Source organism: Argiope bruennichi, chromosome 7 (genome assembly GCF_947563725.1).
Source record: "Argiope bruennichi chromosome 7, qqArgBrue1.1, whole genome shotgun sequence".
NCBI lineage: Eukaryota > Metazoa > Arthropoda > Arachnida > Araneae > Araneidae > Argiope > Argiope bruennichi.
Window position 1 is genome coordinate 60904792 of NC_079157.1, and position 68989 is coordinate 60973780.

A 68989-nucleotide genomic window follows, 5' to 3' on the forward strand; every position below is an offset into this window, starting at 1 on the left:
ATTTATTGCCTATTTTGTTTTATTCATTCATTATGTTTTTATTCCTTAATCTTAAAGAATATTGCATTTATTTTATTTTCCCCCACTCAGCAATTGACTACAGAAAATACACTTTTGCTCACCGCTTCTACCTAGAATTAGTCACATCTCACAACTTCATACAAAATCCAGTCAATCAGATATGCGGGGGAACATTTGTTTTTGACTATGAAGGAATGGACATCCATGGTTATCTAGCTTTTACACCTTCCTGGACTCGCGTGTTTGTCGATTCGTTATTGGTGAGAAAAATAATTCATTATTTTTTTCATATTTTTAAAAGTATTTATGTTTTCGAAAAAATTATTATTTAAAATCTTTTTATTCTTTTAGTTTGATCATCATTTCTGTTCAAATGCGATAACGCACCATTTGTTGGCGTAAAAAGACATAGTGGAAAGTTTAATAATCAACGTTGATTATAAATTTTACAATTTTAACTTCACTTAAAAGTAAAGCCGGCGCTCTAGCATAGGGGTAGCGCGTCTTTCCCGGGTTCGAGTCCCGGTTTGGGCATGGTTGTTCTTCCGTTGTTCTTTCTGTGAGATGTGTGAATGTGCCCTCCTGTAAAAAGCGGTTGTGCAAGCGACTGAGTGATGCGTGAGTAGCAAAGTCGTACTCTTGGTCCTAGCTGGCGCTACTATAAAAACAAGAGACGCTCCCCCTCCGGCTTATAATCGCTGTCTTCGTAACAGCGGACTTGTCCGTGACAAGTGCCATAAGAAACAACAACTTTAAAGTTATAATTTTAAAAATTTTGAAAGTAATACTAGAATATTTTGGTAACTTATAGTATTGAAATCAAAAATTAAATTTTAAATCATTTTTTTTTGTAAACGTAAGAAAAATCTTAAAATTATTATATATCTGAAAAACTAATAATACATTTCCATTTTTATATATCTTGCATGCAACCAGGTTGGAGTTTGATTTAAAAAAATCATCAACAGTTGTCTGAAATGCTGAGTGAGTGTAAAGTGTAAGTACAACAGCACAAATAAAATTATATTCATTGAAATAGTTCCAGTAATGTTTAGACAAACAAAATAAGTTCAAAGTTTTTAAGTAAGACACTGAATATATGGCATTTAACTGCATAATTTAAGCAATATTTTCCGCTTCATAATACCCCTTATGAAATTATCCATAATCCCAGCATTAAATTCTTCTTATTGTCTTGTGATATGATTTCATTTAAATTCTTTTGTTTCAGAATACCTACCCTTGTCGAGTGAAAGCCATGCATGTGGTTAATATGCCTTCGTTTTTTCCACTAATATTAAAAGTTCTTAATCAATTTCTACCGAAAAAAATTAAGAATCGAGTAAGTTACTCAAATTTTATATGTAAAGAAATGATATTTTTATTAGAGAAATTAACTCATTTGAGTTTTTTTTCAGGTATTTTTTCATGCAAAGAAAAATGATTGGAAAGATCTACATGCATCCATTTCTCCCGAGATTCTTCCTGAAAAATTTGGCGGGAAATTGAAAGAAGACGAGCTTGTCAATATTATGCATGATTTAAAAGCCGAAGAAGAGAAATTTCTTAGTTTTTTCGCTTATGGTAATATCAAAACAAAGAAAGATAGATTATCCATGAAAGTGTTTCAATAAATCAACAGGTGGGAATTTTTAACTGTCTCAAACTGAATGTAAATAATCATAACACCTGTCTGAGCTTTTTGTTTCAACAAGAATATTTCTTATTTAAAATTATAGCTCATGTTTCCTTTTTGTTTTATTAAAAACTATTTATTGAATAAAATTTTATGTTGTTTTGAAAGTATCGAAAATCATTTACTTTTATGATCATTTTTTTACAATGTGTGTTAAAAACTGTTACGTGATGTGCTACAAATTGTGTTTTAAAAAAGTTTACAAACTAATGGTAGAGTATCCTTCGTTTAATTCTAATTAGATTTCGGTTATTTTGACTCGAACTTTATAACAAGTGAAATTTTTTTTCCTTCAGCTTTTTGAGTATTTTTAAATAACTGTCAAAGGGCCGGGATATCCTGGTTGGTAGGGCGTTGGATTCTCATTCTTTGGGTTGCTAGCTCGAACCCCACCGACCGAAGACTCTCCGTGTGTGCGGTGACCGGCGCACGTATAAATCTGTCGTGGTCACAAAGTCCTCCATCTCGAGAGTAATACCACTGGGGGCACTGGATCAGAGGTGATCGTTCTCTGATTCACGTCTAAATTACGATCTGTGCATGAATGAAGTCCGAAGTAAAAAGGGTTGTGACGTTGTGTAACTAAGTCGTACTGTTGGCCCTAGATGGCGCTACTGTAAAAACAAGAGACGCACCCTTGGCTTAAAATCACTGACTTCTAAAGTCAGTGGGCTTCTCTATGACAAGTGCCATTAGAAACAACAACAAATAACTGCCACTATCAACAGAAATTGATGAGAAAACATAGGTGAAACCTGTCTTTCATTTTTACCCACCTACCGATGACTCCATATTTGCAGACTCCTGAAAGGGCACAAGTTATCAGATAGTGAAATATTATATTTTTGACAAGGAACGTAGAGCTTATTTTGGAGGTTCATTTGTATTGTATATTTTTTTGTATGTTGGTTTCGTCCATACAGATTGATTAAATTGATACAGGCTTCAAAAACACTTGTCCAAAAAATGTAGGAATTATGACACTGACCTCAGGAGACCAAGTCTGATTTAAAGACATTTTATGGATTCTATGGATGTGGAAATTGCCATCTATATATTGTCACGTAGATTCTATAGTATAGAACTGAATGGCACACACAAGAGGTAGAGCTAAACCAATTTATTAACTGAACTCTGAACTGAGAATACAGCAACTGACAAATCTTCTGCTTTTATACAAGCAAAGAAAGTTCCAGAATACTTTTCTGGAGACAGTAAGAAAAGTCCAGAACACTTGTCTGGCAAACTAAAGAAATGTCCAGTATCTTCTGGAACATGAAATAAAGGAAAACATAAAATCAAGTAATTAAATATTTACACATACTATGAATCCCATCGTCTCTAACGGGTTCGAACTCAAGGTCTTTTGATTATGAGACCAGTGCCATGACCATTCGGCCATGGAGATTCGACTGCCTCTCTTCAATGCGGCAATATACTTCAAAGTAGTTACGAACTATCATTGATTCATCAATATCCATCTTCCAGCAATGACAAATCTTCAGGTCATTTTGGGAATATAAACGTCTTATAATATCCAGATGTTATTAGAAGATCGTGAGCAAGTAAATGGCTTAATTTGTGAATGTTCAGAGGGTATAAACTGAACAGACTGTACTGTAGAGAAATTGACTAACAATGAACTGTTGTTGTGTCGTAATTTGCAAATGCTTAGAAATAAAATCGAGCCTTGTTGAAGTGGAAATGTGATTTCAAACTGTAAGTTTAAGATGGGAAAGGTGGCATTCCTAATAAAAAAAATTCTTTTCTAACGGTGGCATTCCTAATAAAAAAAATTCTTTTCTAACGGATAGCATATTCAAATGCCATTAGAGAATGAGATGCCTCTAGAGAATGAGATTTCAAAAATATCGCTGAAAAAAATCACTCCCTTCTTGAAAGTATTCATATTAAAATGCACCAAATAAGACCCGAGAAAGCGCACTACCATCTGGTCCTTAGTTGCAGATTATGACTAATTGGAGGCCAATGTATTAGTTTTACATTCAAAGGAAAAGGTCAGAATACTATTCAACTTATGCCAGGTCCCAATTTTCATGGATAAAAATTACATGATCTCGAACAAAAAAATATTTATCATAATTTCGAAGGAAAACCCCATCAGAACCCGGGCCCCGAGAATTTTGTTTCTCCTACAAGACATACATTTTTTTTGATTGAGGAAATCTAACCATTAGAGCTCTTCATATGCATCTCTGAAACAGAAGTTTATCGTTTTATTGTGATAATGTAATAATATATGAATCTGCACTATTAAGAAAATGCAATAACTTTATTTTTATAAACAATTGCTGTTTGTTATTTGATTTTTACATTATTCTTTAACATATGACACTATTATATATACAAATATATACATAATATAAAAATAATGTAAACCACGACAATAACATCAGTTAAATTTTTTTGGCTATTTAATAATTAATTTTCTAACTGTAAAGAAAATAACTTTTTTTTACTTTATGGTCCTTGGGATTACTTGATTATTCCTATATTATGCCATTATTTCACCAATACCACCAAGATAATGGATTTACTTGGCGATCTTTAAATTACGTCAAAAGTAAAAAAAAAAAAAAAAAAAACCAATGCAGCATTATTTCTGATTTCACATTTGACTTTCGTTCCAGAATTAGTGAATTTTTGTAAAGAACTTAAAAATATCAAACTTTTTTTTTTAATTAAAGCTTTCCATCGTGTATCTTTTTCAATGAATCTATTTTATAAATGAGCTGTTTAAAGATGCATCATAAAATGTGACCTTTCCAGAACTTTTCTCAATATATTATTCAAAAAAAAAAATATTACCCTTATTCTTTGAAGATTTTCCTGTAGTAATTAAAGAAAATTTCATTTTTATCTACAAAACCATTGCTTTGTCCTTTTAATTGTTTCATGACAAAGCTTTTGCTAATTTTTTTTACTAACTTTTACGAAGGGGAGGAAAGAATTTGCTATAGTTGCACTACATTGTATCAATCTGATACCTTATATACAACGGTATCAGATGCCTTATATGTTGATATGATACCTTATATACAACGTTGTATATGATACCTTATATACAACGGTATCAGATACCTTATATGTTGATATGATACCTTATATACAACGTTGTATATGATACCTTATATACAACGGTATCAGATACCTTATATGTTGATATGATACCTTATATACAACGTTGTATATGATACCTTATATACAACAGTATCAGATACCTTATATGTTGATATGATACCTTATATACAACGGTATTAGATACCTTATATGTTGATATGATACCTTATATACAACGTTGTATATGATACCTTATATACAACAGTATCAGATACCTTATATGTTGATATGATACCTTATATACAACGTTGTATATGATACCTTATATACAACAGTATCAGATACCTTATATGTTGATATGATACCTTATATACAACGTTGTATATGATACCTTATATACAACGTTGTATATGATACCTTATATACAACGTTGTATATGATACCTTATATACAACGGTATCAGATACCTTATATGTTGATATGATACCTTATATACAACGTTGTATATGATACCTTATATACAACAGTATCAGATACCTTATATGTTGATATGATACCTTATATACAACGTTGTATATGATACCTTATATACAACGGTATCAGATACCTTATATGTTGATATGATACCTTATATACAACGTTGTATATGATACCTTATATACAACGGTATCAGATACAGACTAAGAATCGCAGGTATTCGGTATTAGTTTTTGAACTATTGACACTCTTCTCGATCTTACGTTTTTGACCTGGTGATATATCTGATAAAAATATCAGACCGATATTGTCGAACTTACTATTCTATCCCAACTACTATTAGCAAGGATGATGTATCCCCAGCTTCTCCTATAGTAACAATTAACAATGCCATTCCGTTCCTCATCTCAGTACTAACATCCAAGGTCATCAGTGCCTCTACCGAAGAATCGAAATCCCAAATTAGAATCGTATTCGTATAAATCAGTCGTTAGTATCCCCACAAGCGTGAGAATCGATATCCACAGACTATCAGGTGCCATTCATACTGGAGAAGACTATTATCAGTTATATCGGGTATGCAAGTATCAAATACAAACGAGTCGAGTACTGGTATCAACTTGCATTTGATGCAATAAAACTGGATAACAACCCAAATTTACTAAAGATTAAAGTAAAAAGAAAAAATATTAAAAATCAGTCACCCATACCACTGAAGATAAAATTTTAATCTATATTTGAAATTAGGTGAAATAAAGAACAAAAGGTTTCAAAGTAATTTTAGCAATGTCAGCTTGAAACTGTACGTCTCGCATACAAAGCTGCCATTCTAGGATAAAAGCTACATAAATTTTACATGTTCGAAACTGTCAGAAAAAATGTTTTATCAGAAAAACTATAGAAGCTGGTTTATGCCAAGTTTTTACACACCGCTTAAGAGGAATGTTGACCTAAGTATTATATTTGATAGTTCAGACATTCTGCTCTTCGCAAGATTTAAAGCAAGCTTTCCAATAATTGACAAACTTCATAAAGGAGATTTTTTTCTCTCGTTCATATGAAATACTCGAAGTGGATCGCAAAAAACTAATTCGATATGGCGATTCCTCGCGTTTCAGACTTCCTAAAGCCCGAAAAGCACATATTTGGGATTATTTTTTTCTGTGAACATGATAGCTGAAAAACACTTTGAGCTATGCAAATGAAATGTACTGTGTGGTCTTTGCAATTTTAGATTTCTTTTGCGATCAAATTTTGGATGAAAATTGGTAGAAATCTTACCTGATATTTAAATGCCATGCTATTTCAGTATCTATACTGCCGATGCCATCGAATTTAAAACCAAATTCATGAAATGGCATGCCATCTTCCCGATTTGTAATTTTGCATGCATATAAATGAGAACCTCGAAAACATAACGCAGGTAAACAAAATTTAGTTAACAGTTGTATCATATTTAAAATGTATTGTTACGAAATTTCCCGGGGTTCGTTTGGATAGTGGAAGTTATATGGTGTGAAGAACGCTCAATCAGCAGGCGGCAGTAGAAAATAAAACAACGACGTTTATTTACACGAAGACACACAGGACAGCACAAAGACGACAACTATATATAGCACAGAAGACGATTATCTTCAGCCGAGACGTGCAGCAACAACAGCATACACAGCAGCATATAACAAAACAGACAGACAGTAGCGTACAGCTTAGTTCAGCACTAGCGTCACTCCGTCGCTGCTCCGCTTATCTCTGGAAGGCCAGTTCTTTGCCGTCGATTCCGACTACTCTGCCCTAGCAGCTGCAGCCGCCTTCTTTTATAGGTCTCAGGAGGCGGGGCTAGAAGCCTCTCAACCAATCAGGAACGTTCGAGGCGTATCTGGTTCCTACTGGACGGATCGGGAAAATTTTCGAGGTTTCGGGTAAAATCTATTTTGGCTCCAAAGTCGCCAAGTTTGTCGCCAAGCTCCGGAACCTCCGACGCGACACCGGACTCCGTCCAGTACTGTAAACATGACTGTAAAACATTCTTTCCGATGGTGGAACCAACTATGCTGGGAAGCAGCATTACAGATTCGTAACAGCATTATTAATTATTGAACCATATCTTCAAAAGGTTGAAAGTCGGTCAACTGTGTTTAATGCATATAAATGTTTTAAAAAAAATTAAGATTGAAATTTGGTATGCGATAATTAAACCGTAATTTCATGTCAAAGACCAGATTGTCGTAATTCCTGTTCCTGATTGGAATGGAGTCAATACATAGATACCGGCTTTCTTTATTATACTACGAATATCACTTATGAATGGGACTTTGGAAATAAAAATCTGAATATTCGTGTCATCCATGGCCTTGCCCCCAAGATCCGCAATCTTATGAGAATACAAGGAAATATCTTTATTAGATAGTTTTAAAAAATTTCAGGCTGCCTTCTCATGCTTATTCCAATTCTATTTATAGTAGAGAACTTCGCATAATTCTGCATTAGGTAAGGAAAAGGATCAAATAACTTTCCAGTTTTTCTGGTGTGTTTTATAAAAATTGACTTCGTATTTACAATTTCAAATTATATGATGTTTTAGAAGTATTCCTACTTTTTATTTGGGGGGCAGGAGAAAAAACAATCTCCCAAGATAGTATTTTTTTCCTTCAACAAGTTCAGGATTTGGGGACAAAAAATGCGAAAACTTAAAACATCAAATTTATACCCTGCTTCACTGAGGTACAAAATTTTCTGCTAAAAAATTGATCGATCAAATATTAAAGAATAAGTTTCCAGGAATAAAAGACACAAATCACATTTTCATAACAATCATTTATTAATCAATGAAATAACATTATTACAGCAGGGTAACGATTAATCAGTAGTACTCAATTACAACACATAACAAATCAGTCAGAACAGTTAAAAAAAGGCAATTTAAATGCATTGCTTCCAATATTAAAGATGAGCTGTGTAACATCTGATGACTTGACAACAAACTAAACATTTTCCATTCTACTAGCAGCAAAACTAGTATATGACTAAAATGAAAGGAAATTAAAATTATACAAAAAATTATAAATATATGCAACAAATTTCTCATTGAAGGTGGTGTGATTTAACACCTCTACAAAATTTAGTGATCAACAGAACTGTATACATTTTTTTTATATTTGTTAACAAAGGCATTAATGACGTATTAAATTAAAAGACTTAACGTGTGAAATAAGATTTAAAACGTAAATTATAAACTATTTATAAACTGATGATCAAGTGGAACTTGGAACAATTTTTATTTTAAATTATTAGCTTTTGCTAAACAATTGCACCTTCAGATAATTTTTATATCAATTATAATGGAGAACTGTCAAGTGAAAATATTGAAAGAAATTTCATTGACACTTCAAGAAAAAAAATCCTTATGAATTATGGTTGAATTTTTTTTATTGGCTATAAAGTAATTTTCCAATACTTTAATTTCCTATCTACCAAAATGAGCTCTCCAAAAATGTACTTAAAATTTATCACTCAACGTTCAAGAAATATTTAATCCAGAATAAAAATTCAAAAAGCTCTATACTAGAAATATCAAGTCATATTTTACACCTGTTATTAGGTAATGTTTATTATTATTTCGTACAATTCCTAAACAAATAATTGCAGAATCATATGCAACTTGAATTTAACTGTAAACGTACTAATGCAATGTAATATATTATTTCGTACAATTCCTAAAGAAATAGTTGCAGAATCAGGTATGCAACTTGAATTTAACGGTAAACGTATTAATGCACTGTAATATATTATTTCGTACAATTCCTAAAGAAATAATTGCAGAATCAGGTACGCAACTTGAATTTAACTGTAAACGTACTAATGCACTGTAATATATTATTTCGTACAATTCCTAAAGAAATGATTGCAGAATCAGGTATGCAACTTGAATTTAACTGTAAACGTACTAATTAGGGATTGCAATACCGGGATACCGATCACAAGTGTAAATACCGGTTTCTCGGTATTTACTAGAAATTTTTAAAATTGTCTCCACTATATGTTCAGGGATCGCCAACATAGCAAATATTATACGTTTTTGTTTTATGTCTCCCTAACGGGCGAAATTAATTAGCTAATTAATGGCTTAATTAATTGCTTAAATCTAAATTAGCGAAACATCGATTGTCCCTGAAAGAAGATATTGTATCTATAACGACTGATAGAGCAACATTTATGAAAAAAGTTGGAAAGTTGTTTGGTGCAAATCAGCAATTGTGCTATGCTCATGGAATTCAGTTAGGAGTAATAGATGTATTATACCAAAAAAAATAAAGAACAGAAGAATCCAAATACTGTGGATATAGAAACTTCGGATTCTAATTTTGAAAACAGTGAGAGTGATATTGACAATGAAGATAATGACAATGTAATTGTTGAAGAAGATATTGCTAATGAGGTTGAAATATTAACCCATCAAGAATTGCTTCCTATAATTTATAAAGTTCGAAAAATTGTTAAGATATTTAAACGTTCCCCTCTAAAAAATGACATATTAAAATATATACTAACTGAAAATAAAACAGAATATATGTTACATTCTAAAACACGTTGAAACAGTTTACTCCCAATGATGGAACGATTTTTGAAACTGAGAAATCCAATCCAAAAAGCAATAATCGACTTAAACCTGCAAATTAATTTTTCAGATTGTGAATTCGACTTAAATCCAGAACTGTATCAGCTCTATTTCCAATAAAATTGGCTATTGAGGCATTATGTCGAAGAGATTCTAATTTATTAACAGCTAATGCAACAGCAAATTTCATGTTGGAGTCACTGAAAGAACAACGCACATCACTGTCTGAATAATCGTATATTACATTGATAAATCGCACAGAAGAAAGGCATACCGAAATAGAAAATATCTAATGGTATTTACATAATTATAATGATTTTAAAAATGAAATTGAAAAAGAAAAGAAAATAACCAATTCAAATCTGATAAAGTTTATAGTAAATTTTTTTTTAAATCTTTTACCCACAAACCTATTCATATTCAGAAGAATTCGGTTCAGTGATCGAAGATTTTGATGACACTAATGTCGATAGTGAAAAGGAATTGTCTCTTGAACAAAAATTAGATTTAGTGATAAATAAAAAAATTTCAACGAAAGAAAATATAATACAGAAATCAGCTATATCCAAAACCATTCAACGAGAAATCGATTTATTTGAAGATGAGGTATTTAGAGGTAAATACTTGGAAAAAGTATATCGCGCATTGCTAACAGTACCACCAACTAGCGTAGATGCCGAAAGAGCATTTTCGACAGCTGGTCATTTTTGCACAAAATTACTTTTCGGACTTAATGACAATACAATTGATGCATTATATTTTTTAAGATCACTTTTCAAAAATTTCTAATAGTACCACAGACTGAATAGTGATATTTACACTTTTTTTGTGATTTAAATAAATAAAATGTTCCTTTACTTTTTTGTGATTATTTATATACTGTTATAATATATAGGTTACAAATTATTTTTTGTGATATTTACACTCTCTAATAAAACTGGCAAATAAAACAAAAAAAATACCTGTGTTTTCTTTATTTTTCTAAAATTTCTACTACCGGTATTAAAACCGGTATCCAGGTATTAAGATCTAAAAAATACCGAATACCGGTATTGAAATTTTGGTCCGGTATTGCAATCCCTAGTACTAATGCACAGCAATATATTATTTCGTACAATTCCTAAAGAAATAGTGGCAGAATCAGGTATGCAACTTGAATTTAACTGTAAACGTACTAATACACTGTAATTTAACGCAACACTAAAAAAAATAAGACTTTAAATTTTATAATTGATAACTTTATAACACAAGCACGATAAATACAATTTAGAAATTATCTGCACAGGGTGTTTAATAGAAAAATCTTATCTAATGAAATCCAAGACAAGACAATTATGACGTACTTCGAGCGATACAAGATTAACAGAAAAAAAAACATGGATATATTACGATTATGAGTTCATTCACAAAACGGCACGTACACCATTCATTAAAATAAAATACAATATATTACTGAAGGATAATCATTTGTCAGGCAACACTTAAACTGATTAAAGAAAGCGATGAAGTTTTACAGTATTTCATACGTAGAAACAGTCAATTGTAGTTATATTGTTAATATTGATAACTAGTACATGTAAAAGTTGCATAAATTTTTCTGTACATAGATATCTTTCCTAACAATGGATTTCTATTTTATACAAAGTTTACAGAATTTATAAACTTTATTTTACAGAAATATATATTTCTTCTCCCTTATTTTGGATTTTTTATTTTATTTATTTGTTTTTGCTATATCTCATTAATGCATTCCGTTGAATAATGATAAAGTTATAGTTGGCGTAGCATTAACGAATAAATTATAATACTTTTTCGAGAAGCGGTGTCCAAGTGGTCAAGTCCTGTTTTCGAGACCGGAGGGTTCCAGGCTGGATCTCCAATTCCAACAAAAAACATCGTGTAAGAGGGCCTGGTGCGTGCCAGATCCGACTGGACGAACCGCTCTCACTCATCTTACAACCACTATAAGATGTGTGGTGGGTTTTAAAACGCTATATATAATCAATAGGTATATCTGTTCTTTACCTTTGTAACAATCTACATACAGCAGAAGAATTCCCGTCTCTTATTGTATCAAAAAAGCTAATTATATCAAAAAGGCCTTTCCTCTTCTCACTCAAACGTCAATCACTGTCAAAACCAAAGCCAACAGCGCATAAGCATCAATATCTTCTGAAGAAGCAAAATGCAAATTTGGAATTATATTCATATATTATATCAGCTACCAGTATCGGCGCAAGTGCTAAAATTGATACTCACCATATAACCGGTTCCATTTCGATGGATAATGAAGTTGTTACTGGCTGCATCAGGTACAAAAGTATCAGATAAAAATAATAGATACCAGTATCAATATCAACTTGCACCTGATACAACAAAACTGGATATCAGCTTAATTCTAGATAATGGAATCTTCTAAAAATCCGATTTAGATGTCTTAAAGAATCTTCGAGCTCCAGATCTCTCAAGATTCCGAAAAATCTTTTTTTAACCATGTTTTTTAAACTAGTCTGTAAATTTTTATTTAGTCTATAAACTAAATACTCAAACATAAAAAAGTCTCAATAAATGAAATTTAATATGCGTAATATAAACTGTACCTTTATATCAATAACGAAATTTCAATAAAACGAAAGAAAGGAAATTTGTCCTCCATCTCTTTGATACTAAGTTTATTTGATCCAATAGTAAAATTTATTTATACACCAGCAGCATTTGGCAATCAGTTGATTAACCGATAATATCAATTACCTTAAATTTTAGTTAAATCGGTTCTTTTTCCCTTAATTTTTTCTAACAATAACAGAATTTGCAAAATTTAATTTTTTTAACTTAATAACATAACGTTTGGATAACTTAATAATATGATTTTCTCAACAAAATATTTTTAATCATAAAATTGTTATAAATATTAAAGTTGTGCTATTTTAAAAATATTGTTTTGTTGTTTGTTTCTTATGGCACTTGCCACTGACAAGCCCACTGTTACGAAGACAGCGATTTAAGCCTGAGGGGAACGTCTCTTATTTTTTATAGCAGCGCCAACTAGGGCCAAGAGTACGACTTTGCCACTCACGCATCACTCATTCGCTTGCACAACCCCTTTTTACAGGAGGGCACATTCACACATCTCACAGATAGAACAACAGAAGAACAGCCATGCCCAAACCGGGACTCGAACCTGGGACGCCCAGATCACGGGGAAGACGCGCTACCCCTATGCCAGGACGCCGGCCTTTAAAAATATAATATATGTTTTTAACTTTCTCGTATTCATAGAATACATAAAATATAGCAATCGTCAAAAATTTCAAACTCGAGATTTTTGACGAATCTCCACTTTTTAGACCTCCCCCGGTTCGAAAGAATGCATTTTTGAAAAAATATCCGTCTCTCTGTATATGGAAAAGATAACTGAAAAAGGCTTTGATTGAGGCTGTTGAAATTTGGTATACGATCTTTACCTCAAATTTGTAGCCTTTTATTTTGAGTAAAATCTGTTCTGACAAAGTCCGTCTGTACGGCTGTTCGAAAGTAAATAAACACGACAATTATAAAACCAAGAAATCTAGATAAATAAAATTCGGTACATAGATTTGACATCTATAATGTGTATACCTGTCAAATTTTGAGCCAAATCCAATAAAGGGTTGACTGTCTGTCGGTCTGTACTTTCAGAAAAATGTAAACGCTATGACTCAAATGTATCAAATCTGTTATGGGATTTTGTGACTACAAGTGCAATTTTGTGTCAAATTTCTGTTTTAATCATTTGAGAAAACGCGTCTAAAATTCAAATTCAATTTTTAGATACTATCAACGCTTTCCAGTGATTAATCGCCAAAGAACTCGCCAAGAATGATAGATTCATCAAAAATTCATGACAAATATGCATATGTCGTAACTATTACGCGCTAATGCCATGTAAGGCGTTCTCTGGTATGACAATTTTGTTCAACTGTAAGCGAGAAAGCTTCGGGGAGACCATTGCCCCTGGTTTATTTTGAAAATGCACTTTCCTCATAGAGTCTCGTGATATAATAACGTTATTTGTCCAGATAAACTCTCTACAAATTGTACACTGTCTTCTCTGGTAAAGTAATTTTTTTTCCTTCATGTAAACTTTGCAAATAATAATAACTTGAATGCTTCATTAACTTTAACAAAGGAATAAAATTATGTCAATAAATATATGATGAAACGAAGGAAGAAAAATTTTGTAATTTGATTGTAATCATACATTTGGTATCATTAAAAAACACGAATTGGAAAAAAAAATTGGGGGGGGGATATAAATTGGAGAAACATTCTTTTTGGACAAACATTAATTGCATATATATATATATATATATATATATATATATATATATATATATATATATATATTGGACGAACACAAATGCAAAACATATTTTTTATAAAACTGTAAAAAAACTAAGTTTTAATATTTTATACCAATATTTGTAATATATTTGGTTTTTGTAAAACGCCGAACTTTTAATGGATTTTTAATGAAATATATTTCTAATTAAAATTGAAAGAAAAATTTCATCAACATTCATATTGCTATATTGTAAATTATATTTGTGCCAAAATGTATCGCTATAGGGCGAACAATTTCTTCTATGAAGAACCAACAAACAGAATATTATAGTATACATTTACAAAAATTATTGAAATTATACTATATAAAATATCAATTTTGTTTCAGCTTTTTTTTATCAATTGTTTATTATTATTTAAAATTGAAAAAATTAAAATAAATCTTTACTCCAATTTCTACTTTAATAATTGCCTTCTTGTTCTTTCGATTATCATTTTATAAAAAGTCAAATTAAAAATTTTAATTTATTACGTCAGCTTTGAATCGCTCAGTTTTACAATTTTTGGAGAAATAAAATATTTTTACCTTGATTGGATTCTTTTCTTCTGTTTCTATTTACTTCCATTCTTGTAGAACTCGCCACATTCATTATCCAAAGCCCATTCCTACTTTTCTTCAATAAACTTTTACTTCAACTTTAATTATTACCTTTTTTTTCTGGCTCCTCCGACTATTTCAAGATGCACTTATTGTCTTATCAATTTTCTTTTTTCGATAATCGGATTAAAAAGTTGAATTGATGTCAACAACATCGAAACCGGTAAACATTTCATACAATAAATGTTTCTTTTGCGAAATATATCGTCATTAGTTAAGTGTGAAAATAATGGCAATTAAATTAAAGTTAGCAATATAGAAAAATTAATGTCTTCTCACAAACAAATTAATTTTTGTTTCTTCTGTTTAGTTTTAGGAATAAACGTTATTTGCAACTGAGGAACTTAAAAAAAAAATCTATAAATCTTTTTTTTAAAAAATCTTTGAATAAAAAATCTGGAAATCTTTTAAAAAAATCTTTAAATTAAAATAGATAAATGGTTAAAAAAATTCTTAGTAAAAATCTAGAAATCTTTTTAAAAAATCTTTAAATTAAAATCTATAAATCTTTTTAAAAAAAACATTAAGCATAAGCTATAAATCTCATACCAAGTAAGCTAACACATTTGAATATTTTAAGCATTCAGGGGTGATCTGAATGTCACTGAGAAAGCTGAAGGTGAAAATTAAATTTGGAATCCTTTGAACCACAGTTGCAACCCACGCTGCCATTCAAAGGCCAATTTCTCCCGTTTGAGATGCGTTCCATCATTGGATTAGAGAAACTCGAACCACTAACATCACTACACCCACCAATGCCAATAGAACCAGCTTACTTATAGGTGAACATTTCATCCGTATATTCGTAGCGCTTTCCCCTCCAACTGGGCATAAAAGAATGGGAAAGAAATTCTGTATATCTGAATGTGAATTGAAAGAAAGACTAGTTTAATTTTTAATGAATTAATTTTTACCATTTCTATTTTAAAAATCAGCTAATTGTTTTTAATGTTTAAAGACGATTCATGAATTATTTAAATAACAGATTTTAATTACATTTGGATTCTATTTAATTACATTTTTATAAAAAAAATGGATTACATAATTATATTTATCTATAAAATTATAGTCAGAAAGTATTTTTTTCAGTTTGTAGAAGAATTGCTATAAAAAATTTAACAGAAATTGCAACTGGCAAAATACGAGTAAAACTATGAATGAGATATGACGAAAATGGAACAATCCCAAGTAAAACTATTAATAAGATAAGTCGAAAATGGAAAAAATGCCATAGAAGGAATACGTATATCTTTTTCACAATGGTAGCTCAATGGTCAGGATATTTCTCTTAGAGGAAAACACTCATTCCTTTTTCAAGCAATAAAAAGTAATTTTTATGTTTAGAGTAATTATGTCATTGTTCAGATAAGGTTTTCCTCTAATCCATGGTTATTTATGGTTTAATCTTCCCTTTTTAACTGATCAGATCGATGGTAGACGTCAGTGGATGATCTAGTATTTGTACATACTGTCAAAGAACTGCAGACAAAAGGTAAGTTTGTTTGACCCTCTCCGACATAATGCCCCAATATTCAGTTTTATTGGAAGTAGACCTGATGTAGTTCTGGATATTAAGTCGAATTCACTATCTGAAAAATTAATTTACAGGTTTAAGTCGATTATTGCTTTTTGGATTCGTTCCAAATTTTGGATTTCGTTTGGATTCAAAAATCGTTCCATCATTAGGAGTAAACTGTTCCAACGTGTTTTAGAATCTAATATTAACATATATTCTGTTTTATTTTCAGTTAGTATATATTTATTAATATATCCTTTTTATAGGGGAACGTTTAAATATTTTAATATTTTTTCGAACTTCATAAATTATAGGAAACAATTCTTGATAGGTTAATATTTCACCCTTATTAGCAATATCTTCTTCAACAATTACATTGTCATTATCTTCATTGTTAATATCACTCTTACTCTTACTCTTTTCAAAGTTGGAATCCGAAGTTTCTATATCCACAATATTTGGATTCTTCTGTTCTTTATATTTTTGGTATAATATATCTATTACTCCTAATTGAATTCCATGTGCATAGCACAATTGCTGATTTGCACCAATCAACTTTCCAACTTTTTTCATAATTGTTGCTCCATTATTCGTTACGGATACAATATTTTCTTTCAGGGATAATCCATGTTTCGCTAATTTAGATTTCAGCAATTAATTAAGCCATTAATTAGCTAATTAATTTCGCCCGTTAGGGAGATATAAAAACAAAAACGTATACTATATTGCTATGTTCGCGATCCCTGAATATATAGTGGAGACAATTTTAAAAATTTCTAGTAAATACCGAAAAACCGGTATTTAAACTTATAAATACCGGTATTACAAAATTGTACAAATGGCTCAAAATACCGGTATTCGGTATCCCGGTATTGCAATCCCTAATTGGCGGCTTTCTGTTGAGATGTCTATTGATATCAACCCGTTGACTATTGATATTGATACCCTCTGACTATAGATATTGATATCCTTTGACTATTGGTCCAATCACATTATACAATTACTGTTAGGATAAAAATTGATTTGAAAGTAATCGCAATACAATTCAGGTGTAGAAAAAGGCCAGTTGTATACACTTCATAATTAATCACGCAGGTGTCGACAAAATCCATTTATTTACTGAAGTTTTTCCATCTATACTGGTAGTTTTTATCTTTTGATGAGAATTGCGATAGAAATTTTTTGCGATAACTATTGATTAAATATTGTAAATTTATAAAGCAGCTTTCATATTAACTGATACGTAAATTGATTATGTTTTTAGTTATAGGATTATTATCCCCATATAAAAAAATGTTTGATCATAAATCTCAGCCTGCGAAATCAAAATCGACTTAGAAAAATCGACTGGTAGTTTTTATCTTTTGATGCGAATTGCGATAGAAATTTTTTGCGATAACTATTGATTAAATACTGTAAATTTATAAAGCAGCTTTCATATTAACTGATACGTAAATTGATTATGTTTTTAGTTATAGGATTATTATCCCCATATAAAAAAGGTTTGATCATAAATCTCAGCCTGCGAAGTCAAAATCGACTGGTAGTTTTTATCTTTTGATGAGAATTGCGATAGAAATTTTTTGCGATAACTATTGATTAAATATTGTAAATTTATAAAGCAGCTTTCATATTAACTGATACGTAAATTGATTATGTTTTTAGTTATAGGATTATTATCCCCATATAAAAAATGTTTGATCATAAATCTCAGCCTGCGAAATCAAAATCGACTTAGAAAAAAATCCCCAAACAATAAATTTGCTTAATTTAAAACACCTTTTGCTTCCTTCTCAGAAAGAAATTAGGTTAAAAACATGTATAATTTTTTAAAAGAATCTGTAATCAAAGAGTTAAAATTAATTTGATAGGAAAAATATACAAAATATGGGTTTTGTAATTTTTTGGAAGTAAATTTATTGATTCAAAAAATAAATTTAATTTTAATAAATAAAAGTAATTTTATAATTAAATAAAAGTAAATTTATTGATTCAAAAAATATTAAATGTAATTCTCTATATAATTTAAACCGTTCCTTAAATAAAAAATATATACCAATCCCTAACGGTTAGCAATTAACTTTTGGAGTGGACAATTTATGTAACCTAATCAAATGCTTTATTATAATGACCGAAGTAAAACTATTTGAAACTCCCAGTGAAGTAAAAAAACATCAAAATTTAATGACACATTTAAAAAAATGCTTTATAAAACCCCACTTTTACATTAAGAATGAGAAAAAAAATTAATAATCTTAGAAAATAAATTTTTTATCAAAAAAAACTAGAATTTAAAGCAAAAATTGTAAATATATGAATCGCTAATAAAAAGTATCATCACATAAAATTAGAATTTTAATCGATTTTATATTTTTTTAAAATTTTAATAAATGCTTACATTTTTTCGATATTTTTTGCAGTTTGATTTAATTATCATACTGTTTTAGATGTTCATGCTTTTGCGATTTTTTTTATTTAACACCAAAATTTTTCACAAAAATATTAACTTCAAAAATCGAAAACACTTAAAAAAAGCAAACTATCTTATTTTTTAATTTTTACTAACATTTGTACTTAATTTTTATATATTTTTAATTAAATGATTTGATTATTATGAGATTTTTAGCAGTGTTTCACCACCTTATTTTCAGATGGGGCCTCATAATTTATTAAATGAATGGAATCAAGCAATAAGTTGTAATGTTTTCTTGATATTAAAATGGTACACTGTCATCGAAAATACACAACCGTACAATTTCTTAGAAATCTCATAAGTGAATAAAAAGTAGATTGCAAAATTATACATTTGTAATATACATTAACTTAAATAAAATCGTGTGAAAAACCTTGAGAAATTTCAGCTAGGATAATGGAGTCTAATTTTTTAATCTCAAACATATTATATAAAACATATTAACTATTCTCTTTTGAATTTGTAATGATTTTTATGCTATGTTTCTAGAAGATTTCATCTTTTTTTTATTACGAGAGAGTAAGAAACAAAAATAATTTATTCAATATCTATTTTTTTATTAAATATGTACAGTGGCTCAAAAAATTGAGAATACACCTTACTTTTACTTGATAAATGCGATTTTCAATATAAATAACACATTACCGGGAAGTGCAAACATATTTTTATTTTTACACATAACAAATGGTTTAATTTAGAGTAAAAAAAAGAAAAATCAACGAAAAATCTCTAAATTGAAAAGTTTCAGAAGCATTTTAAATAAACATACGCAGAATTTTGCTTCAAAAAATTGAGAATACACCAATGAAATTTTTGCAATATCACGCATAGAAATAAAGTGTCACTATTAAATTGCATGTCTTTTGGCTCTTATAATGGCCTCTAAATGTCATGGTACCAGTTCGACCCATTTTTGGTGGTATCCGAGGATATTTTACTCCATTCTTCTTGCACCACTTGTTTTAAATGGGTTTTGCTTCTAATTGTGTATTTGTGAACCACTTTTTCGAATATGGCCCACAAATATTCAATGGCATTGATGTCGGAGTACTGTGGTGGTGGTGTGTAACTGTTGTTTACAATGAAAAAGACACCATATTTTGACGTCACGTGCATTCTGTTTGGGGTCGCTGTCCTGCTGGAAAATAGAATATCCATCTAAATTCAAATTTTTAACACTTTCCTTTAGATTGCTGCTACCATATGGTTCATCCAATTTGCTGCAGAAACTTTTCAAATCATAGGCAGAAGTGTAAGTGCTAAAACTGTGCTAAATGCCATTAGACAAGCTGAATATAAAAGTCGCATTGTTCGAGTGAAACTGTTCATCAGTTTGCAAATTCAGAAAAAGGATTTGAAGTTTGCAAAAACTCATCAATTGAAGACCAATAACTTTTGGAAGAAAGCTATATTTAGTAATGCAAGAAAACTCAACATTTTTGGCAGTGACAGCCATCATACTGTAAGGCGAAAACCTAATACTGCTTTGGATCCAAAAAATTTACGTCCTACGGTTAAACATGATGGTGACTCCGTCATGATTTGAGGTACATAACTTCATCCGGGGTAGGAAATTTAATTTTTATGGATGGCATTATGAATGATATGGTTTACTTGGATATACTTCGCAGCAATCTAAAGGAAAGTACTAAAAATTTGGGTTTAGATGGAAATTTTATTTTCCAGCAGGGCAACGACCCCAACAGAATACACGTAACTTCAAAATATGGTGTATTTTTCATTGTAAATAGCAGTTACACACACCACCACAGTACCCCGACATGAATGTCATTGAATATTCGTACTCCATACTCGAAAAAGTGGTTCATAAACACAAAATTAGAAACAAAACCAAGTGTTGCAATAAAAATGGGGTAAAATATCTTCAGATACCACCAAAAATGGGTCGAACCGGTGCCGTGACGTTTAGAGGCCATTATAAGAGCCAAAAGACATGCAATTTAATAGGGACACTTTGTTTCTATGCGTGATATTTCAAAACTTTTAATAGTGTATTCTCAATTCTTTGAGGTAAAATTCTACGTATGTTTATTTAAAATGCTTCTGAAACTTTTCATTTTAGAAGTTTTTCGTTGATTTTTCTTTATTTTTACTCTAAATTAAACCAATTGTTATGTGTAAAATTAAAATCATGTTTGCACTTCCCGGTAATGTGTTATTAATATTGAAAGTCGCATTTATCAAGTAAAAGTAAGGTGTACTCTCAATTTTTTGAGCCACTGTATGTATATTAAATCTTATCAATGGCATATTTAAAAGGAAACTTTTCGACAACAAAGAACTGATGATACAGATAATGTTTTCTTAAAATATCAATTTAATAACAATGCTATATTATTTCTCCTTTCAATGCCTTATCTTTGTCTACATACAATAATAGATTAAAAATCGAATAAAATTTAAAACTAACAACTCTTTTATTTAATAAATATTACTCCATTTTGAAACAAAACTGATACAAAAAAATGTTATGCAAACGATTTTATTTTTATTGTTATTGTTTTTGAGAAAAAAAAGACTTTCATTTATTTTTTTTTCCGAGTACTGATTATTTTTAACAATTGAATGTCTTTACTTTTGATAAATAAAAGTATGTAAGTATTTAATTGTATATTAATTATGTATTTGTTAATTGTGGTATTTTAATATTGCATTATCCTTTATTTAAAATATTTTAATTACCAAAAAAATTTAAATTTAAAAATTTGACAAATTTTTACTTTTTATCTATTTGAATCGGAAAACTTATTTTTGGAATTATGTATAACTGTCTCTAAATATTATAACTCAAAACTGCCTTGAACTAAAGCGATGAAATTTAGTATAGTGTATTATCAAATCTGTAGATACCTGTCACATTTTGTAGAAAATTCATCATGAGGAAAAGTATATGTCCGAGAACACGTGATCATAATAACTATAAAATTTAAACAGCTTATTAGATGAAATTTGGTAATCAAGTTTTGTATCTGAATTGCAGGTCCGTACAAAATTTCGAACCCAATCGGGAAATTGTTGACCCTTTGTCAATCTGTACTTGTTCATGATTGCAAGTGAAACTCAAAAATGAATTCGAATTGAAACAACTCAAAAATACATGACTTAAAATAAACGAAATTTGATATTAGTGAGATCTTGAACTACAGCTGGAATTATGTATCAACGTTTGGTTTCAATACGTATTCGATTATTGATATCAATATTCTTATCTCAGTGTTAAGAATATTGAAGTACGCAGGGGCGCCACATCTGTGCAATCTCAACTATTATATGAAAGTCGTTATTAGTATGTAGCTCGTACAGTGATACAGTTTGAACAGTGATGTGAAAAGGGATTTGGGGTGTTTTTTAACTGAGTTGCAAGAGATATAATTGCGAGAGAAATTCATGTCAAATATCGAACTTTCGTACTTATTATTCGTCATTGACATTGAAATTAATACGCAAGTTTCTCTTTTTCTTTACTATTCTTTGAAGACCCTCGGGGGGGGGGGGCACCTTGAAATGAGGATGAGATGCTTCCGGCATGGTGGTTGGATCTCGCCACCCTGGAGGGTACACAAATAGGTGGGGGATCTGGCTCCTCCCATCGATGATGGGACATACTTCCTTCGGAGAGGGTTCTACTTGCGGAGATCCGGTCATTCAGTTTTATGGTTTAAATCTGTGTGCCTGCGGGTGGGTCGGAGAGTCAGATGTATGGCTTACTATTCTATGAAAAATCCTGGGGCACCTCGAAATGAGGATGAGATACTTCCGGTATGGTGGTTGTATCTCACCACCCTTGTGGGTACACAAAAAGATGAGGGATCTGGCTCCTCCCATCAATGATGGGACGAACTTCCTTCTGGAAGGGTTGTACAGTGGCCGGTGATGACCCATAGAACTCGACCACCTTCCCGCCAGTGTTGCTGTTGCGACGGTCCGGTCATTTAGTATTATTTATCCGTGTGTCTTTGGGCGGATCGGTGAGTCAGTGATATGACTTACTATTCTACGAAGCACACACATGTGTGAAAACAATCTGAGTGCTCGTGACCTTCGTAGTATCACCATGATTTTATATGAGGAGATAAAGAGAGAGCATAACACCTTTATTAGGCAATATAAGAGAAACTTTAGAGAAAATCACTCCCGCTGTTTGTTTTTTGTTTGTTCTTTTTTTGTAAACTATGATTTTCAGCTTTTCGTATTCCTCAATGGTTTGATAGCAAAGTCATTTGCCACAAAAATAAAGCCATATATCAAGATCCGATTTTCTCCATAGTCTACCATAGATACAAGCATAGTCAACTTTATATAAATATATCGAGGTCAAACATCTTCCCAATAATGTGGTGGGGAATTTTGAGAAGGAGATAGTGAGTTCAAGTGTTACCCTTATCATTTTCTTCCTTTCCAAATGGGTAAAGTTCTAATAGCTCTAGTGTAATTTCAATTACTTTGTAGGTAACCTGCTATGGCAAAATATTATCTCGCTAGTTAACTATGGGAGGTGAAAACTGGCATCTAATCGAACATCTAATCTTTATTCAAATATACGAAGTTCAAATAATTTTACTTTAATTCCTATCTTACATGCGGGTATGATTCATGCTAATGAACTGGGATCAGAGAACTTCTAATGTAAAAATTAGAAGAGTGTAGGACCGAACTCTTATGTTATTCTTGTTTTCTAAACATTGCTCAATATTGGGAAGCACAAATGACTTTCTGATTTGTAAGGGGGGTATGATTAAAAGTTAGATTAGAAAGGTCGAAACTTTCTATTCCTATTTTGTTGTGGAAGACATAAAACTTTAAAGTCATTGATATCATTTGTTAAAAAATCAATTAACCATTGAGCTCTGACCTGTGAAATCAGAGATAATATCTCACTCTTTTAAATTTTTTTATCTACATCATATCTTCTTCTTGTATATTTTTGATAAACGTTAACAATTCAAAAACTGGTTTGACTTTAGTAAAAGGAATTTTTTTTCCTTCAAAAAAAATAATTCAGAGATAAAAAAAAAATTGTTACTTCTACAGCTTTTAAATTGTATAGATAACAAATATTCATTCTTTCTAAGGGAACCGTCTTATCTCTCACAGTAGAATAACAATTTAACATATATACGGAAACAATGCAAGAAGCTTGTGGACTTTCCTCGGTATGCTATGAATGGGATAGGTAAACATTTTTCCTATTTAATTCAGATTTACTTCATTTTACATATTGATTGTTTACATTTAAGTTAATGATGTTTACAGCAGCAAATGTGTTTAGATTTAAAAATATTCTTTTGTATTTAATAATTTATTATTACTTCCTTTAATATCATCGTTATATACTTATGTTAAAAGTATTTAAGTTTGTATTTAAAATACTTGCATGTGAATTTTCTTAACCTTATAAAAATTTATTTTCTTAAAATATTTATTAAAATGAAACATGAAAGTTTAACTATATTTTCATAGGAATGTTTCAATACTTAAAATCATTTTCCATCTAATTCAAAACTTCATTAAATATTGAATACATTTCAGAGAATTTTAATTTATTGAATTCAATTCACTGCGTCATAATTTTAAGAATTCATCAAATCGCATTATAATTGTCCTTGATGGTCATTATGAATTCGATGACAATTATTTTTGATAGGCATTGATAATATATTCTGAATTTTTTGAAAATTTAAAAAGAAAGCATGAAAAGTTGCCAAAAAAGCGGACAAAGTTTCATAAATTGAAATGAAATATTTATTTTGCATTGAATTAAAAAATATATTCAAATTCATAAAATAACTTTTATTTTAAAATCGACAAGTAAAAAGTTTATTTTATGAAAATTACTGTAGTCAAACTAAAACAAAAATTCGCATATAATTCATTTAAGATTTATTCTAATTGCACCTGTAATATATCGTAGCAATTTTATTATGACGTTTTCTTGCTTTCTAACCAAAGAAGCACAATGTTATATTCAAGATTGCATTTTTACAGATTTGAACGAAAAAGTATTTCTTCCATAAATGTCTACTATATGGAAATTTATGAAACAGTAAACATTGATTTCACCAATGCATTCCGTTCAAATTATTCTGCGTCATGCGTTCAAATATTCTTTCATTAATTTGTGGTGGAAGGGTAAAAATTATAATTCACATGATATTCTCACTGTGTCATTCTTTCTCAAAATAGTCCTCATAAAGAGCAGTAATTTCACTTTGCCGTGTAATAAGTCCATAAATGGAATTTTCTTTCTCAAAATAGTCCTCATAAAGAGCAATAATTTCACTTTGCCGTGTAATAAGTCTATAAATGAAATTTTCTTTCTCAAAATAGTCCTTATAAAGAGCAATAATTTCACTTTGCCGTATAATAAGTCCATAAATGAAATTTTCTTTCTCAAAATAGTCCTCATAAAGAGCAGTAATTTCACTTTGCCATATAATAAGTTCATAAATGGAATTTTCTTTCACCAAATAGTCCTCATAAAGAGCAATAATTTCACTTTGCCGTATAATAAGTCCATAAATGGAATTTTCTTTCTCAAAATAGTCCTCATAAAGAGCAGTAATTTCACTTTGCCGTATAATAAGTCCATAAAAGGAATTTTCTTTCTCAAAATAGTCCTCATAAAGAGCAATAATTTCACTTTGCCGTATAATAAGTCCATAAATGAAATTTTCTTTCTCAAAATAGTCCTCATAAAGAGCAGTAATTTCACTTTGCCATATAATAAGTTCATAAATGGAATTTTCTTTCACCAAATAGTCCTCATAAAGAGCAATAATTTCACTTTGCCTTATAATAAGTCCATAAATGGAATTTTCTTTCTCAAAATAGTCCTCATAAAGAGCAGTAATTTCACTTTGCCGTATAATAAGTACATAAATAAAATTTTTGCAATCGTCAAAAAATTCGAATTCGAAATTTTAAAGAATCTCCACATTTCAAATCGCTCTGATTCCGTAAAATAAAATTTTGGAATTATGTCTGCCCATCTATCTGTTTGTCAGCACGATAATTCACAAACGCTTTGAATTAGATGGATTAAATTCCATATAAGATCTATATATAGTAACTGTATATTTCTATAAAATTTTGATGCTATCTTTACAAAAGAGGACTATCTGTCTAATTAATAGAATATAAATTAATATGATAGCTATAAAACAAAGAGAGATACATGATAAAATTTAGAGCATGTATTTAACATCTAAAGAATAAATATGACCAAATGTGGAAAGAAATTTGTCAAGAATTTGACCATCTGTCGGTCTACTTTTTCACATGCATATAATCGCGATAATTGAAAAATGTAACAACTTAAGTAACTGAAATTTGACTGATTGTTTAAGCATTCTATTCTATAAATCTTAAATTTTTGACTCAAAGGATAGACCAGTTGTCAGTTATGGACTTTTACAATCATGTTAATGAGATAACTGAAACACACAATGACTTTAATGTGATCTCGTGACTTCAATTGCAAAAAAGCGCCCAAACTACATATTTGCTTTTCTAAAATTTATGTATTAACCGCATTCGAAAAAAACACCTTTGGAAATTGTCCGTCTGTTTGTCTGGGACAAAGATTACCCATAAACGCTTTCAGCTAAGCGGTTGAAATTTGGTATACTGTCTTAACGCCAAATTTGTAGAATTCTGTCAAATTTTCAGCAAGAGTCGGTCAGAGTAAGTCTGTCTATCCGGCTGTTCGAATATAATTTAACATGATATCTACAAACCGAAGAGAACTAGATGGATGAAATTCAGTACACAGAATTAATATCTATAGACTAATCACCCATCAAATTTTGTGGTAAATCCATCTACGAATTGACTGTTTGTTAGTTTATACTTTCAGAAGCATGTAAACACGATCACTCATAAAAGCAATTACCTAATTTAGTATGGAATTTTGTGACTACAAGTGCAGTTTTATGTCAAATTCTTGTTTCAGTCCATTGAGAAAAACGTGTCTAAAGCCCAAATACGATTTTCGGATAATATTAACCGCATACCAAGGATGAATCTCAAAGTAACTCGACAAGGATGGCACGATATCATCAGTAAAAATGCTAAATTCAAACCAAAAGTTGTACGCCAATGTTATGCAAGTTATAAACCAATAATAATGCAAGTTATAAACCAATAATAATGCAAGTTATAAACCAATATTACGCCAATGTTATGCAAGTTATAAACCAATATTACGCCAATGTTATGCAAGTTATAAACCAATATTACGCCAATGTTATGCAAGTTATAAACCAATATTACGCCAATGTTATGCAAGTTATAAACCAATATTACGCCAATGTTATGCGTTATAAACCAATGTTACGCCAACGTTATGCAAGTTATAAACCAATATTACGCCAATGTTATGCGTTATAAACCAATATTACGCCAATGTTATGCGTTATAAACCAATGTTATCCAAAAGTTGTACGTTAAAACTATTGTACGCCAATTTTATGCAAAGCGTTCTCTTTGATAACACCTATATTAGAGTGTACGAGAAAGTTTTGAAGAGACTGCTCCACTGGTTTGCTCTAAATATCTCATGAAAATAATCTTTACTAAAAAAAAATGTTATACTATATTTTATTTCTGAATCGAATTGTGCATTGTTGAAAGAATGAGTAAATTCTCTGATTAGGAAAACTTTCTTTGCAGTTATTTCTAACAAAGTTTATCAATCTTGAAACTTTAAATTTAAAATATCTTCAATTTGAGATAATAAAAAATTTAAGATATCAACCATTTAAATCTGAAATCTCGTAGATTGATAATGCACTATCTATATTTATTTTACGTTTATAGTCTACTTTTAATTCTGCAGCAGAGATAAAATGAAATCAAAATAAATTCATTTAATATTGTCATAAGGCACGTGTAAAAACACTGTGACTAAAACAATGAAAAGCATTCTGCAAAATGTATTTTAAAGTATTTTGAAAAATGAACTCACATTAGACAAGAAATGTCAGACTAAAACTGATATCACTGAAAAAAAATGTTTAATTACAAAATGGTTTAAAAATTATTTTTATGGAAAAATATGTTTCAAAATTATTCAAAAAAACTTTAAAATTTGGATGAAATTTTACAAATCTAATTAAAAATTGCAAAATATTCTTTTCCTAATAAACCCCTAACACCAAAAAAAAAAAAAAAGAGGATTACATGCAACATTTTGCAATTCTAAGCACAATAGATTCCATAAGAAGCGTTTAAATGATTTTTCAATATATATCCTATTACGTGTTTGCAAGTCATATTGCACATGTTTAACATATATTATCTGACCTTATATAAACAGTTAAAATTTCGGAATTAATTTTAGAGATAAAGCGAATTAAAAGCATTAATAATTCATTGTTGTCTTTAAAGAAAATTGATAAATTCTTATTGTGATAATATAAATAGTAATTGTAATGATAATAAATATTTAAACTTTTATATAAGCAATTTTATGACGAAATTACACAAGTCCGCTTTTACATAAAATCCCAATAGCTTTTGTCAATATGAAATTTTAAAAAAAATCAATCAATTTCAATCTTTTTCATAAATTATATCAATTTTTGTTGAAATAAGTTCCATTTGATTTAAGATTTCGTCAATAGATTTACGTGTTGCATTATTTTATTTTATTTTATTTATATTTTTGTCTTTAGAAAGAAAAAGATATTTTTCTTCTTGCGAAAACGAATCGCAATTGTCTTTGAAAGTTATGCAGTTGCAAAGTTCAGATGGCCTTGTCAGACTTAATAGCCTTTTATAGATATGATTTCATGTTAGATTATAGATCCTTTTTTTTTTTTTTTTGCAAATGATTAAAGGTTGCAGAAAAGATTTTCCTTATCGATAAGCGCATGGCAAATGACTTTGTTTCTACTTTTTATCCTAATAAAAATGTGATTGGTTTTTAAAATCAATCTTACAGTTTTTGAAGATTTGCCAATGCAACATGCAGCTTCTTTTTTTTTCTTTTCTTTTTGTTATTTTAATGCCTAATCTGATGAACTTGATTCTCTTAGAAACGCATGAATTGACGCCTCATAATTTCTGGCCGATTTGCACTAATTGTAAAAAAGGAAAAGGAAATTCTCAAAATAACTGAATCGGATAAAAATCAAGCTTCTATTTCTTTTTCCAGCATAAAAAAAAATGTATAAAACGATTTTCATTTATTCTCTGCATTGGAAAAAAAATTCTTTCATTAAAAATAACTATTTAAATACGACCTTATTAATTATAAAAGTTACTTTATAACTTATTAACCATTTTGTTTGGTTAATAAGTTATAAAGTAAGAAAATAAGTTATAAAGTAAGTTTATATACCAGTTATTGACCGGGAAGAAAATACAGGGTGATTCTTATTGAATCCGAGCAAAATGAATACCATTATACGAATTCTGTAATTGATTTATTAACTGAAATAAATTTAGTCTGAAACTACAATTATACGAGTTTCATCTGGCAACAGTGGAAATTCTTCTAGTAATGAAGTTGACGCTAGGGGCCGCTAGCAAAAAGTGTTCGCCTCCGTCATTATTGAAAAATCATGGCATAAACATTTTTCTGTGGATTTGCAATATAAACTGCAAGTGGATGGTTTCGCGAAGAGAATTGTGTTTACGGCTGAAGCCAAACTTTGCTTATGCAGAATAATTGACCTCCATTAATTATGATTTTGGGGCAAGAAAATTCCACATAGAATAATGGAACTTCAGCATGAATCTCTAGTGATGGACATTTTCAATTCCTTAAACAAATATTGTTATCCAATTTCTTTTCTTTATGGAAAAATCAATTAAAGGTTTATTAACCAAGAGAGTGGTAAATAAACCTTTTAGAGTGGTAAAAATCAAGAGAGTGGTAAATAAACTTATAATTCTTTAATTACGAATATTCCCAAAGTGATTGTTTGAACATCAAGTAATGAGTGTAAGTTTAGTTTAGTTATATTAACGTCCCGTTTTAAAGCAACACTAGGGCTAATTTGGGGGGACCTCGTATTTTGAATTGCGGTCAGATGACGAGGACGACACCTGAGCAGGCATCCCCCCCACTACACCAAACCACGTCAGCGGGAGGATGTTTGGCTCTGACGGATTTAACATGCAACAGACCTCCTTACACTACAGTTCTTCGGTGGAATCCGGTCTCGAATCTGAAACCCTACGGCTCACGAGCCGAGACCTTACCACCAGGTGACTTTATGAGTGTAAAGTCGACTATAAAACGCAATCTTTATCAACATGAAATAAGTTATATTAAGTGAAAATGTGTAAAATAAAGCGTTAAACTCATTTCCACAGCGTTAAACACTAATACTTTCAATTTTATTGCAATTTGTTTCATAACATAAAACATTCTAAAAAATATTGATGAATAAACAGAAGTTTATCGACTATTTATTTGCCTATTAATCAGAGAAATTTTGTTTAAATTCAGTTAACAAGTTTTGAATCAATTAAAAAATTTTGTTAAATTAAAATTAATTATTAAAAATCATTGTGCAAGAGGAATTCAAATCAGGAAAATTTTCCCTTTTCGCTACTTTTAATATTTTAAGAATTTGGACCGTTTTCTAATCTCCATCGGTAAGAATGAACTAAGAAACCCTTAAAAATCAGTGCTTTTTCCTGACAACTTATTGCCTCTGATATTTGATGTACAAATCTACAATTTTGATGTCAAGACTGATTTTTTTAATTTAATTTATTACGTTTATTGCGTTTTGAAGTACCTTTGTTCAAACACACTCGGAAGCATATACTGATATATGGTTTTCTGGTTAACATATTTGATCCAAATTTCGAACACGTTATTTGGAATTTTGTTATAAAAATCATGTGCACAAATTTATACTTCTAGTTTGTATTTTTAATCATCACGTTTAAATACTCATTCATATACAGAAAGACAGAGATAGATTTCTGATAGATTTTTTTTTCTTTCAAATTTTCACTCGGATACCAAAATTTTCTAATGTAAGCCTATATCAAATGTCAAAAAGCTATTTTTTTTGAATTACTGATTGTTTTCAATTTTGTTTTTTAAGAACACGGACTCATAGACACATTTTCGACGTATTTCTTCCAAGATAAATAAAAATTTTCATTTTAACTCTTTAAACATTAAAATGCCCCAAATAACGTTCAACGAAACTACAAAGACCGCCCGAAATGCTGAGATATCATTGTGAATTCCTACGTCAGAATGAATGATTTGAAGATCCTATGTGAGTGCCTTGTTCATTAAAGAGGTTGGCTCAGATGGAATTAGGATATAAAGAGCTTTTCTGAAAACAGTCAAGGGATGTCCGATCATATATTTACTTAGTAATCATCAACGAAGCTAAGATATCTTTTGTTTATGAATACCTTAAGAACATGGTCTATCACTGCGGTTTTTTACGAGGGAATAGAAATTTTTTTTATATATTTGAAAGAGAAACTCAATTCTATTATTATGATATCAAATATCCTAGAAATAAAAAGGTTGAACTAAATTCAATTGTATAGATCGTATCGTTTTGTAATGTTCTCAAACAGACGGAGTGGATGCACTTATAGCAATGATGCTTTCATAGTTAAAGAGGCCTAAAGTGTGATTTTTTTTTTTTTAAATCTTGAGAACATTAAAAAAACTTAAATTTTGAGAACGTTAAAACTATAGCATCTATGCAATCCCTCATTTATATGTTGGTGTTTTTTCAGTAAATAATACATTTTTGTTTGATAGAAATAAAAAAAAATGATAACGACCTATAATTGTAACCTATATTTACTTTTAAAAAATAATATATTTATTAAAAATTCTATGCAATATTAATCTCTGTTCCAGAATAACTCCACTGTTTTTATAATGAATCATTCAAGTTCCAAATTCTTACGTTACGTTGTGCAAGACATAAATGAGCCTTCAGTCTTACCATACCAAAAAGAAATAAATGAGACGCCAGAAAACAGAATTACATCTCTAGAAATACTTCGGAGAGAATTACAAAGTAAGTACTAAAAATATATTGTAACAAATTTGTAATATCGCTTGCCTGCGCAGTAAGTCTCCTGCAAAAAGGATATTTTTGTAGACCTGGTAATGTGCTGCTGAATGATTTACTTACAATACCTCCATCCCCCCACCCAACCTTGGCGCTTATTTGGCGACGAATTTGGTAACTTTGAATTAAAAAAAGGGAAAAATCCTTAATATTCAAAGATTTTGGAGATAGTTCCATTAAGATTCTTGGCGGGCATTTGAAGACTTGGCGACAAAAGTGAAAAACCCTGAAAATTCGAGAATCTTGACGATATCTCTTAGAAATCACTTTCCACCCGTTTGTTCCAAAACATTCGATACTTTGTTATGAGACCTATAAATAGTGGAAGCGCAAAGACGCGAGTCTGTCAGTAATATTCCAGTCCAGAGTAGTCAGTTGAATTGAACTCAAACAAGAATTTGAGCCAAATCAAATCTAAAAAAAAAAATCTGAGCTGTTGGGATGGTTTAATAGCGATTTTCTGCTTAAGTACTGCTGTTTACTGAAACTGCTGTTCTTGTGCACGCTTCGATTGTGTTTTGTTACTGAGTGTTCTTATCTTCGTGTAGAATAAATCGTCTTTATTTGTTATTGCTTTGTTGGACTTTTAACCGTGCAATTCATGGACAAGGTTTTGTCTTTTTTCGTAACAATATTGTCTATCTTAAAAAATAATTTTCAATAAGCATAAAATATATGTAGTGATTGGATTTTGAAGCGTTAGGAAATAAACGTTCATAGATGGCGCTAGACCACTAGCGCGAGTGTAATTAAAAGAGTGATGTCATTCGAGTGTTTGCTCTTGGAGGAGAAGGAGTTACTGAGCAGAGTAACTCGAACGAATCTGCAATAAATTTGTTAAGTTTTCTATTTGCCTAATTTTTTTCAAAGCACTCACGAACCAGCCACGATAATATATATGTTAAAATAAATATAAAATAAGATATAATCGAATGTAAATTTTTCCTAGTTCTTTTTATTATATATATATATTTACTAATAATGTTTTTTAATCCAAGTTCAGTAAAAAAAATTTAAGATGACATACAAGATTATTTTTTTCTACATACTATATCTAAGATATGTATTCGTTTTTAATTAAGTACTCCAATGTAAAACTTTAAAGCAATGAAAATTCGAAGCGATTTTATTTTATTATTCTATATATGCTAATCCATATATTTATTAGGTATATCCAAGAATCGTACATTAACAATCTTATTAGATTAGATATAAGTAGCAATCCAAGAGGGACCAATGTATAGCGATGATTCTCTGAGGATATACTAGTAATAGTGTTATAGATTTAATTTCTTATTTCAGTAATCTATATTCTCTACAGTTTAAATTGAATCAAGAATTACTCTTAACAATCATGCTCGATTATTAGATATAAATCAGATATCCAGGAAAAACCAAGTTATAACAATGATTTATTAAGGAATGCTAGTCATGACATTATAAATCATAGTTTTGCCTCTTTATTACAAATATTTTCATCGTATTTGTTAAGCATACAAATTTGTCATATTTGTTAATCACATTTGTTATTAACCAAATCGAAAATCCCTTGTTTGAATCCCTGCCTGAGGGTGACCCTTGAGAAAGTCTTCATGACGGATTCTTAATTTCTTCCTTTTTGATTCTATATTTATTCTTTTTACTAATATTAACTTGGTATTTTTACTAATTTGGCTAAGTTCGTCTGTGTTTTAATAGTAGCAGCATTAGCGCTCTCTAAATACAATGGTATCTTTTTTAGTTTGATTGAGAAATTATTTTTTACTTTTTCAGTTTGTTTTCAGAAATCTTAATTTAGCCCATACTAAGTTCAATCTCTTATTTCTTGATCCAATTTCACTTTCTCTACGTAATTAATTCAAGAGAAGCTTTATAAAATTGTAGAATCGGCTAAACGCCGACACATTCTCACGTTCCGCGTGAAGGGCTAGAAAAATGTCGCAAGCGCATTCTCTTTTAAAGATCCCTGTGTTTCCCTTATTTGTGATTGACATGCGTCAGAATTCCCTATCAGAATCTTAATAATATATTAGTACTGTAAAAAAATATTTTCTCTATCCATATCTCATATTATATAAGACGAGGGATAATTTATTTCGCTCTTCTTCCCGGCTTCTGCTTTTGCAACGTGCTGTGACGGACGTGCCTTGCTCGCGCCTATCTTGTAACTAATCATATATATATATATATATATATATATATATATATATATATATATATATATATATATATATATATATATATATATATATATACAGGATGGTCAAAAAAAAACTTCCCCTATATATGAAATCCTAGCGACCTATCGGCTCAACCAATCGAACCAAAATTTCAGACATGGTTGTTTGAAGGTATGCGCTCGAGATTGTGATGATTCTAAACAATGCAGAACCCACGGTTACGGTTACAGTGAGAGAATTTTGAAATTTTCGAATGGCAACACCCACTTTTTCCTTGCGCAAATTGATCAGCGTATTGAAAAACCACAAATAGCGTTGGAACGATTAGCGTGTGACGAAAATTAGCGTGTGACGTAAAGCATTTGCAAAGAAGAGCATTATAAAGGACTAATGACAACACCGAGAGGAAAGAGAAAAAAAGATTTTAATAGGAATTGAAAGTTATAATTACAGGTTTTCAACGTGTTCACCTTCGCAGGCGACAACGCATTGCATTCGGGAGATTGTGGACAACAATGCCGAACGTAACATGAAAGGAGGAATCTACATAACTTCACGTGTTATGGCATCTTGCAATTCTGACACATCTCGTGGACCAGGCGTGTACACTTTAGATTTGAGATAACCCCAGAACCAGAAATCCATAGGAGTGAGTCGGGGGATCGCGGTGGCCAAGAAACTGCAAAGTTACTAGAGATGACTCTATCACCAAAGTGTTGTTGCAGCACTGGTCGAACACATTGGGCGACATGTGGAGGAGCCTAATCTTGCATCCATACAATGTCCCTAATGACATTTCGTTGCTGCAATTCAGGAATAACGGAATTCTGCAACTGTGTCAGAATTGCAAGATGCGATAACACGTGAAGTTATGCAGATTCCTCCTTTCATGTTACGTTCGGCATTGTTGTCCACAATCTTTCGAATGCAATGCATTGTCACCTGCGAAGATGACCATTTTGAAAACCTGTAATTATAACTTTCAATTCCAATAAAAACTTCTTTTCTCTTTCCTCACTGTGTTGTCATTAGTCCTTTATAATGCTTCTCTTTGCAAATGCTTTACGGCGGCAATTTTCGTCACACGCTAATCGTTCCAACGCCATTTGAGGTTTTTCAATACGTGGATCAATTTGGGCAAGGAAAAAGTGGGTGTTACCATTCGAAAATTTCAAAATTTTCTCACTGTAACCGTAACCGTGGGTTCTGCATTGTTTAAAATCATCACAATCTCGAGCGCATACCTTCAAACAACCATGTCTGAAATTTTGGTTCGATTGGTTGAGCGGATAGGCCGCTAGGGTTTCATATATAGGGGAAGTTTTTTTTTTTTTTGACCACCCTGTATATGTATATATATATATATATATATATATATATATATATATATATATATATATATATATATATATATATATATATATATATATATATATATATATATATATATATATATATATATATATATATATATATATATATATATATATATATATTGGAAAACAAATCACAACATAATAATACTGCTTTTCATTCTCTCATTCCAGGTTTTAAGGACTTTGAAATATGCATGGATGAAGAATTTCTACTTCGTTACCTGAGGGTTTCTAAATTCGATACAGAAAGAGCAATTCAACGAGTGTTAAATTATTATCGAAAAGCCGATGCTTTAATAGAAATGTACAAGAAAGTGACTTTTCCACTTCAAAAAGCTGAAAGTTTAGGTCATCTATTTATTTCTCCATATAGATGTCAGAATAACTCATTTCTTGTTCTTGGAAATGGCGGTAAATCCTAATTTTTGTACTTTTTGTTTAACTTGTATTTCCGTTTGTAAAATACAAAACTTTTGTTTTCATTTACTTCCTATCTTGCTGGATGTATGATTTTGTTCATTTGTGCATCCTCAATGAAACTATATTATTTTAACATGTTCAAAACTACATCATCAATTAAGCATTAATTATAGCAACTTTTTGCTATTCTCATGGCTCCACCTGGTAGTAATTTTCAAAAATAAGAGGTATTTAATATATTTAATTATGATTACTTTTGAAAAATACAAGACTATTTTTCATTTACTTACGATTATGCTAGATGCATAATTTTGTACATTTGTGAATCCTCAATGAAACTATATTATTTTAACATTTTCAAAACTACATTATCAATTAAGCATTTATTAGAGGTAATTTTTGATATTCTGGTGGCTCCATCTAGTAGTAATTTTCAGAAATAAGAGGTATTTAATATCTTTAACTATGATTTTTTCAAAACTTCTTTATTGCATTATTTATTCACGAAAAATAACAGGTTCAAAATAACTCAAATTTATCTTCGAGATTTTTTTCCCTAGAAATTTTAAAACTCGTTAATGGCATTTAAAATTCGCTTCGAAATTACTTCTTTTATGAATAAAATTTCATGTCACTATTTCACTTTTATGAAAATTAGTTAACATAATTATAACATTTAATCAATATTTGTTTCAAGAAAAAATTTCAATGTACGCAGAAGACCAAAAATGCCGACATGCCATATATATTTTTAGTTAACAAGCGCTTTTGGAAGATAAATGAATAGCGCCATCTAGGTGATTAATTAGGAAATAGTTGAATAAGTAATCCCAATTCTATCTTTCATTTAGAACTGTGCCGTAGACAGTAACACATAATGATTAAAAACAAAGAAGATAATTTTTTAAAGTAATTATTGCAGGTTAAAATGTTAATAAATAATTGTTTTAACAATCTTTTTAACTAAATTTATTATATCTGTAAAAATAACCTTGAGGGAAATTTATATTCAGTTTACGAAATGGAACAAAAGAATGAGAGATTACATATTCTAATTTTAATTTATAGAAAATTAAGGGAAATTTTGACATTTACTTACAATAAATTACACAAATATTACAGCACAAAATAATTTTTTTCTCATTTTAAAAATTAAAAAAAAAAAATTTTAATGCAGTTTTTTTTTCTTCTAATTTTCGATAATTTTTAAAAATATTTTCTAGTATATTTTTAAAAATTAATCGCACTGTTGCAATGAAACTCAAGTCACTATTATTATTTTTCAATCATTTATAAGTCCTTTAACAAAATTATGATATAATGGGACTGGACTCTGTTGGGCTGGTTCAGATGTACAAAACAAAGTGACTATCAAAATAACACGGTTTACTGTTTGACAGATCACGATTCTTAAAAATATATCTTTGAGAGAAACATGAACACTGTATTATGCATAAGAAATTCAACAGAAATCAAAATCAACTAATATTCCATGAGAACCAGTTGGTCGCTAAAAGCAGCTAGTAAATTTTAAAAAAATCGAATTGTACACGTTTTTGATGCCTACAACATGAATCGAAATGAAGAATCTAGATGAAAAATAACTGTAGGAAATAATTTTTATGAATTACAACGAGTTTTCTTTTTAAGTAGATGCTGTCATACTATTAGAAAAATACTCTACGTATTAACTTATTTGTTTATAATAACGAGTAGAAATTAAACATTTTATTTCATCATAATAAAAGTTTTATTTCCTATTTAATTGAAATATGATTTTATTAGATTTCTTACTAGAAATATGTTGTTGTTTATAATGGCACTTGCCATGGAGAAGCTCGCTTACGAAGTCAGCGATTTTAAGCCAAGGGAGCGTCTCTTGTTTTAGCAGTGCTAACTAGGGCCAAGAGTACGTCTTAGCTACTCACGCATCACATTCGCTTGTACAACCCCTTTTTACAGGGGGGCACATTCACACATCTCGCAGATAAAACAGATGAAAAACAACCATGCCCGAACCGGAACTTGAACCAAGAACTTTTGTTTTAGACACGTTTTTCTTAAAAGATTGAAAAATGTTGACACAAAATCGCACTTGTAGTCACAATATATACCAAATACATACCAAACCTGATATATTTAAGTCATTGCGATTTTGAATTAATGCGTTTACATGTTTCTAGAAGTAGAGTCCGGCAGACAGTCAAGCTTTAATTGGATTTGTCTCAAAATTTGGCAAATGTCTGTACTTAGATATTAAATCTGGGTTTCGAATCTTATTTACATAGTTCTTTTCATTTTGTAATTATTGTGCTAACTTATATTCCAACAGTGAGACAAAAGGACTTCCTCAGAACGGTTTGCTCAAAGTTTGATAGATATTTGCAAATTTGGTGTTAAGACTGTATACCACTTTTCAACCATTTAGTTAAAATCGTTTTTGAGTTATCTTTGTTCACAAACAGATAGTTTAGTTTAGTTTAGTTATATTAATGTCCCGTTTGAAGCAACACTAGGGTTATTTTGGGACGGACCTCGTCATTTTGAACCGCGGTCAGATGACGAGGACGACACCTGAGCTGGCACCACCCTCTCCACACCACACCACACCAACGGGAGGACGTTTGGTCAGGACGGATTTAACGTGCAACATACCCCCTTACACGATGGTTCTTCGGTGGAACCGGGTCTCGAACCTGAAACCCTCCGGTTCCAAAGCCGAGACCTTACCACCAGGCCACCGCGGCCCTCAGAAACAGAGAGATAGACGAACAGACATTTTCCAAAAATGTGTTTTTCGAATTTAGAATGGTATAAAACGTGGAGATTCTTCAAAATATCGAGTTCGAATTTTTTGACGATTACTATATTGTCACGTAGATTCTTTAGTGTGGAACTCAATGACACACACAAGAAGTAGAGCTAAACCAATTTATTAACTCAACTCTCAACTGAGAACACAGTGACTGACAGATCTTCTGCTTTTATACTAGCAGGGAAAGTTCCAGAATACTTTACTGGAGACAGTAAGAAAAGTCCAGAACACTTGTCTGGTAAACTAAAGAAATGTCCAGAATCTTCTGGAACATGAAATAAAGGAAAAATAAAATCAAGGAATTAAATATGGACACAAACAGTGAATCGCATTGCCTCTAGCGGGATTCGAACTTACGATCTCCTTGATTCTGAGAACAGTGCTATGACCATTCGACCATGGAGAATGGTCAGAGGCCGTTTTCAATGCGGCAATATTTTCTTTATATTGCATATTCGAGAAAGTAAAAATGTTTGTAAAATAATAAATCTTAGCACTTTTATGGATTTATAAGAACAATTCTAATTTCAAAATCAAAATCATTGTTGACTTTAATTACTGGTATAAATTTAATATTTCATACTACATTTTTAAAAATATTCTGTTATTTTAAATTTTCTTATTCAAATTCCAAACATACTTATGTAGATTATAATTTATCTTTCAAGTTTCTTTCTTTTTCTTTCCAGGTATTGTAGATTACAAAAAGTTCACCTTTGCAGAACGTTTCTATTTAGAAATATTATTTGTTCATGAAATTATTGAAAATCCAGTCAATCAAATTTGTGGGGGAACATATATTTTTGATTACGAAGGATTTAATATCCATGGCTTTCTGGCGTTGACACCCGGATGGGTACGAACGTTTCTAGATTTCTTATTGGTAAGAAGAAAAAAACTGCCATCGCTTTTCACTTTTTTGGGTTTGTTTTCTTTTATAGGCTTTAAATCTGAACTATTTTTTATTCGAATGTGTTAACAATAATATATTTTTATGCCCATAATGTACTCTGCAGGCTGAAGACAAAGATACAATTGCCTAACTCGAATTTTTCATAGACGATAAATTGCTAAATATGGTAACCTAACAATTTAAATAATTGATATTTGGCGTATTTTCAACTGTTTCGCACGGTTTGGCAAAGATTGGCGAAAAAATTGCAGTATTTTCTTTAGTTTTATGAGTTCGCATTAACCCATTTTGTAATAAATCATTGCGTCCTAAACATTGCATTTATGTATAAAACGCAATATTCCTTATTATTGTAATCATATTCCCTGCATATAATTTTGATCTTTTAAGGAGTAGGAAAACTTTATTTTTCTTCACGAAAATACCTAAAAGTTATATAAATTATTATAAGAAGGGGGTAAAAAAACTTTTAGAACTCATGCTGCCATCTATTGTTTTTATTAAATACTAAAGATTTTTTTTATAAAGTACCAGAAGAATAATGCTTGGGTTAAAAAAAAAGTTCTAAAAAAGGTACTTTCGTATGGAATCTTCCTCAATTAAAGAATTAAAAATTAAGAGACATATTTGAACAAAATTTGAAATTGAACCATACGTTTCCATCCTGAGGAGCATATAAATTAGAAAAAGAAGAAAAAAAGGATAGTGAAGACATGGAAAATTAGAAAACTATGTTTTACCAATCAAGTATTGGTGGTTCTGATTTCAATACCACTAAAAAAATGAATGTCTTGAATCGGAGTCTCATGATGAAAAAAAAGTATGGCATCTTATCGTGGTCAAAGCGACATGGAAGAATTCTGGTTTTACTTCAGTATTTCTGTCACTCCTAATAAGTTTTATATTTCCTGTTTATTTTTATTTCAGAGTTTATGTTGCATCTTATTCCAGCTTGGAATCTAGCAATCCAATTTATTTAAGTAGAATATATTGCATTTGCTTTCAGAAAAGAATCTTGTAAGTTAAGTTATTCATCTCCTTGATGTACGGATCATTTGATTAATTTCAGTCTACTTCATTTGTAAATACTCTGATCATTTTCTATCATCATTATGTAAATATTCCTATGAAATTCTCTGTCTTGTGAAGTCCAAAACGAAAATAGAATTCCGAGTCATGACAAGTACATAGGAGTTTGCCATCCAACTGATTTGCCAGAACTCCATTTTATTTGTGTTCAGAATTAAGGAATGTCACGTCTAATTCATATATATTTTTGAACTTCAACTTTAAGGATGTATACATAAATTTACCTGTGGCTTTTTTTTTTGGTTTTGATTAAAACGAGAGCTTGAAAGAAAGAAGAATGAATAGCTAACTTCTTTCTTTCTATTCTTGTTCCTTCATTCCAATTTTTGAAGGAAAGCAACAGATTATTATCAAACAGGAAATTTTTGTCCCCGAATTTATGTGTCACGATGTCCTTAACTCACTAAACAACTGATGGACATTAATTACGTAATATTTCTAGACAAATACATATAATTAAAGAGAAAGGTTCAGAAAGGTGTAATTCCAACTTTACCAATTTTCTGAAAACAATAAAATTGTTTTTAAAAAGCTTAATTTCAACAAAACTATTCTTTTTTTATCACATTTTAAGTAAATATTTTCCCCTCGAAAATATGTTTTTTTCAGTTACATTGCTGATGGGATGCATCTTTCTTCCCATATAATGCATGGTCTGTCTTTTTCTAGAAAAGAGGTTTAACAAAATATATCTATATATCTCTATATAGATATAGATATGTTTTCATTATATTTTATTTAAATAAATTTTTATTAGAAGCAGCATAAATTATGCCTTAACAAACTGAAAGACACATTTTTCAACTGCCACATTTTCCCTCTGTAATATTTTACTCATTTGATGAATTGTTCAGAAATAGCCTATCATAAAATCTGATATCATTTAATTTCAATTTATTACTGGCTAGTTACATTTCATTTTTATATTTTTCAATTTTCAGTGACAATTGCTACTCGCTAGATCAATGTGTATGCTAGATACAAGAAGGATATAAATTTTTAAATGCTAAGAAGAGGAAGAAGGTTTCCTGAAGGTTGTGGATAGCTTTCAATTTATCCCTTGCTTGTTACATCTCATTTTTATATTTTTCAATTTTCAGTGACAATTGCTACTCGCTAGATCAATGTGTATGCTAGATACAAGAAGGATATAAATTTTTAAATGCTAAGAAGAGGAAGAAGGTTTCCTGAAGGTTGTGGATAGCTTTCAATTTATCCCTTGCTTGTTACATCTCATTTTTATATTTTTCAATTTTCAGTGACAATTGCTACTCGCTAGATCAATGTGTATGCTAGATACAAGAAGGATATAAATTTTTAAATGCTAAGAAGAGGAAGAAGGTTTCCTGAAGGTTGTGGATAGCTTTCAATTTATCCCTTGCTTGTTACATCTCATTTTTATATTTTTCAATTTTCAGTGACAATTGCTACTCGCTAGATCAATGTGTATGCTAGATACAAGAAGGATATAAATTTTTAAATGCTAAGAAGAGGAAGAAGGTTTCCTGAAGGTTGTGGATAGCTTTCAATTTATCCCTTGCTTGTTACATCTCATTTTTATATTTTTCAATTTTCAGTGACAATTGCTACTCGCTAGATCAATGTGTATGCTAGATACAAGAAGGATATAAATTTTTAAATGCTAAGAAGAAGAAGAAGATTTCCTGAAGGTTGTGGATAGCTTTCAATTTATCCCTTGCTTGTTACATCTCATTTTTATATTTTTCAATTTTCAGTGACAATTGCTACTCGCTAGATCAATGTGTATGCTAGATACAAGAAGGATATAAATTTTTAAATGCTAAGAAGAGGAAGAAGGTTTCCTGAAGGTTGTGGATAGCTTTCAATTTATCCCTTGCTTGTTACATCTCATTTTTATATTTTTCAATTTTCAGTGACAATTGCTACTCGCTAGATCAATGTGTATGCTAGATACAAGAAGGATATAAATTTTTAAATGCTAAGAAGAGGAAGAAGGTTTCCTGAAGGTTGTGGATAGCTTTCAATTTATCCCTTGCTTGTTACATCTCATTTTTATATTTTTCAATTTTCAGTGACAATTGCTACTCGCTAGATCAATGTGTATGCTAGATACAAGAAGGATATAAATTTTTAAATGCTAAGAAGAAGAAGAAGGTTTCCTGAAGGTTGTGGATAGCTTTCAATTTATCCCTTGCTTGTTACATCTCATTTTTATATTTTTCAATTTTCAGTGACAATTGCTACTCGCTAGATCAATGTGTATGCTAGATACAAGAAGGATATAAATTTTTAAATGCTAAGAAGAGGAAGAAGGTTTCCTGAAGGTTGTGGATAGCTTTCAATTTATCCCTTGCTTGTTACATCTCATTTTTATATTTTTCAATTTTCAGTGACAATTGCTACTCGCTAGATCAATGTGTATGCTAGATACAAGAAGGATATAAATTTTTAAATGCTAAGAAGAGGAAGAAGGTTTCCTGAAGGTTGTGGATAGCTTTCAATTTATCCCTTGCTTGTTACATCTCATTTTTATGTTTTTCAATTTTCAGTGACAATTGCTACTCGCTAGATCAATGTGTATGCTAGATACAAGAAGGATATAAATTTTTAAATGCTAAGGAGAGGAAGAAGGTTTCCTGAAGGTTGTGGATAGGTTTCAATTTATCCCTTGCTTGTTACATTTCATTTTTATATTTTTCAATTTTCAGTGACAATTGCTACTTCCTAGATCAAAGTATATGCAAGATACTAGAATGATATAAATTTTTAAATGCTAAGGAGAGGAAGAAGGTTTCCTGAAGGTTGTGGATAGGTTTCAATTTATCCCTTGCTTGTTACATCTCATTTTTATATTTTTCAATTTTCAGTGACAATTGCTACTCGCTAGATCAATGTGTATGCTAGATACAAGAAGGATATAAATTTTTAAATGCTAAGAAGAAGAAGAAGGTTTCCTGAAGGTTGTGGATAGCTTTCAATTTATCCCTTGCTTGTTACATCTCATTTTTATATTTTTCAATTTTCAGTGACAATTGCTACTCGCTAGATCAATGTGTATGCTAGATACAAGAAGGATATAAATTTTTAAATGCTAAGAAGAGGAAGAAGGTTTCCTGAAGGTTGTGGATAGCTTTCAATTTATCCCTTGCTTGTTACATCTCATTTTTATATTTTTCAATTTTCAGTGACAATTGCTACTCGCTAGATCAATGTGTATGCTAGATACAAGAAGGATATAAATTTTTAAATGCTAAGAAGAGGAAGAAGGTTTCCTGAAGGTTGTGGATAGCTTTCAATTTATCCCTTGCTTGTTACATCTCATTTTTATATTTTTCAATTTTCAGTGACAATTGCTACTCGCTAGATCAATGTGTATGCTAGATACAAGAAGGATATAAATTTTTAAATGCTAAGGAGAGGAAGAAGGTTTCCTGAAGGTTGTGGATAGGTTTCAATTTATCCCTTGCTTGTTACATTTCATTTTTATATTTTTCAATTTTCAGTGACAATTGCTACTTCCTAGATCAAAGTATATGCAAGATACTAGAATGATATAAATTTTTAAATGCTAAGGAGAGGAAGAAGGTTTCCTGAAGGTTGTGGATAGGTTTCAATTTATCCCTTGCTTGTTACATCTCATTTTTATATTTTTCAATTTTCAGTGACAATTGCTACTCGCTAGATCAATGTGTATGCTAGATACAAGAAGGATATAAATTTTTAAATGCTAAGGAGAGGAAGAAGGTTTCCTGAAGGTTGTGGATAGGTTTCAATTTATCCCTTGCTTGTTACATCTCATTTTTATATTTTTCAATTTTCAGTGACAATTGCTACTCGCTAGATCAATGTGTATGCTAGATACAAGAAGGATATAAATTTTTAAATGCTAAGGAGAGGAAGAAGGTTTCCTGAAGGTTGTGGATAGGTTTCAATTTATCCCTTGCTTGTTACATCTCATTTTTATATATTTCAATTTTCAGTGACAATTGCTACTCGCTAGATCAATGTGTATGCTAGATACAAGAAGGATATAAATTTTTAAATGCTAAGGAGAGGAAGAAGGTTTCCTGAAGGTTGTGGATAGGTTTCAATTTATCCCTTGCTTGTTACATCTCATTTTTATATTTTTCAATTTTCAGTGACAATTGCTACTCGCTAGATCAATGTGTATGCTAGATACAAGAAGGATATAAATTTTTAAATGCTAAGGAGAGGAAGAAGGTTTCCTGAAGGTTGTGGATAGGTTTCAATTTATCCCTTGCTTGTTACATCTCATTTTTATATTTTTCAATTTTCAGTGACAATTGCTACTCGCTAGATCAATGTGTATGCTAGATACAAGAAGGATATAAATTTTTAAATGCTAAGGAGAGGAAGAAGGTTTCCTGAAGGTTGTGGATAGGTTTCAATTTATCCCTTGCTTGTTACATCTCATTTTTATATTTTTCAATTTTCAGTGACAATTGCTACTTCCTAGATCAAAGTATATGCAAGATACTAGAATGATATAAATTTTTAAATGCTAAGGAGAGGAAGAAGGTTTCCTGAAGGTTGTGGATAGGTTTCAATTTATCCCTTGCTTGTTACATTTCATTTTTATATTTTTCAATTTTCAGTGACAATTGCTACTCGCTAGATCAATGTGTTTGCTAGATACAAGAAGGATATAAATTTTTAAATGCTAAGGAGAGAAAGAAGGTTTCCTGAAGGTTGTGGATAGGTTTCAATTTATCCCTTGCTTGTTACATCTCATTTTTATATTTTTCAATTTTCAGTGACAATTGCTACTCGCTAGATGAATGTGTATGCTAGATACAAGAAGGATATAAATTTTTAAATGCTAAGGAGAGGAAGAAGGTTTCCTGAAGGTTGTGGATAGGTTTCAATTTATCCCTTGCTTGTTACATCTCATTTTTATATTTTTCAATTTTCAGTGACAATTGCTACTCGCTAGATCAATGTGTATGCTAGATACAAGAAGGATATAAATTTTTAAATGCTAAGGAGAGGAAGAAGGTTTCCTGAAGGTTGTGGATAGGTTTCAATTTATCCCTTGCTTGTTACATTTCATTTTTATATTTTTCAATTTTCAGTGACAATTGCTACTTCCTAGATCAAAGTATATGCAAGATACTAGAATGATATAAATTTTTAAATGCTAAGGAGAGGAAGAAGGTTTCCTGAAGGTTGTGGATAGGTTTCAATTTATCCCTTGCTTGTTACATCTCATTTTTATATTTTTCCATTTTCAGTGACAATTGCTACTCGCTAGATCAATGTGTATGCTAGATACAAGAAGGATATAAATTTTTAAATGCTAAGAAGAAGAAGAAGGTTTCCTGAAGGTTGTGGATAGCTTTCAATTTATCCCTTGCTTGTTACATCTCATTTTTATATTTTTCAATTTTCAGTGACAATTGCTACTCGCTAGATCAATGTGTATGCTAGATACAAGAAGGATATAAATTTTTAAATGCTAAGAAGAGGAAGAAGGTTTCCTGAAGGTTGTGGATAGCTTTCAATTTATCCCTTGCTTGTTACATTTCATTTTTATATTTTTCAATTTTCAGTGACAATTGCTACTTCCTAGATCAAAGTATATGCAAGATACTAGAATGATATAAATTTTTAAATGCTAAGGAGAGGAAGAAGGTTTCCTGAAGGTTGTGGATAGGTTTCAATTTATCCCTTGCTTGTTACATCTCATTTTTATATTTTTCAATTTTCAGTGACAATTGCTACTCGCTAGATCAATGTGTATGCTAGATACAAGAAGGATATAAATTTTTAAATGCTAAGGAGAGGAAGAAGGTTTCCTGAAGGTTGTGGATAGGTTTCAATTTATCCCTTGCTTGTTACATCTCATTTTTATATTTTTCAATTTTCAGTGACAATTGCTACTCGCTAGATCAATGTGTATGCTAGATACAAGAAGGATATAAATTTTTAAATGCTAAGGAGAGGAAGAAGGTTTCCTGAAGGTTGTGGATAGGTTTCAATTTATCCCTTGCTTGTTACATCTCATTTTTATATATTTCAATTTTCAGTGACAATTGCTACTCGCTAGATCAATGTGTATGCTAGATACAAGAAGGATATAAATTTTTAAATGCTAAGGAGAGGAAGAAGGTTTCCTGAAGGTTGTGGATAGGTTTCAATTTATCCCTTGCTTGTTACATCTCATTTTTATATTTTTCAATTTTCAGTGACAATTGCTACTCGCTAGATCAATGTGTATGCTAGATACAAGAAGGATATAAATTTTTAAATGCTAAGGAGAGGAAGAAGGTTTCCTGAAGGTTGTGGATAGGTTTCAATTTATCCCTTGCTTGTTACATTTCATTTTTATATTTTTCAATTTTCAGTGACAATTGCTACTTCCTAGATCAAAGTATATGCAAGATACTAGAATGATATAAATTTTTAAATGCTAAGGAGAGGAAGAAGGTTTCCTGAAGGTTGTGGATAGGTTTCAATTTATCCCTTGCTTGTTACATCTCATTTTTATATTTTTCAATTTTCAGTGAAAATTGCTACTCGCTAGATCAATGTGTATGCTAGATACAAGAAGGATATAAATTTTTAAATGCTAAGGAGAGGAAGAAGGTTTCCTGAAGGTTGTGGATAGGTTTCAATTTATCCCTTGCTTGTTACATCTTATTTTTATATTTTTCAATTTTCAGTGACAATTGCTACTCGCTAGATCAATGTGTATGCTAGATACAAGAAGGATATAAATTTTTAAATGCTAAGGAGAGGAAGAAGGTTTCCTGAAGGTTGTGGATAGGTTTCAATTTATCCCTTGCTTGTTACATTTCATTTTTATATTTTTCAATTTTCAGTGACAATTGCTACTTCCTAGATCAAAGTATATGCAAGATACTAGAATGATATAAATTTTTAAATTCTAAGGAGAGGAAGAAGGTTTCCTGAAGGTTGTGGATAGGTTTCAATTTATCCCTTGCTTGTTACATTTCATTTTTATATTTTTCAATTTTCAGTGACAATTGCTACTTCCTAGATCAAAGTATATGCAAGATACTAGAATGATATAAATTTTTAAATTCTAAGGAGAGGAAGAAGGTTTCCTGAAGGTTGTGGATAGGTTTCAATTTATCCCTTGCTTGTTACATTTCATTTTTATATTTTTCAATTTTCAGTGACAATTGCTACTTCCTAGATCAAAGTATATGCAAGATACTAGAATGATATAAATTTTTAAATTCTAAGGAGAGGAAGAAGGTTTCCTGAAGGTTGTGGATAGGTTTCAATTTATCCCTTGCTTGTTACATTTCATTTTTATATTTTTCAATTTTCAGTGACAATTGCTACTTCCTAGATCAAAGTATATGCAAGATACTAGAATGATATAAATTTTTAAATGCTAAGGAGAGGAAGAAGGTTTCCTGAAGGTTGTGGATAGGTTTCAATTTATCCCTTGCTTGTTACATCTCATTTTTATATTTTTCAATTTTCAGTGAAAATTGCTACTCGCTAGATCAATGTGTATGCTAGATACAAGAAGGATATAAATTTTTAAATGCTAAGGAGAGGAAGAAGGTTTCCTGAAGGTTGTGGATAGGTTTCAATTTATCCCTTGCTTGTTACATCTCATTTTTATATTTTTCAATTTTCAGTGACAATTGCTACTCGCTAGATCAATGTGTATGCTAGATAAAAGAAGGATATAAATTTTTAAATGCTAAGGAGAGGAAGAAGGTTTCCTGAAGGTTGTGGATAGGTTTCAATTTATCCCTTGCTTGTTACATCTCATTTTTATATTTTTCAATTTTCAGTGACAATTGCTACTCGCTAGATCAATTTGTATGCTAGATACAAGAAGGATATAAATTTTTAAATGCTAAGGAGAGGAAGAAGGTTTCCTGAAGGTTGTGGATAGGTTTCAATTTATCCCTTGCTTGTTACATTTCATTTTTATATTTTTCAATTTTCAGTGACAATTGCTACTTCCTAGATCAAAGTATATGCAAGATACTAGAATGATATAAATTTTTAAATTCTAAGGAGAGGAAGAAGGTTTCCTGAAGGTTGTGGATAGCTTTCAATTTATCCCTTGCTTGTTACATCTCATTTTTATATTTTTCAATTTTCAGTGACAATTGCTACTCGCTAGATCAATGTGTATGCTAGATACAAGAAGGATATAAATTTTTAAATGCTAAGGAGAGGAAGAAGGTTTCCTGAAGGTTGTGGATAGGTTTCAATTTATCCCTTGCTTGTTACATTTCATTTTTATATTTTTCAATTTTCAGTGACAATTGCTACTTCCTAGATCAAAGTATATGCAAGATACTAGAATGATATAAATTTTTAAATTCTAAGGAGAGGAAGAAGGTTTCCTGAAGGTTGTGGATAGGTTTCAATTTATCCCTTGCTTGTTACATTTCATTTTTATATTTTTCAATTTTCAGTGACAATTGCTACTTCCTAGATCAAAGTATATGCAAGATACTAGAATGATATAAATTTTTAAATGCTAAGGAGAGGAAGAAGGTTTCCTGAAGGTTGTGGATAGGTTTCAATTTATCCCTTGCTTGTTACATCTCATTTTTATATTTTTCAATTTTCAGTGAAAATTGCTACTCGCTAGATCAATGTGTATGCTAGATACAAGAAGGATATAAATTTTTAAATGCTAAGGAGAGGAAGAAGGTTTGCTGAAGGTTGTGGATAGGTTTCAATTTATCCCTTGCTTGTTACATTTCATTTTTATATTTTTCAATTTTCAGTGACAATTGCTACTTCCTAGATCAAAGTATATGCAAGATACTAGAATGATATAAATTTTTAAATTCTAAGGAGAGGAAGAAGGTTTCCTGAAGGTTGTGGATAGGTTTCAATTTATCCCTTGCTTGTTACATTTCATTTTTATATTTTTCAATTTTCAGTGACAATTGCTACTTCCTAGATCAAAGAATATGCAAGATACTAGAATGATATAAATTTTTAAATTCTAAGGAGAGGAAGAAGGTTTCCTGAAGGTTGTGGATAGGTTTCAATTTATCCCTTGCTTGTTACATTTCATTTTTATATTTTTCAATTTTCAGTGACAATTGCTACTTCCTAGATCAAAGTATATGCAAGATACTAGAATGATATAAATTTTTAAATTCTAAGGAGAGGAAGAAGGTTTCCTGAAGGTTGTGGATAGGTTTCAATTTATCCCTTGCTTGTTACATTTCATTTTTATATTTTTCAATTTTCAGTGACAATTGCTACTTCCTAGATCAAAGTATATGCAAGATACTAGAATGATATAAATTTTTAAATGCTAAGGAGAGGAAGAAGGTTTCCTTTATGTTGTGGATAGGTTTCAATTTATCCCTTGCTTGTTACATCTCATTTTTATATTTTTCAATTTTCAGTGAAAATTGCTACTCGCTAGATCAATGTGTATGCTAGATACAAGAAGGAAATAAATTTTTAAATGCTAAGAAGAGGAAGAAGGTTTCCTGAAGGTTGTGGATAGCTTTCAATTTATCCCTTGCTTGTTACATCTCATTTTTATATTTTTCAATTTTCAGTGACAATTGCTACTCGTTAGATCAATGTGTATGCTAGATACAAGAAGGATATAAATTTTTAAATGCTAAGGAGAGGAAGAAGGTTTCCTGAAGGTTGTGGATAGGTTTCAATTTATCCCTTGCTTGTTACATCTCATTTTTATATTTTTCAATTTTCAGTGACAATTGCTACTCGCTAGATCAATTTGTATGCTAGATACAAGAAGGATATAAATTTTTAAATGCTAAGGAGAGGAAGAAGGTTTCCTGAAGGTTGTGGATAGGTTTCAATTTATCCCTTGCTTGTTACATTTCATTTTTATATTTTTCAATTTTCAGTGACAATTGCTACTTCCTAGATCAAAGTATATGCAAGATACTAGAATGATATAAATTTTTAAATGCTAAGGAGAGGAAGAAGGTTTCCTGAAGGTTGTGGATAGGTTTCAATTTATCCCTTGCTTGTTACATCTCATTTTTATATTTTTCAATTTTCAGTGACAATTGCTACTCGCTAGATCAATGTGTATGCTAGATACAAGAAGGATATAAATTTTTAAATGCTAAGAAGAAGAAGAAGGTTTCCTGAAGGTTGTGGATAGCTTTCAATTTATCCCTTGCTTGTTACATCTCATTTTTATATTTTTCAATTTTCAGTGACAATTGCTACTCGCTAGATCAATGTGTATGCTAGATGCAAGAAGGATATAAATTTTTAAATGCTAAGGAGAGGAAGAAGGTTTCCTGAAGGTTGTGGATAGGTTTCAATTTATCCCTTGCTTGTTACATCTCATTTTTATATTTTTCAATTTTCAGTGACAATTGCTACTCGCTAGATCAATTTGTATGCTAGATAACAGAAGGATATAAATTTTTAAATGCTAAGGAGAGGAAGAAGGTTTCCTGAAGGTTGTGGATAGGTTTCAATTTATCCCTTGCTTGTTACATTTCATTTTTATATTTTTCAATTTTCAGTGACAATTGCTACTTCCTAGATCAAAGTATATGCAAGATACTAGAATGATATAAATTTTTAAATGCTAAGGAGAGGAAGAAGGTTTCCTGAAGGTTGTGGATAGGTTTCAATTTATCCCTTGCTTGTTACATTTCATTTTTATATTTTTCAATTTTCAGTGACAATTGCTACTTCCTAGATCAAAGTATATGCAAGATACTAGAATGATATAAATTTTTAAATTCTAAGGAGAGGAAGAAGGTTTCCTGAAGGTTGTGGATAGGTTTCAATTTATCCCTTGCTTGTTACATTTCATTTTTATATTTTTCAATTTTCAGTGACAATTGCTACTTCCTAGATCAAAGTATATGCAAGATACTAGAATGATATAAATTTTTAAATGCTAAGGAGAGGAAGAAGGTTTCCTGAAGGTTGTGGATAGGTTTCAATTTATCCCTTGCTTGTTACATCTCATTTTTATATTTTTCAATTTTCAGTGAAAATTGCTACTCGCTAGATCAATGTGTATGCTAGATACAAGAAGGATATAAATTTTTAAATGCTAAGGAGAGGAAGAAGGTTTGCTGAAGGTTGTGGATAGGTTTCAATTTATCCCTTGCTTGTTACATTTCATTTTTATATTTTTCAATTTTCAGTGACAATTGCTACTTCCTAGATCAAAGTATATGCAAGATACTAGAATGATATAAATTTTTAAATTCTAAGGAGAGGAAGAAGGTTTCCTGAAGGTTGTGGATAGGTTTCAATTTATCCCTTGCTTGTTACATTTCATTTTTATATTTTTCAATTTTCAGTGACAATTGCTACTTCCTAGATCAAAGAATATGCAAGATACTAGAATGATATAAATTTTTAAATTCTAAGGAGAGGAAGAAGGTTTCCTGAAGGTTGTGGATAGGTTTCAATTTATCCCTTGCTTGTTACATTTCATTTTTATATTTTTCAATTTTCAGTGACAATTGCTACTTCCTAGATCAAAGTATATGCAAGATACTAGAATGATATAAATTTTTAAATTCTAAGGAGAGGAAGAAGGTTTCCTGAAGGTTGTGGATAGGTTTCAATTTATCCCTTGCTTGTTACATTTCATTTTTATATTTTTCAATTTTCAGTGACAATTGCTACTTCCTAGATCAAAGTATATGCAAGATACTAGAATGATATAAATTTTTAAATGCTAAGGAGAGGAAGAAGGTTTCCTTTAGGTTGTGGATAGGTTTCAATTTATCCCTTGCTTGTTACATCTCATTTTTATATTTTTCAATTTTCAGGGAAAATTGCTACTCGCTAGATCAATGTGTATGCTAGATACAAGAAGGATATAAATTTTTAAATGCTAAGAAGAGGAAGAAGGTTTCCTGAAGGTTGTGGATAGCTTTCAATTTATCCCTTGCTTGTTACATCTCATTTTTATATTTTTCAATTTTCAGTGACAATTGCTACTCGTTAGATCAATGTGTATGCTAGATACAAGAAGGATATAAATTTTTAAATGCTAAGGAGAGGAAGAAGGTTTCCTGAAGGTTGTGGATAGGTTTCAATTTATCCCTTGCTTGTTACATCTCATTTTTATATTTTTCAATTTTCAGTGACAATTGCTACTCGCTAGATCAATGTGTATGCTAGATACAAGAAGGATATAAATTTTTAAATGCTAAGGAGAGGAAGAAGGTTTCCTGAAGGTTGTGGATAGGTTTCAATTTATCCCTTGCTTGTTACATTTCATTTTTATATTTTTCAATTTTCAGTGACAATTGCTACTTCCTAGATCAAAGTATATGCAAGATACTAGAATGATTTAAATTTTTAAATGCTAAGGAGAGGAAGAAGGTTTCCTGAAGGTTGTGGATAGGTTTCAATTTATCCCTTGCTTGTTACATCTCATTTTTATATTTTTCAATTTTCAGTGACAATTGCTACTCGCTAGATCAATGTGTATGCTAGATACAAGAAGGATATAAATTTTTAAATGCTAAGAAGAGGAAGAAGGTTTCCTGAAGGTTGTGGATAGCTTTCAATTTATCCCTTGCTTGTTACATCTCATTTTTATATTTTTCAATTTTCAGTGACAATTGCTACTCGCTAGATCAATGTGTATGCTAGATACAAGAATGATATAAATTTTTAAATGCTAAGGAGAGGAAGACGGTTTCCTGAAGGTTGTGGATAGGTTTCAATTTATCCCTTGCTTGTTACATCTCATTTTTATATTTTTCAATTTTCAGTGACAAATGCTACTCGCTAGATCAATGTGTATGCTAGATACAAGAAGGATATAAATTTTTAAATGCTAAGAAGAGGAAGAAGGTTTCCTGAAGGTTGTGGATAGCTTTCAATTTATCCCTTGCTTGTTACATCTCATTTTTATATTTTTCAATTTTCAGTGACAATTGCTACTCGCTAGATCAATGTGTATGCTAGATACAAGAAGGATATAAATTTTCAAATGCTAAGGAGAGGAAGAAGGTTTCCTGAAGGTTGTGGATAGGTTTCAATTTATCCCTTGCTTGTTACATCTCATTTTTATATTTTTCAATTTTCAGTGACAATTGCTACTCGCTAGTTCAATGTGTATGCTAGATACAAGAAGGATATAAATTTTTAAATGCTAAGGAGAGGAAGAAGGTTTCCTGAAGGTTGTGGATAGGTTTCAATGTATCCCTTGCTTGTTACATCTCATTTTTATATTTTTCGACTTTCTGTGACAATTACTACTTGTTAGATCAAAGTATATGCTAAATACTAGAACGATATAAATTTTTAAATGCTAAGGAGAGGAAGAAGGTTTCCTGAAGGTTATGGATAGGTTTCAATTTATCGCTTGCTTGTTACATATCATTTTTATATTTTTCGATTTTCTGTGACAATTACTACTTGTTAGATCAAAGTATATGCTAAATACTAGAACGATATACATTTTTAAATGCTAAGGAGAGGAAGAAGGTTTCCTGAAGGTTGTGGATAGGTTTCAATTTATCCCTTGCTTGTTACATCTCATTTTTATATTTTTCAATTTTCAGTGACAATTGCTACTCGCTAGATCAATGTGTATGCTAGATACCAGAAGGATATAAATTTTTAAATGCTAAGGAGAGGAAGAAGGTTTCCTGAAGGTTATGGATAGGTTTCAATTTATTCCTAGCTTGTTACATCTCATTTTTCAATTTTCAGTGACAATTGCTACTTGCTAGATCAATGTATATGCTAGATACTAGAACGATATAAATTTTTAAATGCTAAGGAGAGGAAGAAGCTTTCCTGAAGGTTGTGGATAGGTTTCAATTTATTCCTGGCTAGTTACATCTCATTTTTATATTTTTCAATTTTCAGTGACAATTGTTACTTTCGTTGACGTTCAATACGTTCGCTAGAAATTGAAACGATATAGTCTTAAATGGTAAGGAGAGGGAATAGGCTTTCTCAAGATTGTGGATATAATTCCAAAATCTGCATCTATCCATCACAAAATTAGCAAGATAGATGGTTGCATTTCTGAGCAACATAAAAAGTAACAATTAGATGTGTATATGTTTTGCTTTAGATGAAAAATTTGATACATGATAACATACACAGGAAGTATCATTAGAAAGAAGTTAAATTTTCACAGGAGACCTTTGAATTTAATACGTTTATAACATTTCATGGAACGTATCTATTATAGATAATATCTAAGGAATTTATTACAGTCTTTTATGAAATATATTTTTGACTTTTTATAAATTATTTATTACAGAATATTTTTTCAATTCCTACTTACAACATCAATACATATAGTAAAAATTGGATATATACAGAGTCTTAAATGATAAGAAGAGAGAGTAGACTTTCTGAAGACTGTGGATATCGTTCCAAAACTCTACATCTATCTACAGCCTGAGTAAAAACTTTAAGGCCAGTAAAAATTTTTGAGAAAATGGAAACATATAAACTGAGGAATTAAAATATCATTTGATTGATAATTATTAAGCTTAAATAAAAGTAAAAAAAGTAGAAAAATTAATTTGCAAATATTTTATTATTAGAAAATATTACAGAACACACAGATGAATATTTGAGCCTGAGTAAAAACTTTAAGGCCAACATAAAAAATAAAATATAAGAAAAAAATTACAAATTCTTAGAAGGTTGTGTAGGAGCCATTTCTTCGAATTACTTCAAATATTCTTGTTTTCATGCATGAAACGAGTTTTTGACAAAGGGTGGTGTCGGTTTTATACCATTCATCTTTGATCGTAGATTTCAGCTCTGTTGTTGATGTAAAATGTCTCCCATTTGCATAAACTCATCTTGCTAAGTCACTCCAAAGGTTCTCGATTGGGTTGAGGTCAGGTGATCTAGCTGGCCATTTCACAGTTTCAACATTGTTGACTTGGAACCAATTTTTTTGTGCTGTTACTCGAATGGATCGATGCATTGTCTTGCTGATATTTCCAGTTTTCTCCAGCAAGACATTCAGCATTTGGCAAAAGATGATTTGTAAGGACATTTTGGCATCCTTGTGAATTCATTCTACCTGAAACGAATGCAATTGACCCTACACCATTGTAAGCAAAACAGCCCCAAGTCATGACAGACCCTCCACCTAATTGGCTCTTGGGGAATATTTCTTTTTCATTTCTTATATCATGTCAGTAGAAATTCCACCATCTGGTCCATCCAAATTCCATTTTTTTTTTCGTCAGAAAAAATAATTTCTATCCATTGGTTGTCCCAGATCATGACTTTCTGGCCAAAGTTCAAACGCTCTATTTTGTGTCTCTGCAGTAACTGAGGCTTAGTCAATTTTACTGTATAAGTGAACCTTCCAGACCTTCTAATTGTGTTATAAATCGTTTTTTGACAAACTTTTAAACCTTTCTTCGGAATCAGTTTCCTGGTTGAGTACTTTCCAGTAGATGCAAGTTAGCAAACTCTTCTTTCATCACGCGAGGACAAAGCTTTAGGTCTTCCCCAGTATTCTTTTTACCATAATTGTCTTTCCATTTAAAAAAATTATTGACTACAGTCTTTGATCTTCCTATCTTTATCGCAATAGCACGACTACTCATTCCTGTTGAAGACAAAGCTTCAATCTGTCCTCTTTCACGATCAGTTAACTTCTTACCCTTCGCCATCTTCACAAAGATCACCAATACTTCGAAGAAACGTATGACAAATATGAAAATTGCAGCGTTGTCAGAAGCTAGTAGTTACAATGGTAATTACACGATTATATTATATTTATTTTAAAAAAATGACTGGTGGCCTTAAAGTTTTTACTCAAGCAGAAATACTAACTTTTTAAATAACTACATGTTTCTCATAATTATGTATTTACAAATTATGTTTATGGCCTTTATTTCTTATCAATGAACTTTAATAATTAATATTATTTGAATCCCTTTTATTTCATTTTGAATTTTTTCAAAAATGTTTACAGGCCTTAAAGTTTTTACTCAGGCTGTAACACCAAACTAGCAAGACAGATGGTTGTATTTTTGTGCAATATAAAATCTAACAAATAGATTTACTTATTTCTTACTTCGGATGAAAGATTTTTAATAACAGGCAAAAACATTTCTTTAGAAAGGATCTAACTTCATGATTATAACGCTAGAGTTAGAATTGTGAAAAATATGGTAGAGGTTCTATTGTTGGTTTGCTTGTGTTTTATGGCACAAAAGCTATCTTTGGCTAAGCTGCGATACATTCATGGAATTAAAATATTTGTATCAATTTATAATAAAATCAAAACATGGAATATCTACAAAATCAAAATGTCTAAAAGCGTAAAAATATGAGTCGTGAAAAAGTGCAACAAAGATGTAAGGTATGATACAGTACTAAAAAGCGTGGCTAATGTTTATATATTACTATAAAAACCAATATTTAAAAAAAACAACTAAAAAGTTTAACATGCGGAGGTTTGGAAAAATATTCGCACAAATCAGGGTGAAAAAATGTAAAACGCTGTAAAAAAAAACCATGGAATTTTACCAGAATGTGTAAAACAGACACAGAGCTATTACAAATTGAGCAAAATGGAGTTGGCTCCTTCATCAACAATTGTAGGTGGGTGAATCGAGTGTGCCCAATCTTCAACCTAGTTAAAATTGTGTCCAGATTTTATTGTAGATAATATCTGAAGAATTTAATAGAGTTGTTTATGAAATATATTTTTGACTTTTTCTAAATTATTTATTACAGAATGTTTTCCCTTGTCGGCTCAAAGCAGTTCATATAGTTAATGCACCGTCAATTTTTTCACCTATCTGGAAATTTGGACAACCATTTGTATCCAAAAAGATTCTGACTAGAGTACGTACTTTAATCATTTTCATTTGCATGAATGAATTTATTATTTGCTTATAAATATATGAAAAGTATACAAAAAATAGAATTTCTATTTTTCAGTTTTTTCTTCATACAAAAAATGATGACTGGGAAAAACTGCATGCTCATATTTCTCCAGAAATCCTACCAGAAAAGTATGGGGGAAAATTAAAACAAGAAGAATTGATCAATTGTCTTGAGGACTTGGAAGAAATGGAAAAGAAATTTCGTAAAATGTTAGAATTCGGCTTCATCAAAACGAAAAAAAATCGACAAGCTCACAAAGTCTTTCATTAAAAATTGAAGATTTCTTTTCATACCATCTCCTTGATATAATGCGAAAAGTTTTCAACATTCAAGAACGTCAACTATTTTTTCACTAATGTGAAAAAAAATTAATAATTTTCCAACATCTATTCCAAAACATCTTAGTTTCACAATACTTTAGAATTTTTTTCATCTATTTTATATTAATTTTAAAATTTATTTTTAATTATGTACCAGCTGCGTATGCAAACAAAAATATTTAAAATCGTTATAACGTTGAATGAATATAAATCTAACTAATGAAATTTTCTTATTAAATTATAATAAGAATAAAATTAAATTAAAAATAATTTAATTAAATATAATTAAATTTTCTTATTAAATTATAATAAGAATTAAATTAAATTAAAAATAATTTAATTAAATATAATTAAATTTTCTTATTAAATTATAATAAGAATAAAATTAAATTAAAAATAATTTAATTAAATATAATTAAATTTTCTTATAAAATTATAATAAGAATTTTCTTGATAATTTTCATAATTTTATTATAAAATATTATTTCATTTCTTTTCTTCATAATTTTCTTATAAAATATATTTAGAAATTTATTAAAATTCAAGAAAAAATCCATATATAAAATTGATAATATCGAAAAAAAATTTTAATAGTGTGAAAATGTTTTTACGCAGTTTTATGCCCTGTAGGTTTTAAATAAATCTTTAACACATCAATTAGTTTTTAATTTTAAATCCAATTTAAATTCAAATAACTTTTAATTTAAATTGGATTTTTTAAACTTTTTTAACGACAAATATGTGACTACCTGCTGGATGTGATTTCCTAAAGCCAGTGAACTACTCTATGAGGTGTTGTATTTTTTGAGTATTTTTTTTTTTTTTCATCTTGCATGTCGTATCATGCAATTTCCAGTAATATTCAAAGTTATAGAAACATATTTTGAAGTATTTATTGCTATGACTCACTTTTGCGTCAGATATGTATATTCATTTGTTAGTGAGGATTGTTTTATCCTATTTTTCTATAAATATCTAATGTGTAATGAAGCAACGAATAATGCATACTTGTTTTAATAAACTGCTAATTTTATGGTAAAAGAATAAATTTTTAGCATTTAACAATTCAGTTTCAAATAATTTCTGATGTTGTTGTTTCTTTTATTTATGTGTAAATATGTAGATTAGTCACAAAATTACCTTTTCATGGTTACAAAAACTTATTGTATAAAGACCATCATAATTTGGCCTTCGATTGTTTCGAAATGTTGTAAAAATGTTTATATAATTTTAATAAAATTTAGCAAAGGAATTTTAATGTGAGCTCTCTAAGAAGACAAAGAGTATTTCGATTATTTCTAAGTATTACCCAATATGTCGACTGTCATATTATGAACAGCATCTATGTATCCTAACTTTAAAGCCTGTTAGTATTTTCAACTGGTGTTTCCAAATACCCTGTCCTTTATGCAATCTCAAAACTGACATCAAACAGTATTGGTCAATCGGAAATCGTAGAGCCGAAGAACACATTGAGTTTTTTTTTTCCTTCGTTGACATCATTCTGATAACAATCAAATCCAAAATCACTATCTCTGCCTTAGTTGGGTTATCTGTTGAACTATAAAACATTAAGAGAACAATTATTCTATGACAAAAATATCACTATATTATGTTCAATGGTCCTTTCATAAAGATCTGTGCAATCAGGTGAAGACTTTATAACCACCCTGTATTTTAATGTATATATATATACACTGTAAGTCGTAAATCTCCGCACAAATGGTAAAATAATTGATTAATTTTTCTTCCGTTTCCAGGAAGGTGAACCAATTGATTAAAAGATGCTACTAATAACGAAAGAACGAGTTAACACCATTCTATTAGACCGGAATGGAACCATGTATCATATAAAATGTACTCTTAATGCGCAATGCACTGATAACCCATGATAAAAAACAAACAATCCTTGGTAAAATTTATCAAGAAATTCGAAAGAACAGGTCCCAGTGTCAGTGCAGGCAAATCTGTTACCGTCTTTGATCTTCCAGAAAGTTTGTCACTTCATTTTGGTTTACCTGTGCTCTGTGCTTTAGTACTGAAAGAGCGCACTATATGATGCGTCGTACCATCCCCAACCAACAGAATGACATCAACCCGTTCTTCTTTCTTTTGTAGTGCCTTTTTGTCAATTGGTTCGCCTACCTGAAAAGAAAGAAAATAAATGCCTCCACAATTTATATGCCAACATATAATTGTTGTTGTCATTTCTTATGGCACTTGCCATGGACAAACCCGCTGTTCGAAGACAGTCGATTTAAGCCTGAGGGGGAGCGCCTCTTGTTTCTATAGTAACGCCATCTAGGGCCAAGAGAACAACTTAGCTAACAACTTAGTCACAACCCTTTTTACGGGGCGGATTTCATTCACTCAACCACCGATCGTAATTTAGACCTGAACCAGAAAACGATCACCCCTGATTCAGTACCCCCAGTGGTGTTACTCTCGACATGGAGTTGACCCCGACAGATTTAACGCGCGTCAGCCACCAAGCAAGCGGGGAATCTTCGGCCGGCGAGGTTAGAACTCGCAGCCTAAGTGACGCGAATCCGACGCTCTACCAACCAGGCTATCCCAGCCTAAACTTATAACTAAAACTGTAAAATAATTTATATAGTGTTTAGGAAGAAATAAATTAAAAGTAATATATTTAGATATAACTTCTCTTTTATAATTTAAGTATGTTGAAAATGGGCGAAATACTTACAAACGAAAGGTTGTAAATGTATCATAAGTTAGAATAGTACCATTGTATGGTATGAATAGTGTATGATTAAATAGTAAAAACTAGTACACTTATCAGTTAATATGCGCATAAATCACGAAACTAAAATTTGTAAATGATTAACTAATAAACTAAATTTTTAATTCTTATACGAGTTCAGTGTTTGTGAATACCTAATATAAATGTAATTAATTTAATTAAAATTATAAATGTCTCTAATACATTTTTAATACATAATTACCAGTAGCTTAATATACTATCTGTTAGAATTTATTTATAAGTGAACATTATAAAGTGAACATTAAATTAAGTTCCTTTATTAAAGTTTGATCAATTTCAATTTTAAAAAAATGCTTAAATAATTTAATTTATTAATAAACTAGCCGTCTTTGGCGACCAGCCGGTTCGCCAATCTTAATGTTTGTTAAAATTTTAATAATTAAACATTTTATGCAATACCTACTTTAATAGCTTCTTCATCAAAATATTTTGAAATTTTGATAGTCATATAATTCACTCATAATATTATAAAGGCTTTCAGTCATAACGTAATATGTATCTCTCTAATTTTATGTTAGCTCCCGTAGAATTTATGCCTTAAATTAAAGTGGAAAGGATTAATCTGCAATTAATATAATATTTTTTACTGAGACAAAGCATTTTTTTATAATATGATTACTGAAAACAGAGTCACTGAGCGTTTAAACTTTATGGGCACTAAAGAATATCTTTCTTAATTTATGTCATATCTCAAGAGTTTGTCAACAAACTTTTCTCAGATTCATCATGAGCAGATCTATTCATTAACAATGTTTCATTTTAAATGCATCAAACACTAAGAAAATAAAACGAATCGTTTAAAATAATAGCTCGAAAACAGGTTAAAAACAACTACTTAAAAAGCGATGTACTTAAAACTATAAGCACATACAAAAAATATATAACTCACATAAATACAATTTAATTACAAAAAATACAACTAACCTAAAAATAATTTAAATCAAGTCCGCATCCGTTGTTAATAATTGTCAACAATCAGAACACAATGCGCATGCGTGAATTTTCATCGCCAGTTACGGTAAAGCAAATGTGTGAATATTTCTTCCCCATTTGGGGTAACGCTATGCAGATTAGAAATTTTTAATTTTCTTTCTGTTTTATTTTAATTCAAAAGTACTTCAGAATGAATCTGAAAGATCGATTCATTAGCAATGTTTAGTTTTAAATGCATCAAACATTAAGAAAATAAACAGAATCGTTTGAAATAATCGGCCGAAAAATGTTAATCCTAGCCTCATTAGCGTGGGAAAAAAACTGAAGCCTTACTCATTTGGCGGTGGGGAAAATGAAAAGATTTTTTTTTGGCGGGAAAGTTAGTTTTTAATTAATAATTAAAATTTGAATTCAAAATTCAAAAAAAAGGACCCCAGTTGCACATTTCCGACTTCCAAAGTATACATTTACCAAATTTGGTAGCTGTAGGTCAAACGGTCTGGCCTATAGAGTGCCAACACACACACACACACATTGCGCTTTATATAAGTATAGATTTTTTTTATTAATCCAAGAATAATGTTGCTTCAAGTAGTAAGTTAGTGACATCTGTAACCTGCGGTAATGATCTTTCAAAAAAAATTTTTTATCATCTATAGAAAAGGGTATATTCCAAGAGTACACCGATTTTGATTTTTATAATTTTCCACATGACGATTTTGTAATAAAAAATATTGCAAAAGATCGACCGTATTTGCATTTCAGATATTGTTTATCCCACCGTTCGAAATAAAATTTGTCGCGACACTACAATTTTAGTTACGCGATCACATTCCAGATTGAGCTTTTGAATTACCGCATTATGCACGATTGAAGGCACATACCAAAAGACAGTTAATTTTTTGAAAGTTTTGAGTTAACATTTTAAAATGGTCGATATTATAGATGCTGAAACTGTGCAATAAATTCCATTAATCTTTTTGCGTTTCAGAGTTATAGCGAAATTAGATATAGCACGTTAGTTATAAAGTGTGTATTCAAACACTTGGTGGATTTGACTCAAAGGTACTAAAGGTAGCTGCTTTAGGTTCTAAATCTATTTGTTAAATTTCGTCCAATGTATATGTTTTGATGCTTTGTAGTTATCTTATTCAACATTGCTCGGACAGCTAGACAGATAGATATCCTATGTAAGGATTTTATTCAAACTTTGGTATAAATCTACAAATTTAGTGTAAAATCGATATGCCCAATTTTATCAACCCCTTGGGATCTCTCCACCCTGGAGCGTACACAAAAAGGTGGGGGATCTGGCTCCTCCCATCGATGACGGGACGTACTTCCTTCGGGAAGGGTTGTACCGTGGCCGGTGATGACCCTTAGGACTTAATCTTGCTGTTGCGGCGGTCGGGTCATTCAGTATTCTTTATCCGTGTGCCTTCGGGCGGGTCGGTGAATCAGTGATATGACTAAGCCCAATTTCATCAAAAATTGTTTATGAGTTATCGTATTCGCAATACATTTTTTGAATTTCCCTGAATCGAAAAATGTGTTTTTCTGATTCAAGAAGGTATGAAACTAAGAGGTTCATGAAACCCCCGAATGTGAATTATTATGATGATTGAAATAGTTTATTTTTATTTCATATACGAGGAAGTAAAATTGAATCGCTATAGATGGGAAAAATAAAACATTTTTCAAATAAATAATGCAGCAATCAAATTTCTGACTAACGTATTTTCACATTAACGTAATTATAAACTAACATATTTTACTTCCCATTAATAAAAACTACCGTGTTAACTAACAAATTTTAACGCATTTACTAAGGAATTTTATTTTTCCCTAATAACATTCAAAAATATATAACATTTTGCAAATTCCTCTAACAATTGCTCTAGCATATTACCTCTTTCCTGACATCTATCTTCGAAATTGCATTTCTAAGGAATAATTCAGGAATTTAAAGCGATCAATTATTATTAACACTTTAAAAATTATTTCCTATATAGTTAAAATAATTTATAAACCGAAAAGACAACAAATTGGTGACAGTCACTACAATTATTTCGCCAAATTTTATTTTTATGAGAACTCATGATTTCTAGACTTGCTGCAGGTGGTCATCTACTCTCCATTTCCAAAACCCATCGTCCCACTGAGCACTCTATCTGAAGTAAAGGCATTTGCATTGTTCCCCAGTCTAACCATTGAACTGATTTCGCCATTTTTTTTTTATTTTATATGAAAACTCAATGCTTCTAAATGTATCATCAATGGCTGCCAGTCTTTCACTAATCGAAAACCATTGTTTCACTGCTCACTCTATCTGAAGTAAAGATCTCACTTTTCCTTAGTCTAACCATTGAACTTATTTCGTGAATTTTTATTCTATAAAATGGCTTCGTGCTTCATCAATAAAAGTCAGTCTTTATTCTCCATTTTCGAGAAATACCTTGAAATGCAATTTTAACCCTTATGTTCATTTTGTATAGTATACCATACATACAACTTTATAAAAATATACTACCATTATAAAATATGTAATAAAAGTAAAGTATTACAAAAAATAAATATTTACTCTTCTCTGTTGTAAAAATCTAGATTATTTTTTTATATTTTTTATAGCGTAAAAAAGCTACCTATATACATTTTTTTTTTTTTTTGCTTGTTTTCAAAAAAGCAGTCTTGCCACGATAAGGGTTAACAGAGTCGCCAGTCTCAAAAACAGGACAAATGTTGACAATATTTTCGCCAATTTACAAGCTTAACTTATCAAACAGATTGCTCGCGTTCGCCAGCTAAAACGCTGCACATCCATTGTGAGCGTTTAAATCAATATTTTAGGTCTATATGTGTTTTATATAAAATAACTTCTCAGAAATGTTTCAAAACGTCTTTTATAGAAGATGCATTTTTAAAAAATTCTATTTAAAGCAATATCATACTCGATATATAGACCTGAACATTTTATGCGGGAATTCATCTGGAAGTTATAAAGAGCTTAAAATTCATCGGCCATCATTCGGAAGTTTTTATTTTTGTGAAATTCAGTTTTTGTATACGGATTGAAAGCTCTCCAGTTTATGAGATTTCATACAAAAAGATAAAGAGCAAGCTGCTTTTGTTTTTCAAATATATCCATTTAATTGGTTCAATAACATCAAAGCTTATTTATTATAAAAATCACTATGCGTGTGGTAAGTTGGGGTTTTACAGATCGGACCTCGTCTAGCCTAGGCCTGCTAAATTTGACACTTATATAGTTTGTAGGATGGAAACATACAATTCAGAGAGATTTTTTTCACTTATTTTAGAATTTTAATTAATTAAATATGAAGAGAAATGTTGGCATTTTTCTATGATTAACTTCTTCCAAAAACATTGCATCACAAAAATGATTTGTTAGATCGTCTTAAAATTCAAACAAGATCATTTCAATAATGAAAATATTTTTACCAAATAAATTACGTTTATGTTTTCAATCAAGTTTTTAAAATTATTTTAAATACAATTTCCTTCAGCTTATTTCCCTCAATAAATGAAAATAAAGTTTAACATGCACGAGAGCGCCAAACGTGCATGGGGAAAAATTGGTTTTTATCAACATATTACCATCACGTTGACAAAACGTGAAATGAAAAGATTGAATTCTTACTGCAAATTAAACTTAGAAAATTGTACTTTTCAGCACGTGTCCGTAAGAAACGCAATAAACATGAAACATGGTATTTTCTACAACAGATAAATGCAAGAAGCAGGGTTTTTTTGTGAATTCTCAAAGTATCTATAAAATTAATTCAATATTTTTATAGTATTTAGAACTTAATTCAATACTTCTGTAGTACATTTAGTATTAAGTATAAACATCTAATAAGAAAAATGGTCTAATTGAAGTAAAGGTAATATTTTAGGCAGTTTAAGTCAATAAATGTTCTGTGAATTACAATTTTTATATTTTTATACGGGCACATTATACATTTATACAAGTACCTGTATCTAACTAAATATTCTTGAGACAATAACCTTTTAAATAAAATAAAAAATATTTCATGGTTCTGAGACTAAGTTATGAAAATTTGAGTATCACTTTTTTATAAAATCGTGCGATAAGCAAACAGAGTTTCCTCAAGGCTGATTAGTATAAATTTTTTTTAATTCTTGATTGTCCAAGTGATATTTAAAACTTCATAACTTTATTCAGATTTATTAGCAGAATATATAAACGTTTTCTTTTTAATTTAAAATTTGAAATATCGAGAATATTTCACTTAATATGATTCCTTATTACCAAAGACTTGTATTTAAAATATATTTTCATAATTTTTTCAGAAGAATATCCACTGATCGAAACAGAATAAAATGTTATTATTTATGTCACTTAAAGCCTCTTGAAGCTAAAATTAGAAAATGAATTTGATGATGAATCAGAAAAACTTTTGAGATACTGCACAAATTATAAAAAATATATATTTGATTACATGAATCCCAGAGAACCAATTGGTCGCCAAAGGCTCTAGTGTTTCGCTAGTGTATAATTTCGTTAGAAGGTACCAACCTAAAATAACTTAAGCCAATTCTAAATAAAGCTGAAAGAAGATTGTATATTACAGAGATATATCATCCAAGTTATATCGCGGATGATGAAGATTGTATTTAATTGACAATTCTCGATATATCGTAACTTTATTTATATTTATTGCAATAATATATTATAAATAACCTCTCTTAATATATGACTTATTAGAACAACTCCAAATATGAAGAATTTTCAGTTATCTCATTAATTTTTATTTTATATGACAAATATATTCTTCACTCTTCTTCCAATAAAAGAATTAAAGTATAATAATTTTAAAATGCTTTCAATAGAGAGTGTTGTAATATCATTTCTTTTAGGTTATATCTACATTTCTCACCATATAATAATATTCGTTTTCAACAGATTCAATAAAATTTTTAATCGCGAAATTTAAATTAATTTTTGATGTGAAGTCATATATACTATTATTATATTTCGGGTAAAAAGGTTTGCTTGATTTCTGTAAGTAATAAAAAAAACTTATCAAATGAAAATAATACAAAAAAATTTCTTTAAATAATGAAATAAATAAAAAGAATTCCACATTTAAGTAATCAATCGTTACAGTTCATGATAAAAGGTTTCTTTTTTTTTCTCAGACATATATAAAAAGAAATATTATCTGCATAAAAATTTTCGGTTGCGGAAAATTATTATTTATTTTTATAATTACACAATTACCATACATAAAATAAATTACTTATAGAATAATCTTTCTTCTTCCATTAACTCTTAAACAATGCAAGAAAACTTTATTTTCTTCAAACAACAAAGTAACTGAATTAAATGAATTATTTTCAATTGTTAAGTGATACTAATACCATATCTTATATTTTTTTAAAAGCACTTTAAAAATGAGAAAATGACTTTCCTCAGATACAATCGGAATGAACTTGAACCCCTAAAATGACATCCCATAAAAGAAAATTAGATACTTATTATATTTTTTCCAGAAAATTACAGTACTCTTCTTGGGTTAAAGGAACTGGCATTTGAGTGATAAACAGTAATCTTTAAAGCAATCAATAGTAATCTTCAAAATTAACGGTTCTAAAACAATATGAAATCTTTTCTGAACTTCCTTTTCTAAATTGCACTTTCCAGGCTCTGTATTCGGGATGCGTGTTTGTTTAGTTTATTTTAGTTATATTAACGTCCCTTTGTAAAGCACTATCGTTGGCGCCATATCCCTGAAACTGCTATTAATTTGAATAATGAAAAAGAATAAAGAAATATTCTTAAAATAACATTTTAAAATATCGTATTCTTCATTTTTGTTTGTTAAATTCTAAAAGTTATTAAGATTAGTGTCATTCCGCAATATATGAACAAAGTAGTTACTCATTAAAAGATTTTTAAAATTTTTCTTAAAACATCTTTTCAATATTTATTATTATAACATTTAGCATTTTTAATATTAATATTTTTATTATTTTCGGTAACTACATGATTTCCAAAATAAAATCTAATGCTGTTTACAAAAGACAAAAAAGAGAAATAACACTGGGGTCATTTTGACTCCATGTCTCTGGCAATGTGAGGAAACTCAAATCTCCAGTTATGTGTTAAAGATGTTGCCGCAAATGATGGCTAGTTTTCAAATGTCTGCTATATGTAGCAAATGATGGCTGGTTTTCAAATGTCTGCTATATGTAGCGAATGATGGGTGGTTTTCAAATGTCTGCTATATGTAGCAAATGATGGGTGGTTTTCAAATGTCTGCTATATGTAGCAAATGATGGTTGGTTTTCAAATGTCTGCTATATGTAGCAAATGATGGCTGGTTTTCAAATGGCTGCTATATGTAGCAAATGATGGCTGGTTTTCAAATGTCTGCTATATGTAGCAAATGACGGCATTTTCTTTTAAAAAAGAGAAAAAATGTCATGATGGACAAATGACGGTTACAGCCATCGAGAATTTTCTGGAAAAACTGCAACAAAATGGGATAATTTTCCTTTTTAAACATACGACTGACATTCAGTTTCATATGGCATAAAAAATCGAAAAAAATGTGTTTTTGAGTTAGATCGTCAAATTAACGTGCGGCAACGTGTTAAAATTCGTATAAATAGTCAACGTTTGCTTAAACGTGTCATTTTTTGATGAAACGCCCTCTGGTGGTGCATATGTTAATTATTCTTTCTCCTCTGAAACAAATTCAAGTCTGATTATGAAAATCTACTTCATAATTTCACGCATTTCAACTGATTCATTTCGTCTGTAAGCTAATTTGAAGCAAAATCTTTTGATTATGGACACCCTGGATATGGCTGTCTTTAATAGCTCAGAAACAAACTGCTGACTACAATTAAGTAGATATTTTGCATAATAAATCCTAATAATCAGAAAAATTCTAGCATTTTTTTAAATACAGTACACTGTATTTACACTTCACTGTTTTTTAAATACAGTAGCCGGATTTCTATGTGCTCATTTCTTTGCCCACCAATACCAGAAGACAAAATGTTTTTACCAAAACTCACTGTTATAACATGTATTTTCTTACTTCTCAATGAGTACTAAAATCTCCATTTATCTTAAGCCAAGTAGAATGTGAAAGCGGCCCGGTGAATCCTAGAAGCAGTTGCTGGTTTTTTACTGTTACGCCAGATTTTAGTCGCTGTATAACGCTTAATTTCTCCTTCATAATCATATGAACTTTTTTTCGGTATCACCCATTTTGAAATCACTGTGGTACACTTAAAAAAACATTAAGCATACCCGGAAAACAATTTATACGAATACTGTAATTACTGTGCAAGTATAATCAGGAGCAGTGGCAACAAGTGAAATCCGTTACG

At 30.3% G+C, this 68989-nt stretch overlaps 2 protein-coding genes across 5 annotated transcripts in view; both read left to right on the plus strand.

Moving 5' to 3' along the window:
* Positions 1 to 1814, plus strand: part of LOC129976039 (alpha-tocopherol transfer protein-like) — a 20951-nt gene extending 19137 nt beyond the window's left edge. Inside the window, exons 4-6 of the mRNA XM_056089387.1 lie at positions 91 to 281; positions 1253 to 1363; positions 1440 to 1814. Of these exons, the coding sequence (XP_055945362.1) occupies positions 91 to 281; positions 1253 to 1363; positions 1440 to 1655 (518 nt within the window). The 3' untranslated portion in view covers positions 1656 to 1814. The remainder of the gene's footprint in view (positions 1 to 90; positions 282 to 1252; positions 1364 to 1439) is intronic.
* A 14485-nt stretch (positions 1815 to 16299) lies between these two features.
* Positions 16300 to 58036, plus strand: LOC129976003 (alpha-tocopherol transfer protein-like). 4 transcript variants are annotated; one of them, XM_056089329.1, is made up of 6 exons: positions 16300 to 16363; positions 31735 to 31897; positions 35679 to 35918; positions 39432 to 39625; positions 57413 to 57523; positions 57620 to 58036. In XM_056089329.1, exons 2-6 carry the CDS (start codon positions 31756 to 31758, stop codon positions 57833 to 57835), a joined length of 903 nt encoding a protein of 300 aa, XP_055945304.1. In that variant the 5' UTR covers positions 16300 to 16363; positions 31735 to 31755; the 3' UTR covers positions 57836 to 58036. The 4 variants fall into 4 exon arrangements, with proteins under 4 accessions (XP_055945304.1, XP_055945306.1, XP_055945303.1 ...); XM_056089331.1 differs by lacking the exon at positions 16300 to 16363 and adding an exon at positions 23958 to 24054 and having other exon boundaries at positions 57604 to 58036; XM_056089328.1 differs by lacking the exon at positions 16300 to 16363 and adding an exon at positions 23958 to 24054.
* Positions 58037 to 68989: the final 10953 nt, after the last annotated feature.

What these genes read in the sequence shown, in the direction of transcription:
- LOC129976003 (XM_056089329.1), top strand. Translation starts at nt 31,756, where the DNA reads ATGAATCATTCAAGTTCCAAATTCTTACGTTACGTTGTGCAAGACATA. An exon ending in CGTTTCTAGATTTCTTATTG is followed by an intron (nt 39,626 to 57,412) that starts GTAAGAAGAAAA and finishes TATTTATTACAG; the next exon opens with AATGTTTTCCCTTGTCGGCT. An exon ending in CCAAAAAGATTCTGACTAGA is followed by an intron (nt 57,524 to 57,619) that starts GTACGTACTTTA and finishes TCTATTTTTCAG; the next exon opens with TTTTTTCTTCATACAAAAAA.